We start from the raw sequence: 72,089 nt of genomic DNA on the forward strand, positions 1-72,089 counted from the left end.
ATCCAGACATCCGGACGGTGGACGATGCAACAATTCAATGGTATATTACATAATGAATCTGATGTTTCAAATCACAAATAGGAATCAGGAAGTTACCAAATGCTGCGTAAAATCGCATTATGGCCAAGCAATGAAACGTAGACAAGATAGCCAAATCAGCGTTTTATGGCAGAGAGATCTCTTGAACGTTATTAAATTGTCAATCAGGCACAGGATAGCAAGATACATCCAAATACAAAGGCGAAGATTATGCCAAAGTGAAGCCGATGCTCATCCCTAGCCTTTGACACGAGAAACATCGATGCTCCAGACAAGCAATGCTGCATAAAATCACCGCAGAAGTCAATGAGGGACGTACGAAGAACGTACACTACTGGCCATTAAAATTGCTACACCAAAAAGAATTGCAGATGATAATCGGGTATTCATTGGACAAATACATTGTACCAGAACCGACATGTGATTACATTTTCACGCACTTTGGGTACATTGATCCTGAGAAATCAGTACTCAGAACAAGCACCACTGGCCGTAATAACGACCTTGATACGCCTGGGCATTGAGTCAAACAGAGCTTGGATGGCGTGTACAGGTACAGCTGCTCATGCAGCTTCAACACGATACCACAGTTCATCAAGAGTAGTGACTGGCGTATTGTGACGAGCCAGTTGCTCGGCCACCATTGACCAGGAGTTTTCAATTGGTGAGAGATCGGGAGATGTGCTGGCCAGGGCAGCAGTCGAACAATTTCTGTATCCAGAAAGGCCCGTACAGGAACTGCAACATGCGGTCGTGCATTATCCTGCTGAAATGTAGGGTTTCGCAGGGATCCAATGAAGGGTAGAGCCACGGGTCGTAACAGATCTGAAATGTAACGTCCACTGTTCAAAGTGCCGTCAATGCGAAGAGCAGGTGACCGAGACGTGTAACCAATGGCAACCCATACCATCACGCCAGGTGATACGCCAGTATGGCGATGACAAATACACGCTTCCAAAGCCCGTTGCGTGCGATCTCGCCAAACACGGATGCGACCATCATGATGCTCTAAACAGAACCTGGATTCATCCGAAAAAATGACGTTTTGCCATTCGTGCACCCAGGTTCGTCGTTGAGTACACCATCGCAGGCGCTCCAGTCTGTGATGCAGCGTCAAGGGTAACCGCAGCCATGGTCTCCGAGCTGATAGTCCGTGGCTCTGCAAACGTCGTCGAACTGTTCGTGCAGATGGTTGTTGTCTTGCAAACGTCCCATCTGTTGACCCAGGGATCGAGACGTGACTGCACGATCCGTTACAGCCATGCGGATAAGATGCCTGTCATCTCGACTGCTAGTGATACGAGGCCGTTTGGATCCTTCACGGCGTTCCGTATTACCCTCCTGAACCGACCGATTCCATATTCTGCCAACAGTCATTGGATCTCGACCAGCGCGAGGAGCAATGTCGCGATACGATAAACCGCAATCGCGATAGGCCACAATTCGACCTTTATCAAAGTCGGAAACATGATGGTACGGATTTCTCCTCCTTACACGAGGCATCACAACAATGTTTCACCAGGCAAAGCCGGTCAACTGCTGTTTGTGTATGAGAAATCGGTTGGAAACTTTGCTCTTGCCAGCACGTTGTACGTGTCGCCACCGGCGGCAACCTTGTGTGAATTCTCTGAAAAGTTATCACTTGCATATCATAGCATCTTCTTCCTGTCGGTTAAATTTCGCGTCTGTACCACGCCATCTTCGTGGTGTAGCAATTTTAATGGCTAGTAGTGTATTTGAAAGGACAGCGCGGCGAAGTTTGGTGTTAATGTGCTGTGGCAGCTGAAAAAAGTTTGGAAATTTGTGGTAAGTTCCTTTGGGACCAAACTGCTGAGGTCATCGGTCCCTAGGCTTACAAACTACTTGAAGTAACTTACCCTAAGGACAACACACACCCATGCCCGAGGGAGGACTCGAACCTCCGACGGGGAGAGCCACGCGAACCGTGGCAAGGCGCCCCTGACCGCGCGGCTACTCCACGCGGCAGCGGTATCTGACGGCTGACGCGAATGCTTTTGCTAACAACACGACATCACCTGCAGCCCTTCTCCTGGCCTCCTGACCGTTTCGGTTGCACTCTAGACGACTGGAGAATCGTGGCCTGGTCAGATGATTCCCGACTTCAATTTGTAAGAGCTGATGGTAGGGTTGCAGTGTGGCGCAGATCCCCACGAGGCCATAGAACAAGGCACTGTCCAAGCTGGGGGTGGCGCCGTAACGGCGTAGGCTGTGTTTACATGGAGTGGATTGGGTCCTCTGGTCCAACACAACCGATAATTGACTGGAAATGGTTATATTCGACTACTTGCGGACCATTTCCAGCCATTCATAGACTTCAGGACAATACCGCGTGTCACTGGGCCACAATTGTTCGCGACTGGTTTGAACAACATGCTGGGAAATTGGAGCAAATGATTTGGCTACCCTGATTGCCCGATATAAATCCCATTGAACATTTATGAGACATACCACAGAGGTCAGTTCGTGCACAAAATCCTGCACAGGCAACACTTTCGCAATTATAGACGACTATAGAGGCAGCGTGGCCCAGTGTTTCTGCCTAGGACTTCCAACGGCTTGTTGAGTCTGTGCCACGTCGAGATGATGCACTACAGCAGGCAAAAGCAGGCCCGGCAGGAGGGATCTCATGACTTTTGTCACCTCACGGTAATGTTTAACACATTGAAGAACGACTTGCACATTGGATTTAATACATAGGGAAAAAATTCCGGAGAACCGTATTCGTAGGTGATCTGCTCCTCCAAAAAAACGGCATATAAAATTCTCAAGTCTTTCAAGCGGAGCATCACGGTGACACACATCGGCAAACGGCATCCGGTGGTGACTCGACATTGTAGCGTTGTATGTGTTCGTGCATGTGACTGACACCCTCTTCTTCATCACATACGCAAAATGGGGATGGAACCACACCAGTACGAAATAGATGCTTCCTGTAACAGTCGTGCTTGCATGTGAGGCGCCTTATAGTTTCGCGACATGCATCTTATCCGCATGGCTGTAACGGATCGTGCAGTCACGTCTCGATCCCTGGCTCAACAGATGGGACATTTGCAAGACAACAACCATCTGTACGAACAGTTCGACGACGTTTGCAGAACCACGGACTATCACCTCGGAGACCATGGCTGCGGTTACCCTTGACGCTGGACAGGAGTGCCTGCGATGGTGAATTCAACGACGAACCTGGGTGCACGAATGGCAAAACGTCATTTTTTCGGATGAATCCAGGTTCTGTTTACAGCATCATGATGGTCGCATCCGTGTTTGGCGACATCGCGCGCAACGCACTTTGGAAGCGTGTATTTGTCATCGCCATACTGGCGTATCACCTGGCGTGATGGTATGGATTGCCATTGGTTACACGTCTCGGTCACCTCCTCTTCGCATTAACGGCACTTTGAATAGTGAACGTTACATTTCACATGTGTTACGACCCGTGGCTCTACCCATCATTGGATCCCTGCAAAACCCTACATTTCAGCAGCATAATGCACGACCGCATGTTGCAGTTCCTGTACGGGCCTTTCTGGATACAGAAATTGTTCGACTGCTGCCCTGGCCAGCACATCTCCCGATCTCTCACCAATTGAAAACTCCTGGTCAATGGTGGCCGAGCAACTGGGTCACAATACGCCAGTCACTACTCTTGATGAACCGTGCTATCGTGTTGAAGCTGCATGAGCAGCTGTACCTGTACATGCCAGCCAAGCTCTGTTTGACTCAATGCCCAGGCGTATCAAGGTCGTTATTGCGGCCAGTGGTGCTTGTTCTGAGTACTGATTTCTCAGGATCTATGCACCCAAAGTGCGTGAAAATGTAATCACATGTCGGTTCTGGTACAATATATTTGTCCAATGAATACCCGATTATCATCTGCAATTCTTCTTGGTGTAGCAATTTTAATGGCCAGTAGTGTACGTTCTTCGTACGTCCCTCATTGACTTCTGCGGTGATTTTATGCAGCATTGCTTGTCTGTTACATGTACATCTACATCTACATAGTTAATCCACAAGCCACCGTACGGTGCGTGGCGGCGGGTACGCTAGTCATTTCGTTTCCTGTTCCTCTGGTAAATAGAGTGAGGGAAAAACAACTGTCTATATTCCTCTGTATTAGTCCTAATTTCTCGTATCTTATTATCTTGGTCCTTATGCGCAATGTATGTTGGCGCCAGTAGAATTGTTCGGCAGTCAGCTTCAAATGCCAGTTCTCTAAATTTTCTCAACAGTGTTAGCACCGACAATCCTATGCAGACGGCACTGCTCGGTCGTTAAGTGAAGACCGCCGGCCTCAAATTTGGTATTCTAGGCATACTCTTGACACTGTGGACCTCGGAATACCGCATTTTCTGACAATTTCCGAAATGGAATATCCCATACGCCTAGCTAGAAGTACCACTGCGCGTCCGAAGTCTGTTAATTACCGTGGTGCATCCATAACCACGTCGGGAACCTTGTCACGTGAATCACCTGAGCACAAACGACAGCTCCGTCAAAGGACTGCACTTTTAGATCTTGTGTACGCGATACTGCTTCCATCAGCATATGTGCACATCGCTATTGTCACCGCGAAGTATATTTGTAATGAAGGCTATATGAGTCCTGCTCAGAGGCCAGAATAAGAAGAAGAAGTGAAAGCAGCTGTAACAAAGGTCTCTGTTTTGACAGGCCGTCTGGTGCCCCAAACGTCGTCCTTCAATCCACGTGGATACTTGTCCTGCTGGAAACAAGCTCATTTGCTGACTCACGGCACGTGATGAGGCTGTACGATCCTGCATGGCTGACCAAACTACAAGTCTGTCCCTTCGGGCGCTAGTCATATGGGGCCATTTAGAACCTGCATAGTGTTGAGTACAGCCCTCTGGAACCTGTCAGTTCGTCCACCTCGGTAGCTGCGCAGTTAGCTCGGTGGGCTGTTATCCGAGGGGGCCAGGGTTCGAGTCCCGGCTTTCAGCGCTCAGGGGCTGGGTGTTGCACTGTCCTGCCATTCGTATCGTCATGATCGACATTCTACTCTCCGCCCCCGGTAGCTGAGTGGTCAGCGCCAGAATGTCAATCCTGGGGGCCCGGGTTCGATTCCCGGCTGGGTCGGAGATTTTCTCCGCTCAGGGACTGGGTGTTGTGTTGTCCTAATCATCATCATTTCATCCCCATCGACGCGCAAGTCGCCGAAGTGGCGTCAAATAGAAAGACTTGCACCTGGGGAACGGTCTACCCGACGGGAGGCCCTAGTCACACGACATTTATTTACATACTACTGTTGAGATGGGTGTATAAGCGCGTCCCGAAAGCCAATGAATTTAAAAGCGAATTATAATAAACAAACCCGTCGGTCCCATAGTTGTGGGATGTCGAGAAGTGAGGACAACTCAGTCTGCACGGGCCGCTTTCCTCGAGCTGTCGAATTCCGGCACTTGCTGGTAGACATTCCTACGTCTTACGGGAGACATAACATCATATTCTCACAAATAATGAACCTTTGAATGCGATTACTGAATCACAAACCTGCTGCATAATCTTTCCTTACATACAGAATGTATACGGGGTTAGTCCTAACCACTCTGCGCGGTTACACTGAACAGCTGATCTTTTACCCATCCAAGTGTGTTCTCCATTTCATGACTTAGCGTTTAATGCATGGCGCCTTCTTGACGTTGCAGTTTTAATTAGCAGCAGTGTAGCTGTGCAGAAATTTACCAGTCAACCCCAGATTGAAACTGGTAGTCTGAAGTTTACTAAGGGAATCTGTACACCGTGCGCTTCTTAACCGAGTGTCACAACGTTATTGGAGATGCTAGAGAACAGTGCATTATTAGCAGCCTTCGCAGCAGAGTAATTGGCGATTCGTGCGGCCTTGTGCAGTGGAGGGCGATGCGGTAGATGTCTTCCTCCTCAGCACAAACACAAACAGACAACGGGGACTGATGTCAACCGATGCTATGCAGGAGACTTTCAGAAGCAGTAGGTGCAAAATGGCTCTGAGCACTATGGGACTTAACATCTGAGGTTATCAGTCCCCTAGCACTTAGAACAACTTACACCTAACTAACCTAAGGACATCACACACATCCATGCCCGAGTCAGGATTCGAACCTGCGACCGTACCGGTCGCGCGGTTCCAGACTGAAGCGCCTTGAGCCGCTCGGCCACTCCGGCCGGCAGGAGCAGTAGGGATCGATTCTTTGGCGTGGGTTGTAGGTTCTGAAGCTGAAGGTTGGCATTCGACAACCAACGAACTGATAGCAAATGGTGTGTTTGTGCGAGATCAGCTAACGGAGATCCGTTCATTGCACAACAAACGCAGTGTATGTGAAAACTGTTCATACAAACTTGTAGGACTTGTAGAGATGACCGAACGAGGTGGCGCAGTGGTTAGACACTGGACTCGCATTCGGGAGGACGACGGTTCAATCCCGCGTCCGGCCATCCTGATTTAGGTTTTCCGTGATTTCCCTAAATCGCTCCAGGCAAATGCCGGGATGGTTCCTTTGAAAGGGCACGGCCGACTTCCTTTCCCATCCTTCCCTAATCCGATGAAACTGATGACCACGCTGTCTAGTGTCCTTCCCCAAAACAACCCCAACCCAACTTGTAGAGATGAGTGAGTGCTTAATTTCTTGAACAGGAGCCCATGTCCGGAAACGTACCGTTTCTATTCCAAGACGTTTTAAATTCAGACGTGTAACGCGTCTACATCTGCTGTGGGAAAGAGAAAAGTCTGAGAGTTGCTTGTCCCTGTATGCAATCGGGTAGACAATATGACGTGTGCTACGTCACAGGGTCACGTGATTTTATAGCGCATCACTATGCTGGGTTCCTTTTTCTTTTGCAACAATGTAAACACGTAATGTTTACGAGTTAATACAAACAAGTGTGCTGAAGCAATACATGGATGTTTCCTTACGTTTTCTTTAGAATTTTTACCTGTTAATTGCACTTCGTCACACCTAATTCAGTTCCCCGTGCAGAAGTGCGTGAGTTAAACATCTGAAATGAATTCGTCATAGAACGGAAACGGTACTTTTTCTGACATGGGTCCCTGTTCAGAATATTATGTACCTACTCCCCTCTACAAGTCCTAAAGGTTTTTATCGTGAATTTTCAAACATCCCGCGTTTTCTGCGTAATGAACGGATCCGCGTTATTTGCTCAAACAAAAACACGCCATTCCTGTAAAGCAAATTTCAGAACACCCTGTATATGTATATTTTACGTATGATGTAACCGCAGATTAAAAATGCCAATTGCAAATTATGTGCTACACTATTTGCGACAAAGTATAAAAAAGGAACTGTCAGAATGTTTCATTAATGTTTTGTTAAATAATTTTGTATCAAAGCTTTGCCCAAAGCTAAAGACTCTGGACAAACAAAGTAAAATCTATCCCTAAATGAGGCCTGCGACAGTGAAGTTGCCATACTATGTGTGAATCAGTATATTATGTTCCTAGTGGCTACGGCCAACTGAAGACGATGATTATGCTTCCGGATAGAATATACCGAAAAAACTTTATACACGTTTTATGAATGGAAGGCATTTTCTTGCAAGGGCAGGCACTAGCCACCTATCGTTTTTTTGTAGCATCTGTAAAATACGAGGCGCCTGTGTGGGTTCCAGAACTTGTATCTGAGTGACTAATTAATTAACCTTCCATCTTGTCGTCGGTAGTTTTGCATGCTGCAGTACACGTTTTGCTGTTTCAGAGGAGTATCTCATCTCGTGCTTCAGTGGCTGTATAAGGCAAAATTAATTTACACTAATTAATTAGGAAATACGATATCACGCACCGTCATACTGTCGCTTGCAGCAGAGGTTTGTTCCGACTTGACCAGAGATGCACGTGGCAATCCTCACTGCTGCTCCTCTTTGAAGTTACAAGATGAACACTTCAGTAATTCACACCTGCGCAAGTCGTCTGCTCCTCACAAACGGTAAAAGGGAAGAAATTTTCGATTAGAGGTTTCATCTGGAAGAATCTTTCTCGCAGTTCAAAATGTTTTTCCTTTGTTACAAGTTGTAATAGGGAAATTGTCTCTCATATACGAGGCTGTTCTGAAAAGTAATGCCTCCGATTTTTTTTTGTGAAAGCTGTTGCAGCTTTTTAAATAAAACAAACGTTATTAACGTTCTACATCTCTATTCTTCATGTATACACATTTATTTGTCAACAGAGTCACCCTGGCGACGAACAGATTTCTCCCAGCGAGAGACCAGTAGATCGGTTACTGCTTCTATAGTGGAAGGCAATCAAGATTTAGGTGAGTTACAGTCGGCGCACGAGGACAGGACATAGCATCTCCGAAGCATCGATGAAGTGGGGATTTTCGCTTACAACCATTTCACGAGTGTATCGTGAATATCAGGAATTTGGTAAAACGTCAAATCTCCGACATCACTGCGGCCGGGAAAACGTCCTCCAAGAACGGGACCAACAACGACTGAAGAAAATCGTTCAATGTGAGAGAAAATTAGTACAGATTTCAATGCTGGGCCATTAACAAGTGTCAGCGTGCGAACCATTCAACGAAACATCATCGATATGAGTTTCGGAGCTGAAGGCCACTTGTGTACCCTTGATGGTTGCACGACACAAAGTTTTACGCCTCTCCTGGGCCCGTCAACACCTACAGTGGACTGTTGATGACTGGAATCATGTTGCCTGGTCGGACGAGTCTCGTTTCAAATAGTATCGAGCGAATGGACGTGTACGTGTGTGAAGACAACGTCATGAAACCATGGACGCTGCATGCCAGCAGGGGATTGTTCAAGCTGGTGGAGGCTCTGTAACGGTGTGGGGCGTGGCAGTTGGAGTGATACGGGACCCCTGATAAGTCTAGATACGACTGTGACAGGTGACACGTTCGTAAGCATCCTGTATGATCACCTGCATCCATTCATGTCCATTGTGAATTCCGACGGACTTGGGCAATTCCAGCAGGACAATGCGACACCCCACGCGCCCAGAATTGATACAGAGTGGCCCCAGGAACACTCTTCTGAGTTTAAACACTTTCGCTGGCCACCTAAATCCGCAGACATGAACATTATTTAGGCTACCTGGGATGCCTTGAAACGTGCTGTTCAGAAGAGATCTCCACTACCTCGTACTCTTATGGATTTATGGGCAACTCTGCAGGATTCATGCCGGCTGGTGTGGGCGAGCGTTTCCAGGCGCTTCAGTCTGAAACCGCGCGACTGCTACGGTCGCACGTTCGAATCCTGGCTCGGGCATGGATGTGTGTGATGTCCTTAGGTTAGGTTTAAGTAGTTCTATGTCTCGGGGACTGATGACCTCAGATGTTAAGTCCCATAGTGCTCAGAGCCATTTGAACCATTTTTTGCAGGATTCATGGTATCAGTTCCTTCCAGCACTTCTTCAGACTGTAGTCGAGTCCATGCGACGTCATGTTGCATCAATTCTGCGTGCACGTTGGGGTCATACACAATATTAGGCAGGTGTACCATTTTGTTTGGCTCTTCAGTGTATGACAGTGAACCCAAGGCGCCAGATTATTGCAGATGCCACAGCGTTCTTGTGTGTCTGGTATTGTCATGCTAAAGGAAATGGTGCTCCATGTGTGGACGAACTGTTCGAATTCGTGCTGTCAGTTTTCTGAGGATCTTCACGAACCGACACAGTTACTCCACGACGTTGCGCACTACAGTTCGGATTCGTTTACCGGCACACGGTTGCAACTTGCGGCAGCGAAGCGTGAAAGTCAATCTAGTAATGTGCACTACATGTAATACCGCAACCGAGATTGAGAACAGAATAAAAAATTCGGAGACATTACTTTTCAGCACTCCCTCGTACACTGAGTGATCAAAATTAATTAGAAATTCATGGCCTGTGAACGAGCTTCTCGGCAATGGTGAACTTAGTAGCTTGCTGGTGTGCTACTGTCGTGAGCGTCTATGAAAAGTAGTTGGAGGACGGTAGAACCACGAGAATACGACAAGGTATTGCACGTCCAAGTCTGATCACAGAAATAGGTAGTCGGAAGCTTGCCCGCTCTCGAAAGTATGATAGGCAGCAATATGTAGCGGATCCGACGACAGAGTCCAGTGCATGTGCAGGTGCTTCTGCTTCGTAGCACACTGTTCAGCGCACACTGACAAACAGAGTTGAACCGTGATTTATTTTCAAAGAATATTCTTAAGAATTTATTTTATTTACTAGTGATTCATCAAGAACATTAACACATTTAATCACACTATGTAAGCATGGAAGTAGTTGCCAGGGAGTAACTGATGAAATCGTAACCAAATTCCTTTTAACAAATGGGAATTTTATTCACTTTAATAGTGCCTAAAAGCATTTTTTAAAAGAAACAGATTTAAAATTATAATCAGAAAGCACCCCCTAAATATCAAAGTTACAATTCATGCACAGGCAGAATGAAACAAGTTTTGACTGTATGAGCTTTCGGGCAGAGAACCTTACCGCTCCCTTTAGACACGGCCGTAGTTACGACCGCTCACAACAGCCTCTGAAAGACTACACTGGTGCAAATATGCAACACACCTGATAACTTTAAACTAAGAGTTTTAACAATTTACACAAGCACACAAACAATGTACCCCCCGTAGGAGGGATGGAAATCGTACAAAACACTAACAATTAAAATATTAACCTTGCCACCGAAGGTGCAACTTGATTTTAACTTCTAAGAAAAGTCTTACGGTGAAAGGGTGGCAACTTTATATACTAAAATGATCATTTAAATAAAAGCCCATGAAATATAATCTTATATAAAATTCTACAAGGTTGGCCAAACAATAGTTAAGATGCTCTACAGCACACAGATACCACCTCTCAAGATCATAGGCAATAATAGCAAAGTTTCCAAAGATCAAAACATAGTTCAGGTATTAGGCCGTTACACTCCAAGCAATAAATTCGTTAACACACCAAATCCGACAAACATGACAGAGGCAGCTGCTAACGTACGGTAGATTGATAGGGAGATTACCGAACAACCCGAACCGCAGGTTGCTGTAACCCGCCCCTACTCCACAAGGGAAAAACGGACCACCCAATTTATAAACAACCACGTTCCCGCGGGTGGGCAAACGGAGAAGAATGGTGGGACGACCCCAAAGCAAAACGGCTGGTGACCTCACCAAGAAAACAAGTAGAATTTAACGAAAGTAAATCAAACAACGTATCACCAATCACTTAACTACTAATAACTGCGACTTCTCGAGAAGACCTGGCGCAGCGCCCCCAAATCGCTCTCCCGAACCGTCCGCTGCCAGCCGCTTCAACGGACGCAGGAAGGCGCGCCGATCTCCCGTCTCACGGGACAAGTCGTCTTGTGTCTCGGTGCGCGACCGACCAACCGATCGATCCAACCGCCAATAGCCGTTGCCTGAGCAAACTCGAGCAGACTGGCGGCCTAACGCGCAAACTCAGATGCAGGAACTAAGCCCCGACCGGGCAACCACTCGCTGAGTTCTCTTACTGGCGGAGTGGAAAGACTCTCATTTCGCCGTCTTTAAGGGTTGAACCGAACGACAGACATACTAGCACTCCGAACGACAGACAGACACTAACTGCCTAACAAATGCGGACGAGAGACTGGCTAGCAAGCTGGGGACGAGAGACTGACCCATTGCCGAGGTCATAGCGCCCCTTAAATGCACGTGAACAGGCAACCTTTCCCATTTCCCATCAGGAGGAGACACCAAAGGAACGGAGGGCGACTGTTTCACATAACGCGCTGCGGCACGCTCTTCAAAACAGCAGTTTTTACCACGGCTAAATAGTGTTTCTGCAGCAGGCCAGCTTTATATGTTCTCCATGTTCACGAAATAAAATCGGCAGTTACAATTGCAGTGGGTACTAGATCATCGAGATTCGGCAGTGGACGCGCAGGATTAGCCGAGCGGTCTGGCGCTGCAGTCATGGACTGTGCGGCTGATCCCGGCGGTGGTTCGAGTCCTCCCTCGGGCATGGGTGTGTGTGTTTGTCCTTAGGATAATTTAGGTTAAGTAGTGTGTAAGCTTAGGGACTGATGACCTTAGCAGTTACGTCCCATAAGATTTCACACACATTTGAACATTTGAACATTCGGCAGTGGATCAACGGAAACGTGTCGTCTGGTTGGGTAATCACGTTCCTTCTCACGTCAATTGTCGTGTCTGAATACGCCGTCATCCAGACGAATAGTTGCCAGAAACATGCACTGCGCCACAGACGCGGGGCGTTGGGGACAGTCTTTTGCTATGGTGGGGGTCAGTCACCTGAGATTCCGTGTGAGCTCATTTAGCAGACGAAGGCCCCATGACAACTATGGACCACCTGCACTCCTAGGTGCCTGATGCCTCCTCCGACGCCGCTACCACGTTCCAGCAGAAAAACTGCACCTGTTATTGGGCCAAAATGGAAAGGACATATATCATGGAGGGATGCAGGTTACCTGCAATAATGCTCACATACTCCACATTTGTCATGGAACGTTAAACTACTATCTCAGCTCGCATGGAAGCCCAGATGAAAGCCCCCCATAGCATTATACTGTCACCAAAGGCCTGCATCCGTGGCGCAGTGCATGTTTCGAGCAGCCATTCGTCTGGGCTTTAGGAACGTGGTGGTGAGCTGATGCTGCTATCCGCCAGATCGGAGCCCAGAAACTAATTCACGGAAACTGCGTACACATCCGGTGCCATGCGTCTCCAGACACCTAGCGAGCGCTTGTCGAATCCATTCATATGGAGTCGTTGCTGTAACGCGTATGATTGCTGATAATTTTAAAAATACTGGGAATCCGATACATCGATATTTAAACAGTATATTATTGACCTTCTCTATTGCGAGAAAAGAATCGATTTATCGACGCACCGACAAAAAACTATCGATGTATTGGCTTATAAGAACATCGGCTGCACATGGTACATATACTGCCGGTTTTGGATATGTATATTTAAGTATTGATTTAACAATACCAGAGCGGAGATGCTGAGTCACGATAGGCCCAATAAAAAGATTCACACACTCATAGCTTTCGGCCATTAAGTCTTTGTGAGCAGTAGACACACACACACTCACGCACACACACACTCACGCAAACGCAACTTGCACACACGTCTGCAGTCTCAGAGAGCTGAAACTACACTGTATTGTTACATTCCATCCTGGATTTTCCATTGTTTGTTACATTCCATCCTGGATTTTCCATTGTTTGATTAAGTATTGATTTATTATTAGATATTCTATACTTCAACAAGCTAGTTACCTGCTTATCCCCCTTAGAGCAAGAACTGAAAGGAAAGCCTTGCACGTTCACGCTTGGGATAAGCACTTTGCTAACAATGGTAACTGCATGTAAGTGGCACAATGAAAGGTGTCCGATGGGTATATCCTTCGGTTTCGTCACATACCGGGCTTGTCCGGAACACTTAGTGCCGACTTCCCTGTCTTTCTGCAAACGCTACGGATCTAGCAGTTCTAGTGTCAAAATTGTGTGGTGAAGTTAAACGTTGCAGTTTGTGTTTGTAGCGCCGAGCGCCGATTACGTCAGCATTTCCCCTCACATGTCTCCGCCCAACGCAAAAGCCAGTCTTGTCATTTTGATTGTTGTCACCTTTCTCAGCAGCTGTTTTTGAAGAAGGCCGATGTGAAGAAATAACATGCAAGTTGCGTTAAGAATTGTTTCTTAACGCAACTGTTGTATATTTCTTCACATGGGAAGCCTTCTTATTCCATTGACACCGCCACCATGCGATGCAGTTAGTCTTCTTCTTTGTCCCACCTATATTTGTAGTCAAAGAGAAAGACGACATGTTCGGAACTCAAAAAGTAATAAGACTCCTTCCTTCACATAGGGAAACTAAAATCATGTTCTAATACAATTTCAAAAGAACAGTTTCATATTATTTTCCTAAAATTGCGAAAAAAATATAATATAAAATAATAATATCGTCACTACATACTGCCATTTCGATATCGATGTACTGATACATCGCGAAAAAAATATATCACCGATATATATCGATATTTTGAAAAATGCAGTATCTCGATGTTTTATCAACAGCCCTAGTATCGTGTTCCAAAGGTAAAACAACACGCTGTTAAGTCCCTTTAAAGTCACTACCGCCATTAGAATGTTTTTTATTTGCAGTGTTACATTTACACGATGATGATTTCGGCTTTAAAGTGCCATTATCAAGTGTTTTAATGTTATACAGACACATTGATCCTTAGACAATGTGTCTAATAGTGTATTTTAAATACGACAGTATGCCATCTTAGGCGCTGTTTAACATTAAAACACTTGATAATGGCACTTTAAAGCCGAAATCATGATCGTGTAAATGTAACACTGCAAAAAAAAAAAAAAAAAAAAAAAAAAAAAAAAAAAAAAAAAAAAAAAAAACAGTCTAATGGCGGTGCTGACTGTAAAGAAATTTATTATGACTGTGCCCCCACATTATGAAAAAATTATTAAACGCTATTAAGTAGTTGATCATAATTTTTGGCTCATGAATGCACGTTCTTCAGTACACTCACATAGATTGAGTCAGTGCCTATAGTGTTATTAGAGGTAATTCCTGGCAACCGGATCCTTTCACCGACCTCCTAACTCATATTATACAATTGCTGAAGGATCCAAAGAAAACTTGAGTGTAATTTCAAACGCATATCCGACTCATAAAATTGTAGCTATCCATAATTGTGCTAAACGCTTTCTCTGAAAAGTATTTCAAGCAATTAGTTCATGAGCCCACTCGAACAGAAAACGGTCGTGAGAACATACTTGACCTCTTAGCAACAAATAATCCTGAGCTAATAACGAGCATTAGAACGGATACGGGGGTTTCCAAACATAGGGTTGTTGCAGCGAGACCGAAAAATATATCTGTTAGAAGAAGCTTCCCGCCTTCCTCAGAGACTATCTGCACTCCTTCCAAATTAGAGCAGACCACATATGGCTTGAATAAAAAAAATAGTATCGAGAGCAATTGAGAGATTTATAGCAAATAAATTAAACGACGGAGCTGATCCCCCGTGGTACACAAAACAAAACAGAACACTGTTGCAGAAACAATGAAAAAAGCGTACCAAATTTAAACGAACCCAAAACCAAGATTGGCAATGTTTTATAGAAGTTTCAGGTTTAGAGCGGACTTCAATGCGAGATGCTTATAATAGTTTCCATCACGAAACTTTGTCTCGAAACCTCGCAGTAAATCCAAAGAGATTCTTGTCATCTATAAAGCATGACAGCGGCATCAGTACCTTACCTACGCGGCAGCAATAGAAATACGATAGGTGACAGTGCTGCTAAAGCAGAGTTATTAAACATAGTCTTCCGAAATTCTTTCACCAAAGAAACGAAATAAAGGTTCCAGAATTCGAATCAAGAACAGATGCCAACATGAGTAACTTACAAATGGAATGTCGTGTAGCTAGGGGCCTCCGATCGGGTAGACCGGTCGTCTGGTGCAAGACTTTTGATGTGACCTGCGTGTCGATGGGGATGATGTGGTGCTGAAGACAACACAACGCCCAGCCCCTGAGCGGAGAAAATCTCCGACCCAGCCGGGAATCGAGCCCGGGCCCCTGTGCATGGCATTCTGTCGCGCTGAGCACTCAGCTATCGAGCCGGACGTCCTCGGAGAACTGAAGCAACCTAAATCATCAGATAGTAAACCAAACAGACTCCTTTCAGAGTCCGCGCTGCTGCTACGGTCGCAGGTTCGAATCCTTCCTCGGGCATGGATGTGTGTGATGTCCTTAGGTTAGTTAGGTTTAAGTAGTTCTAAGTCTAGGGTACTGATGACCTCAGTAGTTAAGTCCCATAATGCTTAGAGCCATTTTTGAATCTTTCAGAGTATACTGATGCAATAGCTCCATATTTTAACAAATATATACAACCACTCGCTGCACGAAAGAGCCGTACCCAAAGACTGGAAAGTTGACCGGGTCACACCAATATTCAAGAAAGGCAATAAGAGAAATCCATTAAATTACGCGCCCATACCATTAACGTCTATATGGAGCAGGATTTTCGAGCATATATCGCGTTCGAACATTAAGAACTACCTCTAAGGGAATGGTCTATTGACAAATAGCACAGAATTAGAAAACATCGTTCTTGTGAAACACAACTATGTCTCTACTCACACGAAGTGACCGCTATCGAGAAGGGATTTCAAATTGATTCCCTATTTCTACATTTTCATAAAGTTTTTGCACCATGCCCCGCATGCGACTTGAAATCAAATTACGCACCTATGCAATATCGTCTGAGTTATGCGACTGGATTCGTGATATACTACCTGAGAAGTCACAGTTCGTAGTAACTGACGGAAAGTCATCGAGGAAAATAGAAGTGGTTTCTGGCGTTCCCCAGAGTAGTGCTATAAGCCCTCTGCTGTTCCTTGTCTGTATAAACGATTTAGGAGACAATCTGAGCAGCTGTCTTAGATTTTTTGCAGATGATGCTGCTTTTATCGTCTAGTAAAGTCATCAGAAGCTCAAAACCATTTACATAACGATTTATGAAAGACATCTGTGAGGTGCGAAAATTGGCAATTCCACTCCGTCTTCAGGCCACGAGTGGCCTACCGGGACCATCTGACCGCCGTGTCGTGGTCGTGCGGTAGCGTTCTCGCTTCCCGCGCCCGGGTTCCCTGGTTCGATTCCCGGCGGGGTCAGGGATTTTCTCTGCCTCGTGATGACTGGGTGTTGTGTGATATCCTTAGGTTAGTTAGGTTAATGTAGTTCTAAGTCTAGGGGACTGATGACCATAGATGTTAAGTCCCATAGTGCTCAGAGCCATTTGAACCGACCGCCGTGTCATCCTCAGTGGAGGATGCGGATAGGAGGGGCGTGTGGTCAGCACACCGCTCTCCTGGTCGTTATGATAGTATTCTTGACCGAAGCCACTACTATTCGGTCGAGTAGCTCCTCAATTGGCATCACGAGGCTGAGTGCACCCCGAAAAATAGCAACAGCGCATGGCGGCCTGGATGGTCACCCATCCAAGTGCCGAACACGCCCTACAGCGCTTAACTTCGGTGATCTCATGGGTACCAGTGTATCCACTGCGGCAAGGCGGTTGCCGAAAATTGGCAATTGGCCCCAAATAATAAAAAGTGTATAGTCATCTACAAGATGTGCTAAAGGGAATCCATTGAACTTCGGTTACACGATAAATCAGTCAAATCTAAAGGCCATAAATTCAACTAAATACCTAGGAGTTACAATAACGAACAACTTAAAATGCAAAAAACACACATAAAATGTTGGGAAGGCGACCCAAAGATTGCGTTTTATTGGCAGAGAACTTATAAGATGTAACAGATCTACTACTGCCTACACCACGCTTGTCCGTCTTCTTTTGGAGTACTACTGTGCGGTCTCGGATCCTTACCAAATAGGATTAACGGAGTACATCGAGCAATTTTGGGGCCGCTCGTTTTATATCATCGGGAAAAAGCGGAGAGATTCTGACGGGCATAAAACAGGATTTGGGGCGGATATCTTTAAACAAAGGCGTTTATTTTGCGGAAGGATCTTGTCACGAAATACAATCACTAACTTTCTCCTCCGAAGGAAAAATATTTCTTTGACGCCGACCTACATAGGCAGAAACAATCATCATCATAATAAGGGGAACAGATATGATACGGAAAGATACAGGTGTTTCCGCTAGCCTTTGGAGAGTGAAATAATGGAGAATTAGTGTGAAGGGGGTTCGATGGCCCTCTGACAGTGTGATTTACCTCGGTTCTCAGGGGTTGCTAGGAGAGATGTTGTTAAGGAGTTATATTATACTGTTCAAAGACGAGATCTCAAACGAAAGTTTGTACTTTGCACTTGTACTATGCCTTGAGAAATGCCTCAGTGTAGCCAGTGAGTCCGTAGAGGATGGTGTAAGTATGACTGGCCGAGCTTTCCTATCCGAGTTTTGCGAAGATTAAGACAATCCGTCCTTTTACTATATTAGTGAACAGCGTGTAGAATTCTTTCTACCTCTTTTGCCTAGAAGCTTTCGAAGTTTATGTCACTCGCAGAAGCAGTATCAATACCGTCGGGTTGTCTGTAAAGTGCAGTTCTGCTTCCTGTAAAAATGGAAATGAGCGTTTGGCGTCATTGGCCGGGAGGGCCCTTACGGGGCAGGTCCGGCCGCCTTGGTGCAGGTCTCATGACATTCGACGCTACATTGGACGACCTGCGCGCCGGGTGGGGATGAAATGATGATGAAGACAACACAACACTCACTACCTGTGCGGAGAAAATCCCCGACCCGGCAAGGAATCGAACCCGGGCCCGTAGGACGGCACTCCTTCACGCTGACCACTCAGCTATTGGGGCGGACTCTACTTCCTGTGGTTCGATGTGATGAAGCAGCAAGCTATGTTTTCCTGAATAACGTTGGAAAGGGAAGCTATTATGATGTATTTATTTATTAAACAACATTAACTGATAACATCGACACAATTAATAATGATTAACTGAAAACTAACAATTTCCTGAGAGCACAGTCCTACGACAGAACTAGGTTGGAAGACATCGTATCAGCGATTGACGACTATGGCACGTATACTGTACGTTGTACTTGCAATCGTGGTATTTCGTAGCCGTTCGCACGTCTTCCTTAACTGAAACATTATTCATTTATTTTTTTACGATGATCGATTTATGGCATTGTAATATTGTTGTAAGAAACCCGCCAGGATAGCCGAGAGCGCTAACGCGCTGCTTCCTGGACTCGGGTATGCGCGCCGGCCCCGGATCGAATCCGCCCGGCGGGTCAACGACGAGGGTCGATGTGCCGGTCAGCCTCGATGTGGTTTTTAGGCGGTTTTCCACATCTCGCTAGGTGAATACCGGGCTGGTCGCCACGTTCCGCCTCAGTTACACGACTCGCCGACATCTGACACGTTCGCACTCTTCCATGAATTACACTAGACGCAGATAGCTGCGGTATACTAATTCCGTCCCAGGCGGCAGGAAGGGCATCCGGCCACCCCTTGATCCTAACCTTGCCAAATCCGTTCCTAACAATGCCGACCCTGCGTCGGTGCGGGACACGGCACCAGTGAAAGAAGAAAGAAAGAAGAATATTGTAAGAAAGTACTAATGGCCTTTAGGCTTCTGCTAATATCAGTGTTGGAAAAAGCGACTTTTATTAGCAAGTACGTATTAAGCAAGATGACGTGCTGCGCGCCAGAATAACTGTGCTCTCCCTGCTTTCCTCGCTGCTGACGCAACGGGCATTTTCACGTCCAGCCACAGCGCCTCACACTGTCGTGTACTCACAACGCCATATGGTCCACCGGCTCCTTCAGGCAGCGAGTGAACTGAAATTTTGTTGCCGAAAGTGTGCATACTGCCGTCCCGCTTCACTCACTGAATGCTACCTGCTGTCTGCAGACGCGATACAAAATTGTAAAACTGGAAAACAGGGAACTAAAATGTGACTTGAACAGAAGGGGCATCTTATAACTTCTAGATGGGACCACGAGTAAGCATAGTCGCTGCCAGACACAACGACGAATGAGAAACGCCGGCGTAGACGCGCCCTCAAGACCTTACGCACGCCAGCACTGGAGGATGTTTACTTAACATCAGAGCGGAGTGCCGCTCAACGCAGTCTGCAGTCATAGCCGAAGACGACAGCATCGTCCCACTACAGAACCAGCTGTATTACACAGAACGAAATAGCAAAGTTTACAGTCAATTGTACTCAGAGAGAAGAGACTTATCTTCCTACTGCATCGAGCGATAAGTTAGTGTTCAGAGACAGTAACAAATAGACACGTACTTTTCTGTGTACATGAATTGTTTCAATGTTTAATATAACAGCTATATAAAGAAAAATTTTACAGCCAAGACGGTGTACGAAACTGTTTCTCATTGACCGGTTTCGACAGGCAAGACTGGCATCTTTAGATCTTTAAAAAATTTGTAGGGTTGTCATGCGTTTTCTGCTACTGTAAATAATTCAACTTTATTGTACTTGGACAAAGATGATGTGCGCATTTCATCAACAGTGAATAAGATCCTTGACTCTGTGATTGGTTTTATGTGTGTTTAACTTGCTAATCACTCAGTTAATGAGCGCTGAGACGTTCTTATTTGAGGCACAACAGCGATCTGTTGAGTTTTTCACAGAAAGAGATATGTTATTTGTAAATCTGGGAGAAACTATCTCGAGCACTTTATTACGGAGATGAAAACTCATCTATAATACCCTCTTGTTCTTTGCATTGATGGTGAAGATTTTGGAGGAATTTTAGAGGTGTTTGTAGTTTCTTTGTAATGAGAGAATTCTTATGCTGTGCAGTATTCTTGTCAATAATCACACCTTGATATCTCAAAAACGATTTTCTTTAGAATAAAACCCACCTCCGTGATCCTCAGTAAAGTAGTGGAGAATTCGTCGTCGTGTGTCGCGCGGGGTAGCCGCGCCGTCAAGGGCGCCTTCCACGTTTCGCGTGGCTCCGCCCCCCCTCCCCGCTGCCTCCCCCCCCCCCCCCCCGGTCGGTGGTTCGAGTCCTCCCTCGGGCATGAGTGTGTGTGTTGTCCTCAGTGTAAGTTAGTTTAAGTTAGATTAAGTAGTGTCTCACCCTAGGAACCGATGACCTCAGCAGTTTGGTCCCATAGGAACTTACCACAAATTTCCAATTCGTCGTGTGTGCATAGGTCCTTACCCCACTCGAAGTCACAGATTGCTTCTGACAAATAAATTTAGAGTAGATTATTTATATTTATCTCCTGCATCTGCTGATTTGTATCTGCTTTAGAGAATTCCAGTACTCCAGCTACAAAAACAGCATGCTGACCAAGAGATAAGTCACTTTTATTTCAAGGCAGATTCATCAGTATTCTCGTATTCATTCATCAATAAACAGTGTGTAGTCAAGATTGCAAGATATCGTACTAGCTAGTAGGTTATTTTTTAGTGAACAGCACTGGTAATTTGAAACAGTTGTTCTCTCCCAAGTAGAGCAGTAACTCATTTGTGTTCTCCAAGTCTAACATTGCACTTCACGTCACGTAACGTTCATAATGTACTTCCGTACTGAGGTTTAGTTATGTAATTGCCACTGAGCATGTAAGTGGTTTCCTTTGAAGTTTAATTATATTCATTTTCTTTATTTAAAAAAAAGGTTCAAATGTGTGTGAATTCCTAAGGAACCAAACTGCTGAGGTCATCGGTCCCTAGATTTACACACTACTTAAACTAACTTAACGATAAGGACAACACTCGCACACATACCCGAGGGAGAATCTCCGGCGGGAGGTTCTTTATTTCAAATTTGGATTTCATGAAGTTTAATGCTTTATTTTACGTCACCGTTCACATGCGCAAACAGAGTCAACCAACAGTCAGTTTTGCTCAGCAGTTGAATATAACACATTCCACGAAGAGAAAGGTTTTGAAATCATTATATTCCGTTTTCTCACATGCAGACAATTTTGTAATAGAAAGCTTGTAGCTTTATTGGTTGTTCTTCATGTTCCATTGTGCGTTCATTAATCATGCCATGTTAACATAATGGAGACTATATGGCAGATTAATCAAAAATAACATTTCATACAGGTTTGTCACGAGTAGGAACTTACACAGCCAAACTGCACCTTGTTGAACTTCGCCTGCCTACATAAGTAGCACTCCTTTGATTCTTGTCAGCTGTTGAAATTCAAACTACATAGAAATAGTGCACATTTATACCAATTTCTCAATTTGCATTCGAAATACGAAGTGCAACATTTCCAGTGAGAAGGTTCCAAGGTGTGCTTCACTCGAATGTACATGTAAACATTGATACAAACATGCACTTTTTTCGATATATCGCAGATTTTAACAACCAAGCATCAAAGGAATGCTGCATTAGTGGACATGCCAAGTCTCTCAAGCTGCATTTTACTAGTGTATAGTGTTACTTCTGACAAACCTATATGTAATTTTATTTCTGACTAACCTGTTGTAAGGTGTCAGGCAAATCCAACACCTTCCATGAAAACCCTGACATGATAACCAAATCCAGTAGTATGTCACACAGCTCCGAATAAATCGTGACATTAAATTAACCAAAGTAATACGAGTAACGAGTGAGCAAATGAAATACCACAGACTAACACAAGAATGCCTAAATGCATGTCATTCCTTCCCACCGTGAGACAGATGCAGTTCCGAGGGGAGAAACGAGAACAGAAGCCGAGAGCAGAACCGTGTTAAGCGAGAAGGCCCTACGATAAGGGACGCACTCCCACGTCGCCAGCTAACCGCTACGACTACACCACCCGCAAGTTTTAGCGTGAGACTTTTTCGCTTCTCTGTTACGTTAGGACCACCCCCCAGCCTATGTTAAAAGATAGAGCCCTCCAGAAGAACAGTATAGATCTTACTATAACGCTAAATGGACCACACCACCTGCAAGTTTTAGCGTAAGACTTTTTCGCTTCTCTGTTACGTTGCGAACTTTAAAAACATTGCCCCATTACGAAAAGTATAACGTTTCTCATTGGATGGACAGAATTTTTGTAGGCGGAGCTTAAGGTTAACATTGAGATCCTGATTGGTCAGATGAAAACACAGCCAGACAGTTTTTTTTAAACTAACTTCGGTAAATTGTAGAAAGGAGAAGTTAGGAGAGAGTTGCTTCCGAGACGGCGAGGTGAGCAGAGCTGTGCTGACCGCCGCCCCCTGACGAACACCGACAAGGTAATGAACGCACACGATGCCGCATAACAGCGCATAAGGCTTCACTGCAGAAGTCTCATCTGTTACATCCCCTTTACGTAATACTAGTGTCGATCGTCAATTAAAGCTCATGGTGTTCATATTTGCCACTTGAAGTAAAAACCTGAAACTCGACGATTTTTCTGTTATATAGTTATTGAGAAGCCACATCAGCCACTGTAATTTACGACAAGTTAGATAAGTAATTAAAGATAATTGAGAGTCACTGTAGACCATTTTGATAGTTTTCTCTCTTGTTAAACTTAATTTAAACCTAGATTACACATGTGATATGGCATAGGTCATCCTTCAATCCATTGTAGAACTTGGAAACCCAATCAGGGAATATTCGTTCACATTTTTGTTGAACGCAGAAGGTTTTTACCATCCTGTATTAAAACATTTTTCTTTTATCAATAGTGCAATTTAGAAACGATGTTTTGTGAGTAGAATAAAATTTCCAATGGTAAACGTAACTGCTTTTTCGACGTTATTTTACCAGCTAACTAAAAATAGGAAAGCCTTGAACCCTTTCCACTAAATTTAGTTCGTATTAAGATTCCTTTACAGGGAGTGCAGTGGAGCTGACGCTGAAATCATTAAGTATTTGGTTAGATCATCGCTAGTCTCACTGAACTCTTCTGAATTCTACACGTCATGTGTGGTCTGACGTCTCCTTACCAGCAACAGGTCCCAGGTTCAAACTAGTCAATTCCCTAAAAAACACGCTCAGAGCGTCGTTGCGCGAAAGTGGTAGGGAGACACGATATAGAACAAACAGACACCACGCAGAATGTTTAGAAAATGGCGACCCTGCCAGGATGGTAAAATATCTTGATTGAAGGTCGACCACATGCCTAACTAGGTCAGAAAAATATCCTCTTGAAAAATTTTCGTAATAAAAAAAAATTTTTTTGAACGTTATAAATATTCGAAAACAGTAGCTGCAGCGATAGATAGTAAGAAAGTATTCAATAGATAGACATTCAAGCAGAGAAAATAGCATAATTAAGTTATGAATTTTAAAAATTGTTAGAATTAAGTTTTCTCTCCAACGCAAGCGCACAGGTGGCGGATACATCGTTGACAAGTTGGTTCTGACCCAACAAGTAAGTGAATGGATTGTCAGTCTTGGTAGTGTCAAGTCGTGTGAACAAAAAGTTTATGAAACGCGTGAGATCGTATGAGCGCATGTTGACTCGAAGTAGGGCGCGTGAATTGATTTTAAAACAGAAAATAAGGGATTCGGAAAGATTAGCAATGGCAGATCGAGACCTTGACCGAATTGAGGTAGAGACCCAGCATGAAAATGGACAGAGAATAGAGGACAGTACAACAGACGAAGCAGTATCGCGAGAAATAGGACACATAACGCACCATAACGAGGATAATGTACGCCAAGGCACACAAAACCTAGGTCAGCATACGACAGAGGAGCAGGAAAGTAGAGAGACAGTCGATGAGGATTCTAACTTGCGTCTTGAATACGTAGAACCCATAGTACAAGTAATCAGAGCTCCCTCACCACAGAGTACAAGGAAGCACAAACGTGTCACAGCACAGTTCAATGCAATCGGTTGCGAACCAACACTTGGGCGAAAACACAGAGCGTAGGACGTCGGAAGAAAACGCAATAGGACCCACCAATCTGGCACAATTATTACAATTAATGACGGAAACCATGACAAGACAAAATAAAGAAATTGCGAAACAAATTAAAATTCAGAATGCAGAAATGACGAAACAAAATGCAGAAACGACGAAACAAATTGCAGAAACCACGAGACAAATGCGTGAGATTAAAGAAAAAACAAAAAAATTCAGTTACACCTAAGTCATATTGACGACGAGGCAAAATAATCTCGAGAAGTGATAGGAAACTTAATAACAGGTCACAATCAATTGAGAACAGACATTGACAAGGTACAAGCGGACATACAAATATTGCGTAATGACACTCAGGACGAGATCAAAACATTATGTAACAACACCCAGGGAGAAGTCAAGAAACTAGAGAAACGGATAAACGTAATTACTAGACAAGCAGCCGGTACAGCGCGTAAAGTTGTTGAAAATAGTGTGTTACACAAACGTATCACAAAAGCAGCGCTGAAAAGATATGATAACCGCATAGTCAAAATAGAAGCGCAAACGAAGCGACAATTTCAGAAATTGCGAACAGAGTTGTAGCAAACCATTGAAGAGCGTAGTGAACAGGATCGAACAAGCACAGAGTCTGCAACCACATCCGTATCTGTAACAGCACCGGAAAAACAAGCAATTAACGAAGATACTACGCATTTGCGATTCCTATCACAGGCGGAAAGTAACATACGTGACAATGGAAAGCCAGGTCGCAAAGAGTACAGTGCAATGCATTCAGCTACACGTTCACAACCGATGGAAGAAAATTATTGCGTACCACTCCAACGATACTACGCAAGGGCAGGTGAAAGTTACAGTGAACAATATCCAATGGATCTACCACAACCGGAAAAAACGACGGGAGAAATGATCAGAAACAAAAGTGGCGAAGAATCGCGAATTTCATATGGAACTATGACGAAGTACGACAACGATCATTTCCTCACAGTCAGAAAATTTCAACACTTTCGAGAAGGAAACTCATTACATCCACGAACTTTTACTGATCAATTCCGAGTAGGATTACCAGAACACTGGACGCTAGCACACAAATTAGACTTTATATGTGCACACATGTCAGGAACAGTCGCAGAAACCATGCAGAATGTTGCAGCGACATGCCGATCGTACGTAGATTTCAGAGAGAAGTTTCTCTCACGATATTGGTCCAGCGAAGCACAGAACAGAGTGAAGTACGAATTATTACAGAACCCATATTTTGAAAATTCAGGAGAGAAGAGTCCCGTGAAATTTTTCGAATTAATGGCAAAGAAAAATCAATGCTTAGATGTACCATACAGTGACGGAGAGTTGATTAAATTATGCGCGATGAAGCTTCCATTGAAATACCAGCAATCATTAGTAGGTCGCGGAGGCAATGACGTCGAAGGATTTAAAGGAATTCTAAGGGAACTAGAGTTCATATTTTCGGAAGATGACGCAAGAAAAAGACGAAGCGCACGTGAAAACGAAAGCAAAAGGCAGTGGAATCCACAAGACACAGTACGAAGAAACAATAATTACGAACCATGTGATAACTTCGCACCAAGAAACGACAACAGATTTCAACAAAGAACCGGTTATCGATTTAGAATAGAATATGGCAATAACTATAATTCACCCAGGAACGGCAACAACAATTACAGAGGGAATAACGACAACCCGAACGGGTACTAGAGAACCAATAGACCGAAAAATTGTCAACAAAGAAACCACTATCAACAAGCTGAACAAGAAAAGAGAATAAAGATAAAAGAGGTGGAGGTAAGACCACCAAACTCCGATAAACGTTCGAATTGACACCTAAACGCCCATGCCAAAGAGAATGACGCACCGACCCAGGACAATTGCAGCACCTTGAACAGAGAAGTAAAAATCTTATCACGAGAAGAGAAGAAGGAAGAAACAAATCCGCAGGGACCAGATGAAAACGAAGACAAGAAAATAACAATATCGTGTTTGGACGAAATTAATTGGGAGAATACTGACGAGGAAGATGAATTACCAGAGGCATGCACAACGAATGTAGGAGGGAAGGACGAAGTAATGAGCATTGCAGAGCTATTTGAGATGGAAACCAGGGAAAGCGAATTCAATGAGGATAATGGGCAGTCGACAGAAGTTGAAAATAAGTTACGAGTGGGCACACAATCCAACGTATATAATGAAGGAAGTTATAAGCGATAATTAGAGCATTTAGATGCGATTACGTGGAAGTAGCGATGAAGAAGGAGAAGATAGACGAGGATGAAGAAAAAGTAGAGGATGTTGAAGAAAGCGTAAATGAAGGAAGAAACAGAGAAGAGGAAATAAAAGAGAGAGAAGTAGCAGTCGAAGCTTATCCTACAGAAAGTTCGAATTCACAAGGGAAATTCCTAAAAAGACTCATGTATGATTCAGTGGAGGATTCGTTGATGCAAGAAGAAGAAGAACAGAACCAACCCTTTCAAATTCAACCAATTGTGAAGGCCATGGTAAAGCATATCCCAGTCAATATTGTAATTGATAGCGGAAGTGAACTGACTGCGATCTCAGAAAATTTATTCAGGCAGTGTAATGCCAATGAGGAATTGCCAGTTCTGAAAACACGTAAGATTAATGTAAGAGGTTCTATTAGAAACAATGCTGCGGAAGTTACGAGACAAACAAGGTTAACTCTTTCGTGCCATGGTCAAAAGATCGAAGCCAACTTCGTGATTATACCTAAACTAACTGTAGATTTGATTACAGGTGCAGATTTTTTAAATGAGAGACGAGCGATAATAGATATGGGGAAAGGTAGCGTAACATTCGGGAATGTCACACTTCTCTTTTAGCAAAAGCTAAAATTAGAAGAAATACCAGTTATAAACAAACAATTAAGAATGACCCGAGACAAATAGGATGAAGAATTAGAATGGTATGCACAAAAGGAGGAATCGCCTCAACTCATTTAGAAGTCCATAAAGAAATCGACGAAAAATTGCAAGAAGTTCAAGGTATTTCGGAACACAGTAAAAGAAAATTAGAGGGTATTTTACGAGATAAAGCAGAGGTATTTTTACCTAAGATTGGCAGTATTAAACACTTTCAGTACAAGTTTGAAGTAAAAGAGCACAAACCAATTAGAGTGCCACTCTATACAATTCCATTAAGCTACAGGAATAAAGTATTCCAGGCGATATCTAAAATGTTAGATGACGATATTATTGAACCAGCTACCTCCACACACAACAGCCCGCTCCATATTGTACAAAAACGAGATGGGAGCATCAGGTTAGAGCTTGATTCCAGACAGATCAACACAATCATAATCACTGAGACAGATCGCCCAGAAAAATTACGGGAATTGATACAAAACTTCCACAGTGCTAAGATATTTTCATCAATTGATTTACGGAGTAGTTTCTGGAAAATAGCATTGGCCCCAGAATGTAGAAAATTTACAGCGTTTATCGTATTCGGTAGATGTTACCAGTTTAAACGATTGCCATTTGGTTTAAACATATCATCAGCAGCGTTTATTAGGGGATTTAATACTATACTCAGTCCAGAAATTTTACAAAAAATTACTTGTTATGTTGATGATGTGATTATAGCAGAACCCTCTTGGGAACATCACAACGATACATTAAATCAGTTTTTACAGATCAGGAAAGAGCATGGGGTCACAGTAAATATAACAAAATCCAAATTTGGAAGGCGAGAGGTCAAATTTCTAGGACACATAATTTCAGAGAAAGGGATAATGCCCGACCCAGAAAAACTAACGGCAATCAAAGAATTCTGTACTCCATATAATAAGAAAACTCTCAGAGGATCTAGGTCTCACCGGATTCTATAAAAAATTTATTTGGATCGACTCCCTCGCAACACCACGCCTATGTGCATTGACTGGAAAAAACACGCCATGCGTATGGGATCAACAAGCCAATGAAGAATTTTTAAAAGTGAAAAACGCACTAACAACAGCACCGATTTTGGCACATCCTGATCTAAGACAAAATTTTTGTATGGCCACTGATAGCGCGAAAACAGGTTTAGGAGTTGTTTTATTCCAAGAATACGACAGGCAGGGCTAAGATCATATAGAACAATTGCATTTGCCAGTCGGGTACTCACAAAAAGCGAGAAAAACTATTCAGTCACAGAGCTGGAAGCATTGGCCATTGTATGGGGCTTCCAACGTTTTCGATACTTCCTATTCGGAAGAAAAACAAAAGTATACACTGACCACAAAGCATTAGAATTTCTGTTATCCGCCAAACTAACTCATGGGAGGTTAGCCAGATGGATGTTAATACTACAAGAATTTGACTTCACTATTACACACATACCAGGACCAGCGAATGTATTAGCAGATGCTTTATCACGATGTCCACAGGGTGCATCCAATAACATAGGTTTGGAAGCAGCAGAAGACCAGTTTACAATTTACTATATGAAACAAGTACCTTTCGAAAACTACATTACGACAGCATTGAAAAACATAAGCAAAGAACAGGACAAGGATCCCGAAATACTAGGAATCAAACACAAGTGGAGAAGTAAGGATATTCCAGACATTCGACAGCACTATCTCGTAAAAAACAATGTTTTATTTTTTAGACGAAATGTTGCAACGAATGAATGGTTAATTTATATCCCAGATGAACTAATTAATAAGTACATATGGTATACACATTTAAGTAATGGCCACTTTGGACCAAAGAAATGCTTTTTAAAAATAAAACAAACAAGCCATTTTCCTAATAAGGAAAGACGAATTAGAACAGTATTAGTCAAATGCAAAAAATGTATGAGGGCTAAACACGTCAATTTCCAAACCAAACCACCTATGTTTCCAATAATCCCTAAAAGGTTAAAACAAATAGCTGCAACAGATCTGATGGGCCCCCCCCCCCCCCCACGCACAAAAAATGGATATATTTTCATATTTGTCGTTTTGGAACTTACTTCTAAATATGTTACCTTGACACCATTAAAACGGGCAACAGGTCTTACTATAAGTAAAGCATTTAGACAAGATTTTCTCAGACAAGTAGGTCGAGTGGAACGAATAATTTCGGATAATGGCCCACAATACAAATCAGTGCAATGGCAGAACACGTTAAAACAACACAAAATAAAACCCATCTACATATCTAAGTACAAACCTAGCGTAAATCCAGCAGGACGATCTATGAAGGACATAGGAACTTTATGCCGATTATATGCAAGCAAAAGACACAACACTTGGGATACATACATTAACGATTTTCAAGAAGTAATACCTGAAATGCCGCATAGCACAACACTACTACCTCCAGTTACTGTACTTAAAAATATTGAACCACCAAACATAACCAGACAAAATGTTAGATTTCCTATTGTACCACGTAGACAGCACAAACAAGTCGTAGCAACAGCACTCTCCAACATCAGAAAGGCAGCCATTAAAACAAAAGAAAGAGGAGATAGAACAGCAATTAAAAGAACATTCTCAGTGGGCCAGAAAGTATTTGTAAAAACACACCATCTCTCCAGCAAACAGAAACACAAAATACATAAGTTTTACGCTGCATGCAAAGGACCTGTCATAATTAGCCGAATTGCTCATGATAATGCTGTGGAACTAATGAACCCAAAAACAGGGAAAACCTTAGGACTTCGCCATGTGAGCCATATCAAAAAGTTTGAAGATTACTTTTATTACTGGTAAATAATCAGCACAATATTTCAAGATTATGTTGCAGATAAGATCGTCAGGAGAAAGAAGAATGAAGAGAGAGGAAGGTGGGAAAAAGTAAGTAGTTTCAATAATAACACCAATAGTACCATAGATTAAGGTGAAGGGATAAAGCATAGATAGTCTAACAGCATGAAATACTAAAATGCTAAATAAAAAACGAATTTGATGTTTCTTGTATAAGTTAAGACTCAAAATATCTTAGAATTGTAACATGGAAAGGGCGCCGAAATTTGTAAAGCTTTTTAAAAAGGTGTAAAACAATGTAGGTACTAGACATATGTTAGATGATTATAAGTAAAACTTTTTGTAAGAACCATTGTAAAAACTCCAGCAAAGACCAGATGCAACAACCCACAAGTTGCAACGCGAGAAGTATCAAGAAAGAAAAGGGCGTAATTAGCAAGACACGATTCCTACAAGGCAGAAGCATCGAGAGAAGGGACAGGACAGTGAGACCAACAGAGGGCCCTTGTAGAATGGGCAATAAATTTGCCCGCTAGGCAGAACCCTGCTGGGACGGAACACGGACCCACACAGTAGCGGAGCCCTGCAGAGACGCGACGGGACGCTGAACGCCGAACGCCGGAAGGGTCTCCGGGCGCCCCCACTCAGCGGAGCGAGCAAAAAACGGCCTGACCAGAAGACCGCTTGGGCAAGTCACCACTGGCAAAAAATATGTGTAAAAGTCACACTACCACTATTAAACAGCATGCTGATGCACAAAACTGAAGAAAACGTACACAAAGTAGAAATGACATGTCCAAACCATTTATCAAACTGTTACTAGGAGGAGAACTTCAAAGCGTTTAGTTATCAATAAATATTTCCATATCCTGCCCAGAGAAGAACCAAGAATCAAGTAAGAAGCAGAGAAAAAGCAGGAAGAACAGAAGTTGAAGATTCGCAAGATTGAGACCAAGAAAGAAGATGGGTGAAGAATAGATGACATACCTTCCCAAATCCCTATCCTATTGTAAACTAGTCGTCTGTGAAGTATTACAACGAAAAACGACCGCTTTCAATGACATGTAACGATGACTTTTACGCATACAAATCCAGTAAACCACGAGATTCTGCACTCACAGCTCCATTCCATTATGGGATCTCCACAACAGCAACACACACTTGCAAAGCCAACAAGGAACGACGAATGAAGTTGTACATCAAATACTTGCCCACATCCATCTCGCTCAAGTCCATCACCTTCATCCAAAAACATTTGCCAACCTCATGCTTAAACATTCATCGGATTGTGTGAATGTGTGAAATCAAATTATGTGATGTAGGAATTGTGCAAAAGAAATGTGTGAAAAACTAAATAAGCACACCAGACAGCTAATAAACTACAAAATAACAGTCATTGACTATGGACTTAAATAAAAAATAGACTATCGATAAAAATAAGTCATTAGTTTTGAAATGGACAGTATATAAAGAACAAAAGTAAGGCATAATAAACACTAAAACTATATGCCACTTATTTTCTCCTCATAACAAATCAAAGAATAACTACATTTTACTTATTTTCTCCTTATAAAAACAAAGAATAAAAAATTATCTTGTTGGATGTTTTCCCTTTTTTTAACATTTGTACCATCTATTAGGATAATATCTCAATACTTGTGTATGTATAGTTCTTTGTCAAAGCAATTCTTGGAAATAATTCTTATTTGTTTGTGTAACAATGTTGAAATGAGTGTCTGGAAACAAAAACATTTTACTTGTACATGATATTTAGAAAATGTGTTAGGAATAGATTTTACATAATTACCACATTTATAAAAAAAAATATATTTCTAAGAAAATCGATGTGAGAGACTCCTCACTTTCGATAACAAACTTCTTAAAAAACAAACTTCACACTTAAATAAAGAAAGAAAATAATTAAAAATTAATAATAGCATAAAAATATTCTTCTCTTGTCATTTTTAAGAATAATGTAGAAGAATACAAAAATATAAATTAGTAATACAAACTAGCACAGAACCAGAATAACGTGGCTGAACAGTAGGCAACAAAATTTAGATAAAGCAACAATTTTTGACTGACTTAGACATCGATTCAATCTTTGCCTAACTTCAGTGCAAAAATTAAGTTCGAAGGGTTGTGATGTGTAAGGTGTCAGGCAAATCCAACACCTTCCATGAAAACCCTGACATGATAAGCAAATCCAGTAGTATGTCACATAGCTCCGAATAAATCATGACATTAATTTAACCAAAGAAATACGAGTAACGAGTGAGCAAATGGAATACCACAGACTAACACAAGAATGCCTAAATGCATGCCATACCTTCCCACCGTGAGACAGATGCAGTTCCGAGGGGAGAAACGAGAACAGAAGCCGAGAACAGAACCGTGTTAAGCGTGAAGGCCCTACGATAAGGGACGGACACCTGCATCGCCAGCTAACCGCTACGACCACACCACCTGCAAGTTTTTAGCGTGAGACTTTTTCGCGTCTCTGTTACGTTAAGACCACCCTCCAGCCCATGTTAAAAGCTAGAGCCCTCCAGAAGAACAGTATAGATCTTACGATAACACAAAAAGGGTTACACCACCCGCAAGTTTTAGTGTGAGACTTTTTCGCGTCTCTGTTACGTTAAGACCACCCCCCAGCCCATGTTAAAAGATAGAGCCCCCCAGAAGAACAATATAGATCTTACGATAACGCTAAAAGGACCACACCAGCTGCAAGTTTTAGCGTGAGACTTTTTCGCTTCTCTGTTACGTTGCAAACTTTAAAAACATTGCCCCACCACGAAAAGTATAACGTTTCTCATTGGATAGACAGAATTTTTGTAGGCGGAGCTTAAGGTTAACATTGAGATCCTGATTGGTCAGATGAAAACACAGCCAGATAGTTTTTTTTAAACCAACTTCGATAAATTGTAGTAAGGAGAAGTTAGGGGAGAGCTGCTGGGGAGTTGCTTCCGAGAGGGCGAGCTGGACGGAGCTGCGCCGGCTGTCGCCCCCTGACGAACACCGACAAGGTCATGAACGCACGCGATGCCGCATTTTTGAGCGCATAAGGCTTCACGCAGAACTGCAGAAGTCTCATCTGTTACATCTCCTTTACGTAATACTAGTGTCGATCGTCAATTAAAGCTCATGGTGTCACATTTGCCACTTGAAGTAAAAATCTGAAACTCGACGATTTTTCTGTTATATAGTTATTGAGAAGCCACATCAGCCACTGTAATTTGCGACAAGTTAGATAGGTAATTAAAGATAATTGAGGGTCTCTGTAGACCATTTTGATAGTTTTCTCTCTTGTGAAACTTAATTTAAACCTAGATTATAGATGTGATATGGCATAGGTCATCCTTCGATCCATTGTAGAACTAGGAAACCCATTCAGGGAATATTCATTCACATTTTTGTTGAACGCAGAAGGTTTTTACCATCCTGTATTAAAACATTTCCTTTTATCAATAGTGCAATTTATAAACGATGTTTTGTGAGTAGAATAAAATTTCCAATGGTAAACTTAACTGCTTTTTCGACGTTATTTTACCAGTTAACTAAAAATAGGAAATCCTTGAACCCCTTCCACTAAATTTAGTTAGTATTAAGATTCCTTTACAGGGAGTGCAGTGCAGCTGACGCTGAAATCATTAAGTATTTGGTTATATCATCGCTAATCTCACTGACCTCTTCTGAATTCTACATGTCATGTGTGGTCTGACGTCTCCTTACCAGCGACAGGTCCCAGGTTCAAACTAGTCAATTCCCTAAAAAACACGCTCAGAGCGTCGTTGCGCGAAAGTGGTAGGGAGACACGATATAGAACAAACAGACACCACGAAGAACGTTTAGACTGTACAGAATGTGCCATTTACTCTCCTCTAATATGTTAACATGGCATGAATAATGAAGGCTCAATGTGACTTGACGTACAACCAGAAAAGTTTTTAAAGATCTGAAGATTACAGTCTTAACTGACGAAACAAGTTAGTAAAACACAGTTTTGAACGCTGTCTTGCCTATAAGAAATTTCTTTTATGTAGATACAGATCGCCCCTCCTCATTTCTCATTATGAAAAACTTCAATCATACAGTTACTATTATCAATGGCGGACTCTTACTGGCGTTTCAAAAGGTGTTCTCACATCCTGACGAAGACATGTCACAATATTTCTTTTTCGCTAACCATGTTCTAGCATGTTAACATCACTCTTTGCTTGAAACTCTCGTCCTCTATTTCGTTTTCTTTTGCTCTCTCTGTACCTGCCTAAATATCTCAGCTACAGTTTTCTCTTTTTATCTTTATCTCTATAACCTTCGTTTTCCAAGCCTCCGAACATGGTACGTAATTCATTCTGTCGTACCTCCGTATTCTTGACCCCTACCTTACCAGTGGGACGTATGTGTCCCACATACAAATTTATTTCCCTGAGTTCACAGGGACTTGAAAAGTCTAACATCTGTGTTGTGCTGCGATCTAGCGTTGAATGTTTGAACTGTCTGAAGCTGACAGGCTCATTGTTTCACTTGTGCATTGAGTGCCCTGTGTTTTGTCGGTTTTATGCAATGTTTTCCTCGTTTGCTATAGATAAACTCAGAAAAGATATTTATTGTCTTTTTTACATTTTTCTGCAAATATGAAGAGATGTTCACATATTTAGGGATAAAACACTTTTAAATTCGTTCAGTGGTTTTGCCTTATGGCCAGTGTGTGTAGAGAAGTTCTACTGATGCCTTTTGTACATATTTATGTCTAAATTTTTACATTTATTTTCAGTGTTGTGCTCTTACAAAAAAAATGGTTCAAATGACTCTGAGCACTATGGGACTTAACATCTATGGTCATCAGTCCCCTAGAACTTAGAACTACTTAAACTTAACTAACCTATGGACAGCACACAACACCTTTTTTTTTTTTTTTTGCATTTTGTTCGTTATTGATCGTTGTGTTTGGTCGTTGCGGACTTCACATGACATTCGTTTAAGTTCGTTGTTGATTCTTTCACTCAGTTTTTTTATTACAGAGGCGAACCAGCTCTCTGACCGAACACGCCCAGTCATCACGAGGCAGAGAAAATCCCAGAACCCGCCGGGAATCGAACCCGGAAACCCGGGCGTGGGAAGCGAGAACGCAACCGCACGACCACGAGCCGCGGACGGTGATCTTACATTATGTCTATTGATTTGATATGGAACGGATAGCTTCACGGGCTCCAGGTCTGTGTTTTGTGATGAATGCTTGCCTTCCCTTTCTCCTTATATTTCTCCCAGTTGAAAGCTGCCTTACAAGGGCAAGGTGAAAAGAGAGTTCATCATATTTTCCTCCATTGTTACAGTTCCACGTGATAAAACTGTTTACTATCGTAATGCCCGTAAGAATAAATTCAGGGAACCACTTATTCGTCCTTGAGTCCAGCGGGACATATACGTCCCACTTAAAATAATTATAAAACTATAAGCAGCAATCGACGCTACAGAAACATTGACGGGTTCATTATCTATTCCAAAAGCAGAAAATCAAGTTTTACAGTAATATGCGATATTTTCATTAATTTAATCCCGAAACATTATAACTTTGGCGCAATTAAGGTTTTTAGCTTTGTGTCTGTTTTCAGCCTACATCTTACAGTGTGAAAATGGTTCGGGTAATTTAGGACCTAAACTGGCAGCTAACATCAATATGAAGCGATTCTCATACGAGAAACAGAGACATTAGCGGACGCAAAAGAGTCAAGCTTAACTGAGAGACAGCAACCATTACAGTGTCTCGCCCCTGCCGCCTCAGCTCCTAACTCCCTTTCGACTCAACCAGTCCTCGTTTGGCTGTGACATACTATGGGAACCAACACACTGAGTCCGCTTTGACCTGACGCCCACGTGGCGCCGTTAATGCACGGCACTCCACTTCATTTGTGTGGCACCATGGTACTCTTTAATATAAATTTAAAAAGTTTATATTTTTAATCACTTGTTGTTAACGTGCACTCTGTCCTGTGCTTTCATTATGCTGTGCTGAGCACGTGGAAGTACGCTCTCTGCTAAAAATATAAATTTTTATTGAGTCTATAGAGAGCTGTGAAATTTATTTCATTTTTTGTGGTAATAGGTACCTCTAGTTGCTTGCTCCTTTATTGATTAATCTTCCGTGTTGGGGAAGAACCGAGGTGCAGAGCACTGAATTTCAGTCGTGGTCTAGACTGACTGAACCGTGATTTATTTTCAAAGAATATTCTTAAGAATTTATTTTATTTACTAGCGATTCATCAAGAACATTAACACATTTAATTACACTATGTAAGCATGGAAGTAGTTGCCAGGGAGTAACTGATGAAATCATAACCAAATTCCTTTTAACAAATGGAAATTTTATTCACTTTAATAGTGCCTAAAAGAATTTTTTTAAAGAAAAGGATTTAAAATTATAATCAGAAAGCACCTCTAAATATCAAAGTTACAATCTATTCAGAGGTAGAAAGAAACAAGTTTTGACTGTATGAGCTTTCAGGCAGAGAACCTTGCCGCTCCCTTTTGACACGGCCGTAGTTAACGACCGCTCACAACAGCCTCTGAAAGACTACACTGGTGCAAATTTGCAACACACCAGATTATTTTAAACTAAGAGTTTTAACAATTTACACAAGCACACAAACTATACACTCCCCACAGGAGGGAGGGAAATGGTACAAAACACTAACAATTAAAATATTAACCTTGACACCGAAGGTGCAACTTGATTTTAACTTCTACGAAAAGTCTTACGGTGAAAGGGTGGAAACTTTATATACTAAAATGATCATTTAAATAAAAGCTCATGAAATGCAATTTTATATGAAATTCTACAAGGTTGGCCAAACAATAGTTAAGATGTTCTACAGTACTCAGATACCGCCTCTCAAGATCATAGGAAATAATAGCAAAGTTTCCAAAGATCAAAACATATTTCAGGTATTAGGCCGTTGCACTCCAAGCAATAAATTCGTTAACACACCAAATCCGACAAACATGACAGAGACAGCTACTAATGTACGGTAGATTGATAGGGAGATTACCGAACAACCCGAACCGCAGGCTGCTCTAACCTGCCCCTACTCCACAAGGGAAAAAACGGACCACCCAATTTATAAACAACCACCTTCCCGTGGGTGGGCAAACGGCGAAGAATGGTGGGACGACCCCAAAGCAAAACGGCTAGTGACCTTACCAAGAAAACAAGTAGAATTTAACAAGAGTAAATCAAACAACATATCATCGATAATAAACTGAGATTTCTCGATAAGACTTGGCGCAGCACCCCCAAATCGCTCTCCCGAACCGTCCGCTGCCAGCCGCTTGAACGGACGCAGGAAGGCGCGCCGATCTCCCGTCTCACGGCGTCGCAGCTTGCACCGGACAGACCAATGTCGTGGGTTGACTCCTGTTGCTCTCGTGTAGAGCGCGAAAACACTACCCCTCGCTATACGCTGCGGCCCACTGGACTCACGTGGCGACGTCACATGCGCCGACGATCAAGACGGACAAGTCATCTTGTGTCTCAATGCGCGACCGACCAACCGATCGATCCAACCGCCAGTGACCATTGCCTGAGCAAACTCGAGCTGACTAGCGGCCTATCGCGCAGACTCAGATGCAGGAATGAAGCCCCGACCCGGAGGCCACTCGCTGGCGGAGTGGAAAGACTCTAATTTTTGCAGCTTTGAACGACAGGTATACTAGCACTCCGAACGACAGACAGACACTAACTGCGTAACAAATGCGGACAAGAGACAGACTACCAAGCTGGGGACGAGACACTGACCCAGACTAAACGACTGGCGAGCTCATAGCGCCCCTTAAATGCACGTGAACAGGCAACCTTTCCCTTTCCCACCAGAGGGAGACACCAAAGCTGCGATTGCCACAGCGGCGCCATCGCCAGAAATGGAGGGCGACTGCTTCACAGTACGCGCTGCGGCGCGCTCTTCAAAACAGCAATTTTTACAGCGGCCCACTGACAAATACGGAGGCGCAAAGTGCACTACATAGTATTTGACTAAGTTATCAACTGTCAGTTACTATAAAACCTGTTTTGTAGCCAGTTTCATTCGCAGCTTTAGTGCTATGACTGCTTTCGACGTTTAAGTCGACAGCGTATAGCCAGTTGTACAGTGGATCTTGATCCGTGCACGGACGTCCTCTTCCCTGATCTCCCAGTGCTGGACGTGCATTTGCTGGCAAGCTTCGTAGTGCAAGAACCGCAATAGGAGACTGGCTGCCTGATCTACACTGAAGAGCCAAAGATGCCGGTACACCTGCCTAACGCTTCAGTCTGGAGCCGAGCGACCGCTACGGTCGCAGGTTCGAATCCTGCCTCGGGCGTGGATGTGTGTGATGTCCTTAGGTTAGTTAGGTTTAAGTAGTTCTAAGTTCTAGGCGACTGATGACCTCAGAAGTTAACTCGCATAGTGCTCAGAGCCGTTTGAACCACATCTGCCTGATATCGTGTAGGGCCCTCGCGGGCATGCAGAAGTGCCGCAACACGATCTGGCGTGGACTCGACTGTTGCCCGAAGTAGTGCTGGAGGAAACTGACACTATGAATCCTGCAGGGCTCTCCATAAATCCATAAGGGTACGAGGGAGTGGAGGTCTCTTCCGAACAGTACGTTACAAGGCATCCCATATAAGCTCAATAGTGGTCATGTCTCGGGAGTTTGGTGGCCAGCGGAAGTGTTCAAACTCTGAATAGCGTCCCTGGAGCCACTCTGTAGCAATTGCGGACATGTGGGGTGTCGCACTGTCCTGCTGGAATTGCCCAAGTCCGTCGGAATGCACAATGGACATGAATGGATACAGGTGACCGCAAAGGATCCTTACGTACGTGGAACCAGTCTGAGTCGTATCTAGACGTATCAGGGGTCCCATACACTCCAACTGCACAAGCCCACACCATTACAGAGCCTCCACCAGCTTGGACAGTCCCCTGCTGACATGCAGGGTACATGGATTCATGATTCTCCATACCCGTACATGTCCATCCGCTCGATACAATTTGAAACGAGACTCGTCCGACAAGGCAACATGTTTCCAGTCATCAATAGTCCAATGTCGGTGTTGACGGGCTCTGGCGAGGAGTAATGCTTCGTGTAGTGCAGTCATCAAGGGTACACGAGTGGGCCTTCGGCTCCCATATCGATGATGTTTCGTTGAATGGTTCGCACGCTGACACTTGTTGACGGCGCAATATTGAAATCTGATGCAATTTGCGAAAGTGTTGCACTTCTGTCACGTCGTCATCGTTGGTCCCGTTCTTGAAAGATGTTTTACCGGCCGCAGCGATGACGGAGACTTCATGTTTTGCGAGATTCCTGATATTCATGGTACACTCGTAAAAAGGTCGTACAGGAAAATCCCCACTTCATCGCTACCTCGGAGATAATGTATCCTATCGCTCTTGCGCCGACTATAACACCACGTTCAAGCTTATATAAATCTAGATAACTTGCTTTGTAGCAGCAGTATCCTATTTAACAACTGCTCCAGACACTTGTCTTATATAGCCGTTGCCGACCGCAGCGCTGTATTCCGTCTATTTACGTATATCTGTATTTGAATACGCAGGCCTATACCAGTTTCTTTGGCGCTTCAGTGTGTAATAGTAATCGCCTAGAACGGTCACACAGTCACCTGCTTCTTGGAGATTGCCTATCGAATGGCTTCCAAGACCAACAGAAATTTGATTTTCAGCGTTTCACTTAATTTTTTATCGAACTGAAAACGATGACTTAAATGGGGAGGCCACGACGTTTGGAACGCGGATTTACTGTAAACTTCGTACACTCGTAGTACTCCATGAGGACAACAAAATGTGTAAGCAGTGGCGCGTACTTCTCAAGCGTTACTGAGAAAATCGCAAGATAATTTCGGTCGTCGAGTAAATATATATCCCGGCACGGTAGCTCACCGTGTTCGGTCAGAGGATTATCTGCCCTCTGTAATAAAAAACTGAGTTCATCTATCAGCAACGAACTTAAACGGATGTCTTACGACGTCCGCCCCGAGCAGATACAACGAACAAAAGCGAACAAAATCAGATTAAAAAAAAAAAAAAGCGTGTTCGGTCAGAGCGTTAGCTGTCATTTATAATAAAAAAACTGAGCAAACGGATCATCGACAAACTGAACGGGTGTCATTGGACGTCCGCCCTGAACAAATTCAACGAACAATATAGAGCAAAAATTTTTTTTTTAATTTTTGGCGTTCAAGCCGCTGAATCGCTGGATCAAGTTGCGTTCGTCAGTTTTTTTTTTTTTTTCAACACAGTCATTTTCTTTATTATTTATATTACAACTGATATAATGGGGAAAGTACGTGTAATCAGTTGAAATTTTATTAAATTTACGATGTTATTTGGCACTCTACTAATTTTTATTATCACAAATAATGTAATATTCATAACTATCGACTAGTAAAGGACCAAATGCATAAAGTCATACTGAAAATGTATGCTTGTCCGTGATTTGAGAAATCCCTTATACCTGGAAGGAGCCCGAAACGACTTGTTACCTCCAAGTTTTGACCGGTACAGACGGCTTTCGAAAGATGCACAATTCAAAAATGGTTCCAATGGCTCTGAGCACTATGGGACTTAACAGCTGTGGTCATCAGTCCCCTAGAACTTAGAACTACTTAAACCTAACTAACCTAAGGACATCACACACATCCATGTCCGAGGCAGGATTCGAACCTGCGACCGTAGCAGTCGCGCGGCTCCGGACTGCGCGCCTAGAACCGCGAGACCACCGCGGCCGGCGATGCATAATTAATCGTCGCTTTCGACATTATGAGTACAAGTTGCAGGATGGTATTTTTCGTAAAAACATGGAAAACAAAGTTAAACGGCACCAGCTGCATTGAATAAATGCTATGTTTCCGCATACTCAAGCTCTTTTGACGTTTTCCGTGGAAAAACAAACCTTGTTAACATTTTCTAAAACCTCTCTTTCAGACGATAGTTCGGAAGCAAACCATGCATAGCGCAGTATTTCCTTAAAAATCGGCGCTGATAATTGGTTATGCAGTATCGAGAGTATTTTAATAGCGTCTTAAAAAAACATTTTGTTCTATATTGTTCGTCGAATTTGTTCAGGGCGGACGTCCAATGACACCCGTTCAGTTAGTTCGTTCATCTGTTCGCTCAGTTCTTTTATTATAACGGGTAGCTAACGCTCTGACTGAACACGCTTTTTTTTGTTTTGTTGATCTCATTTCGTTCTATATTGCTCGTTGAATTTGTTCGGGGCGGACGTCCGATGACATCCGTTCAGGTTGTTTGTTGATCCGTTCTCTCAGTTTTTTATTACAGAGAGGAGCTAAACCCTCTGACCGAACACGCTGAGCTACTGTGACGGCGCCACTGGACTGCAGCCGCTTCATGGTTAAAATCGCCACGCACGGATATATATATATTAGACGGCCGAAATTATCTTGCGATTTTCTCAGTAACGTTTAAGAAGTACGCGCTACTGCTTACACATTTTGTTGTCCTCATGGAGTACTACGAGTGTAGTAAGTTTGCAGTAAATCCGCATTCCAAACGTCGTGACGTCCCCTTGTTAATCTACTCATTAATAGGTATAATCTTATGTTGAAGGCTTAAAACAATAAGTCAAGTATTGTAAACTGTGTCTATTTCTTGAGCGAGCGTAGCTGATTCCGTGCAAATTACGGAGACTATATTTACCAAGTATTTGTGAATGAGGGCCCTTAGCGTCTGCGAACATTCTTTACAAGTAAATTTTAAGCTTTTTGTAAACTGTTTCTCGCCGACTGCGTCCACAAATTAGTGAAAGGGAAAAAATTTACCGGTAACTACAGTTTCGCTTTTCTTGCGATAAAACTACACCATCAGATATGATCTTTCAATTTATTGCTTCCTTACTACTAATTCTATCCGCAACAGATTTTGCAGACAGTGTCCACGGCTACCGCTGGATGTACCCGCAAAATTATGTCATTGTACGACACATGGTTCATGAGATGTGACTTTATAAACATACAAATGAATGAAAAACTAGCTGCTTTACACATGGGAATTCGATTCTTCATGCAATAGATGGTGGAGGGGTGTGGACCCAAAGGTACATCACGGACATCCTGCATCCTCATATGTTCACTCTCATGTGACACTATCTTAGTGTCACTTTCCAACAGGACAATGTTCGTCCATACTTGGTTCGTGTGTCTACGAAGTGTCCATGTGATGTTGGCGTACTCCCGTGGCCAGCAAGCTCGCTAGGTCTGTCCCCAATAGAACGCATGTGGAACCAGCTAGGTTCAAACTGGTTCAAATGGCTCTGAGCACTATGGGACTTAACTTCTGAGGTCATCAGTCCCCTTGAACTTAGAACTACTTAAACCTAACTAACCTAAGGACATCACACACATCCATGCCCGAGGCAGGATTCGAACCTGCGACCGTAGCGGTCACGCGGTTCTAGACTGAAGCGCCTAGAACCCCTCGGCCACACCGGCCGGCGGAACCAACTAGGAGTTGAGGTCTGTCCCAGAGGTATTATACAGCTTTTCAGTGACCTGTTACAACAGTTGTGGGGTGGCTTGCCATAGGAGAATATGCAACGGATTTGTGACACCTGTCCCAGATGAATCAGTGCATGCATCCTGCCCAGAGGCTGTGCAAAACCATACTGGGGGATACTGCCAAGTTATTTGTAAATTTGAATCGGCGTCGAAATTTAATTTCATTGCCTCCTCCGCATCTGGGTGCTTCATTTTTTTGTCGGTCAGTGCGTACTGACTGAACCGAGTTGACATGTGCATATACCACACTAATTAAATTAGATGAAACGAATTACATGCACCGAGGTAATTTGATCTCTTTCATCGACTGCGATACTTCAACTGGTCATTAATGCGTTTCGAAGAAAGCTCTCGTATCGTGCTTTGCGGGATTAATTAACTGGAGCTGCTACCGACAAAGCCTGTTGCGTCACTGCGAAAACTGTAGTTCTGATCTCCAACAAATGTTAGTAATTATGGGGATAATGTCTAACAGAGAAACCAACTACGTCGACGTGAATCGCACGAAGAAAGACGAGATAGTAAATATAAGTGAAAAGCCCGACATGGAAAGAGACGAATAACTGCAAGAAATTTTACGTAGTAGCCGAAAGTGATTGTTTATACCACGAAAATTTAGGTTTTGACGATACAGTCTATCGAGCAGAGAACAAATGCTCGCAGTTGACTTGATTTACAAAAAGAGCGGAGAATACAAAAAATTATATCTCAGTACCGATTTCAGGAAAAGGAAGATCATTAGGATCTCACAACACTAATACTATAAGTAGCAGAAGAACAAACAGTACGAGCCCATCAATCTCAAACCTCTGGCGTCGGACACAGGAGCACTGAACGTTGAACCAGCCAGCGACCATAGCCGACACATCCCACTGTGGACGACGAACAGTAGGCGGGAATACCACAAGTTCCAAATGTTTAGCACACAGCGTACTCTACAGATTCGGCTTTGTGTGCCCATTTTCAGTTTCATAACGTCAACAGAGGGTCTGAAGGGAAGAAATTCTAGTCTAATGAAGAGGTCATCTGAGCTGCGAGTGCGTAGTTGGAAACAAACTTCTTTCCTGACGTACAAGGACGGATTGAAAAGAAATGATACGGAGTTTTTTATTCTGTTCTCAATTTCTTTTGAGGTATTACATGACATGCGTATTACTCGATCGACTTTTCCGCTTTGCTGACGCCAGATACAAGCCACTGCCGGTAGAGGATTCCGGATTGTAGAGTGTAACATGGCGGTGTGTAACGTAACTATGCCGGTGTGCGAGAAACAGTGTACTATAATTGAGATTCTAACCGCAGAAAACGTATCTCCAACTGAAATGCATAGAACAATGAAAGATGCGAACGGTGATGATTGTGACAACATCAATAATGTGCGATAATGTGCAAAGCTAGATTTATTGCTTGTAAGGAAGGGAACGGTACTGCTAACCTCAACCTGTGTATCAGGTGTCGGAGCTGAGACCCGGGTACAGCAACCAACTAGACCAGGGGTGGGCAACATTTCGGCTCTAGTGCCAAAGCGCTCAACATCGCTACGCATTTCCACCACCGCCACGCTGCGCTGTCCGAGTGCGAAGAGGGGAAGGGGAGAAAACAAGGAACTAGCCGCATTTAAATGGCAGTACAGTCGTACTGCATATCACTTGGTTTCATATTCCATATTTCTCAACAATTTAGAACACAAACGAAACAAGTTTTCAGTATTAATTAATTATTTTTGACGTCTGAATGAATAATATATAGTACTGGCCATTAAAATTGCTTCAACAAGAAGAAGTGCAGATGATGAACGGGTATCCATTGGACAAATATATTATACTAGAACTGACATGTGATTACATTTTCACGCAATTTCGGTGCATAGATCCTGAGAAATCAGTACCCAGAACAACCACCTCTGGCCGTAATAACAGCCTTGATACGCCTGGGCATTGAGTCAAACAGTGCTTGCATGGCGTGTACAGGTACAGCTGTCCATGCAGCTTCAACACGATGCCACAGTTCATCAAGAGTAGTGACTGGCGTATTGTGACGAGCCAATTGCTCGGCCACCATTGACCAGACGTTTTCAATCGGTGACAGATCTGGAGAATGTGCTGGCCAGGGCAGCAGTCGAACATTTTCCGTATCAAGAAAGGCCCGCACAGGACCTGCAACATGTGGTCGTGCATTATCCTGCTGAAATGTAGGGTTTCGCAGGGATCGAAAGAAGGGTAGAGCCACGGATCGTAACACATCTGAAATGCAACGTCCACTGTTCAAACTGCCGTCAATGCGAACAATAGGTGACCGAGACGTGTAACCAATGGCACCCTATACCATCACGCCGAGTGATACGCCAGTATGGCGATGACGAATAGACGCTTCCAATGTCCGTTCACCGCGTGTGGCCAAACACGGATGCGACCATCATGATGCTGTAAACAGAACCTGGATTCATCCGAAAAAATGGCATTTTGTCATTCGTGGACCCAGGTTCGTCGTTGAGTACACCATCGCAGGCGCTCCTGTCTGTGATGCAGCGTCAAGGGTAACCGCAGCCGTGCTCTTCGAGCTGATAGTCCATGCTGCTGCAAACGCCGTCGAACTGTTCGTGCAGATGGTTGTTGCCTTGCAAACATCCCCATCTGTTGACCCCGGGCTCGAGGCGTGTCTGCACGATCCGTTACAGCCATGCGGATAAGATGCCTGTCATCTCGACTGCTAGTGATACGATGCCGTTGGGATCCAGCACGGCGTTCCGTATTACCTTCCTGAACCCACCGATTCCATATTCTGCTAACAGTCATTGGATCTCGACCAACTCGATCAGCAATGTCGCGATACGATAAACCGCAATCGTGATAGGCTACAATCCGTCCTTTATCAAAGTCGGAAACGTGACGGTACGCATTTCTCCTCCTTACACGAGGCATCATAACAACGTTTCACCAGGCAACGCCGGTCAACTGCTGTTTGTGTATGAGAAATCGGTTGGAAACTTTTCTCACGTCAGCACGTTGTAGGTGTCGCCACCGGCGCCAACCTTGTGTGAATGCTTTGAAAAGCTGATCATTTGCATATCACAGCATCTTCTTCTTGTCGGTTAAATTTCGCATATGTAGCACGTCATCTTCGTGGTGCAGCAATTTTAATGGCTAGTAGTGTAATATTTATCTGGTACAGACTGTCGACCTACATACAGACGCAGACAGTTTCACAGTGTTTCCGCTAAAGTTGCCACATAAGTATGACTTATTTAGTTTCAAAATCGAAAAATGGTGTTCCACGCAAATGGAGACTTGGAAAAGCTACCTGAGAAAAGCAATGTAGAAGTCCTGGACAGTTTTAACGTAAAAAGATTTGTAATAAGAACTAGAATTACCTTGCAGATCAATCAATTTGCGTCAGATCACGCAAAGGTGCACTTTCAACTGAAATGGCAAACGGTCTCAAAAAAAGCTCGAAAACTGATGTAACACACAGTGTCCTCAAAAACTTTATAAAAATATTGTTGTAATTCTTGCAAAGACGCAACGAATTCTTCAAACCTCGCGCTATTATTAACGCCTGTGAGCCTAGGGTACTGGATAGTCTTTGTCAAACTGTGTACCTCCTACGACGTGATTTTCTTTTTAAATCCTTCCCCATCACATCAGAAAGAACTTACCTTGCAATGTCTTATACTGTGAGCAGTGTGCAGTCAAGTCCACTTTAAATGCGAAGTCTGCAATCGACTCCCGATGTTCTAATTTTCGTTCCAGCACTCCTTTTTCCTTCGTTGATTCAACATGAATCGTCCCCTTAGAAAGATTATGAATGTACTGATTTCCAAACAGCTGAGCAAACCTCAATGTACTCAAACAGTTTTCTCTTTACTTATTCTGATCATCACTAAACTGACACACAATTTTTTTTTAATTTTTTTTTTTTTTTTTTTTTTTTTTTTTTTTTTTTATGCGCTACGCAATCTGACTTTAAATAATCCCTGCAAAAGAATGGCCCTGGCTAACAATAACCTATACCAGTCATGAATCACTTACCTCACATAAATCTTCGTTGCTCGAACTACTGAAATACAGCGAGCGCCAATACTGCCAGTTAAATAAAAGATTCTAACTACTGAAGGCACTAACTACTAATAGGCATCTAGTTAGCGAATGAAAGATTTTGATAGAGAACAAACAATGTATTTACCATAATAGTGTTCAAACTTCGTCATATATATCCATCTTTACAAATTTCCTTTATTTTTATTTTTATTTTTTTTTTTAGATCGTCCGCTTATAGATATCTCTCAAAACTCTGGCATCTCACCTATAACTGCCCGAGGCTACGCGCTGTTCACATCCAACTGCCCAACACTACACAAGCGAATATTCCAACAATGAGTGCAACCAGCCACAGACTGCACACAGGGCAGTCAGTGATTTTCATACAGAGCGCTACGTGGCGTTACCAACATAAAAACCTAAACAGCCTACTTACAAACAACAGCGAGAATTAAATCGCAAAATCGTTCCAGGCGTGCCCTTTGGCAAAAAACGCACTTCGCAGTAAATATGAAGTCTCCATCTTTTGGTCATTGTCGTTGAAAACTGTTGCAGCTGAAAACGAAATAATGGGCGCGACTTCAGATATTTTACTATTCCTACCACCAGTTCCTTCAAGTGCTCAATGCCTGTAAATTTAGCACAGAGTGGTTCGTGATGTAGAGAACAATGAATTTCGTCTGTCGATAGTTGTCATTTTTTTGCTCTTTCGTTGTCATCTAAAAGTTTAAGTTTTTTTGCACGGTACTATAATGTTTCATAGCAAACAAGCAGTACCCGTCATCTATGCGAATTGAGAATTCTCGTCCTTCTCTTCTGTCATACCCATTCATTTTAAAGGATTGTGACGAAAGATCCTAGATTCCCTCTTTTTGCGCAGACACCCACTGGACTTGTAAACGTCCTTCACACCACGAACACATAGCGGGGGATAAACACAGCTGACGTCACGGTTCTGCCGAGAGTTGTGCCGACCGCAGAATGCTGCACCACAGTGCTCAATGAAATTCGGCGTTGTTCCGGGTACTTCCGAGAATGAGCGAGCAAAGCCGTCTGGCAGGCTAGGGTTTTCCCCGTACCCGACACGCACGCACAGCACGTATGAAGTTTCGCACATCATGGCCGGCCCTGTACTACACTGTGTGAACCGGGTTGATAAACTTATCAGAGAAAATCGTCAGATAACACAGACACAGCTCACAGGTTAAGTGTGATATGAAACTTCCTGGCAGATTAAATCTGTGTGCCGGACCGAGACTCGAACTCGGGACCTTGCCTTTCGCGGGCAAGTGCTCTACCACCTGAGCTACCCAAGCACGACTCAAGCTCCGTCCTCACAGCTTCACTTCTGCCAGTGTCTCGTCTCCTACCTTCCAAACTTTACAGAAGTTCTCCTGCGAACCTTGCAGAACAAAGGCAAAGGTCCCGAGTTCGAGTCTCGGTCCGGCAGACAGTTTTAATCTGCCAGGAAGTTTCATATCAGCGCACACTCCGCTGCAGAGTGAAAATCTCATTCTGGAAGTGTGACCTATCAGATATCACGAGAGCGTGTAGAGCCCACGATTCCAGACCCACGGTACAGAAAACTGTGTGCACGGTGGGTGCCTCGAATGCTGACTCCTGGCATGAAACAGACGAGACTGGACGTCTGTCGACATTTTCTTTTGCGTTTTGAGCTCGAGGGTGATGAGTTACTTAACAACATTGTGACAGGTGATGAAAGCTGGGTTCACCATTTTGACTCCAATAACAAGCGAACATGGGTACCGCTACAAAGGATCAACTACGCGAAGAAAGTTAAAGACCAAGCCTTTCAACAGCAGGAAAAGTCATGTTCTTAATGTTCTGGGCTGCTAAAGGTGAGGTACATATTGATTTCATGCCTAAAGCCACCACCATAAACACTGTATGGCACTGCGAGGCCCTCGGAAAACTGATAGCACGGATTCTAACGGTACGTCCACACATCCAGCATCCTCTCCTTCACCATGACAGATCCAAGCCATACACGGACGCTGCGACATCTGCAACAAGCCGACGCCTTGAGTTCACCGTCATCGATCATCCCCTATACGGTCCCAACTTGGCCCCATCTGCATTTTACACTACTGGCCATTAAAATTCCTACACCAGGAAGATGGCGTGCTACAGACGCAAAATTTAACCTACAGGAAGAAGATGCTGTGATATGCAAATGATTAGCTTTTCAGAGCATTCACACAAGGTTGACGCCGGTGGCGACACCTACAACGTGCTGACATAAGGAAAGTTTCCAACCGATTTCTCATACACAAACAGCAGTTGACGGACAGTGCCTGGTGAAACGTTGTGCCTCGTGTAAGGAGGAGAAATGCGTACCATCACGTTTCCGACTTTGATAAAGGTCGGATTGTAGCCTATCGCGATTGCGGTATATGGTATCGCGATATTGCTGCTCGCGTCGGTCGAGATCCAATGACTGTTGGCAGAATATGAAATCGGTGGGTTCAGAAGGGTAATACGGAACGCCGTGCTGGATCTCAACGGATTCGTATCATTAGCAGTCGAGATGACAGGCATCTTATCCGCAAGGCTGTAACGGATCGTTCAGACACATCTCGATCCCTGAGTCAACAGATGGGGACGTTTGCAAGACAACAACCATCTGCACGAACAGTTCGACGACGTTTGCAGCAGCATGGACTATCAGCTCGGAGACCAGGGCTGCGGTTACCCTTGACGCTGCATCACAGACAGGAGCGCCTGCGATGGTGTACCCAACGACGAACCTGGGTGCACGAATGGCAATATGTCATTTTTTGGGATGAATCCAAGTCCTGTTTACAGTATCATGATGGTCGCATCCGTGTTTGGCGACATCACAGTGAATGCACATTGGAAGCGTCTATTCGTCATCGCCATACTGGCGTATCACCCGGCGTGATGGTATGGGGTGCCATTGGTTACACGTCTCGGTCACCTCTTATTCGCACTGACGGCACTTTGACCAGTGGACGTTACATTTCAGATGTGTTACGACCCGTGGCTCTACCGTTCATTGTATCCCTGAGAAACCCTACATTTCAGCAGGATAATGCACGACCGCATGTTGCAGGTCCTGTACGGGCCTTTCTAGATACAGAAAATGTTCGACTGCTGCACTGGCCAGCACATTATCCAGATCTCTCACCAATTGAAAACGTCTATTCAATGGTGGCCGAGCAACTGGCTCGTTACAATACGCCATCACTACTCTTGATGAACTGTGGTATCGTGTTGAAGTTGCATGAGCAGCTGTACCTGTACACGCCATCCAAGCTCTGTTTGACTCAATGCCCAGGCGTATCTAGGGCGTTATTACGGCTAGAGGTGGTTGTTCTGGGCACTGATTTCTCAGGATCTATGCACCCAAATTGTGTGAAAATGTAATCACATGTCAGTTCTAGTATAGTATATTTGTCGAATGAATACCCGTTTATCATCTGCTTTCTTTTTGGTGTAGCAATTTTAATGGCCAGTAGTGTATCTGTACCAAAACTTAGAAAACACCTCCGAGGACTTTACTATAGTAGTGACGAAGTGGTGTAAGCAGAGGCGAGGTTGTGGCTCCGTGAACAAAGTCACACGTTCTACAGTGGCGGTACCAAGAAACTGTTCTCTCATTGGGCAACATGTGTTCGTCGCCAACATGACTATGTAGAGAAATAAATATGTACACACGGAAAATAATACTGTAGAACGTTAATAACGTTTGCTTTATTTAATAATGATTAAGAGTGTCACAAAATAATTCGATGGCATTACTTTTCAGCACGCCCTTGTGTTTACATGTCTTCACAGCGTAATGACAATCGCATTAAATTTCGGGCGTGCACTGGAGCGAGTTGCAGTTTAGAATTTGCACTGAAGCACACCCAACAGATAAAAACATTAAAATCTAACTGGACCATCAACATTCAGCTTGCCGGCCGCTGTGGCCGAGCGGTTCTAGGCGCTTCAGTACGGAACCGCGCTGCTGCAACGGTCGCAGGTTCGAATCTTGCCTCGGGCATGGATGTGTGTGGTGTCCTTCGGTTAGTTAGGTTTAAGTAGTTCTAAGTCTAAGGGACTGATGGCCTCAGATGTTAAGTCCCATAGTGCTTAGAACCATTTTGAACATTAAGCTTAATATAGGTTTAATTGAGCAATTCGTTTTTATTTTTGCACAACTATAGTTTAACTTCCAGAATGAGATTTTCACTCTGCAGTGGGGCGTGCGCTGGTATGAAACTTCCTGGCAGATTAAAACTGTATGCCGGACCGAGCCTCGAACTCGGGACCTTTGCCTTTCGCTGGCAAGTGCTCTACCAACTAAGCTACCCAAGCACGACTCACACGCCGTCCTCTCAGCTTTACTTCTGCCAGTATCTCGTCTCTTACCTTCCAAATTTAACAGAAGCTCTCCTGCGAAACTTGCAGAACTAGCACTCCTGAAAGAAAGGATATTGCGCAGACATGACTTAGCCACAGCCTGAGGGATGTTTCCAGAATGAGATTTTCACTCTGCAAAGGTCCCGAGATCGAGTCTCGGTCCGGCACACAGTTTTAAACTGCCAGGAAGTTCCAAGAGTTTGTTTTACCGCAATGGTCTCCGGAGTTTCTTTGGCTGCTGGTCTATTGTCAGGTTGCCGCCACTGTAGACGCTGCTTATGACCACGTGTTACGTTCGCCGGCGAATCGAATTATCGCGCGACGGTCCGTAATTTACTAGAACATTTCTTTCGAACATATTAATACAAGAATGATCTGCCAATAGTGCCTCTAATCCCACCAGTCAGCAAATATTTTTCCATTACCGCCCTGGCTTTGCTACTTTGCAGGAGGGAATGAAGAAGGTTCTTGTACAGACGATGTAGTACTGACTGGATAAGTGAGCCGGCGAAGCAATTGCCCTCGAAATGCACTTGTCCCACGTTCCAGCCCTAGTCCGCCACACAGTTTTAATCTGCCAGGAATTTCGAATCAGTGCACACTCTGCTGTAGCTAGAAAATTCATTCTCAAAATAGTTGTTCGCGAACGATTCTGTTTTATACAGTAAACAGGGAAGTCGAAACCCTGGAATATTGTAGTGGCATGGAGGAAGATCTGAAGTGGATCATAACTGGTGAATTTCAACTAGTTTTCTTTCCTCTCTTACTATTAAAATTATTTCTTGACTCATCACTCTGTCATTCCATTACACTTTTAGCGTTTTTCTTAACAACCGCATTTTAGAAGTATGTAAGTATATTTCCTTCTTCTTTCTCAGTGCCCTTTATTCGCTATTACGTGATACTATACTTCAGATAAAAGACTTGGCAAATCGTTTGTGGCTTGTCGCAGTTCATTTTGCTATCAACAAACATCTCATGTTTTTTAAAAGTTCTTTTATTCGTAGATGAAATCTGGTTTCGCAGGACAGAGCGGATCAGGTTGTGGAAAGGGGCAAGGTCAATTACTGTTAGTTACACAAAAACACACTCAAATGTATTTCTTAAACCAATGCACAGTTTTCTCTTTAAAAAAAAAACAAAGACCAATTCATGGCTGAGGGCTCAAGTAACTTCTCCATAATAAGTTTAAATGATTGCTTTTAAAACACCAAGATTTAGAGTAACGGATGAAGGCATTACATAAGTAAAATTACAATATCTTCTCGGCTAAAGGCCGAAATAATATTTCGGATAAGCTAAAAGCCAAGCATTTTCAAATTCCGGCTAAAGGCCATATTGAGGAAAATTCAAGTTAATTCTTCGGCTGAAAGCCCAATTAAAAAAAAAATTTCTTTACATAATAAAACAGAGACTTTAAATATAAGCCTTTATACAGCACAACAGAAAAACATCTTGAGAGAATTTGAAGTATCTTGTCGGCTGAAGGCCCAAGCAACTACTCAAGAACAATCAAAGACAACCTTAAGATAAACATTTACAGAACACGGGTGAAGGCCGTTTCAAGGATTCAAAATAATTAAAGAGAAACCTTACAGACAAGGATTTACATATTAAAGCTCAGATTCTGAAACAAACGCGGCTGAATGCCTAAACAGAGCAACAAGAACTGTAAATGCAACACAGCCGAAGGCCTAATCTTAAAGTTGTTATGAAGTTCGACTGAAGGCCATATACTAAACATAAAACAGACAATATTAATACACAGCTGAAGGCCTGGCAGAGTACCTATGACCAAATAAAAAGACAATCACAAACAACCAACAGTGGTGCTCAGAAGTGTTCCAAGAGCCGGCCTGGGAAGGAAACTAACCACAGTTTAGATGTGGCAGGCAGCCAAGCGTAACACTAAACAATCGGGTTGCAGCACGACCTATGGACTGCTGCCGAACCAACCAACCGCCTAATCAATTGCGTTCCACCTGACCGAAACCACGACAACCAAACGTACCAGCGAAGACGAGGATCGCAGCAGGATTATGTCTTAATAATTGGCATATAAACACAGCCAGGGCACAATAAAAACACAAAGAGAAAAGGAGAACAACAGCAAGCTGTGCCGGAGAGCATCAACACGGCGAGGAAAACACACTGCCACAAAACTACGCTAACAGCCAGACCAGGTAACCGGAACGTTAACGGCCACAAGGCAGAAGATACCGCTGTTACACTTCACTAATAAATTGTAATCATTTCAAAGGTTAAACACCATACAGACAGCTGCAAAATTTTGCCGTCTCCAACACACCATCACATTGCTCCTTGCGGGGACAGCCCAGGATGCAACAACCAGCAATCAACGAAGAGATGTCTCAACGGTTGAGCTTTCATGACAGATTCAGCGATTACTCAACTCCAGTGCGCAGGTGCGGTGGGTGACGAACTTCGCAGTTCTCGCAGCTAGTGCCACACAACTCCGACCGCACGAGCAAGCCGCCAGAGGTCCCGGCCTGATCGCACGCCGCAGAGACTTCCACGCTGATCCGCCGCAACCGACAAACTGACTGCCTGCAGGACGCAGACACCATTAAAATAGCTGCTCAGCCAAACCACACAAGCTACACACGGTTCCACCAAACACTTCCACAAACAACTCAAACAATACTAAAACGGTCACTGTGGAACAACAAGCACAAAACACAAGTCGACACACACGTAGAACCCAGAAGCAGTCGGCGACCAAATACACGTCGTCGGATGAGACGACAGACCGAACGACCAATCAAAGTAGTGCCCACACATGTCATGTACAGGGTGTTTTAAAAATGACCGGTATATTTGAAACGGCAATAAAAACTAAACGAGCAGCGATAGAAATACACCGTTTGTTGCAATATGCTTGGGACAACAGCACATTTTCAGGCGGACAAACTTTCGAAATTACAGTAGTTACAACAGATGGCGCTGCAAGTGATGTGAAAGATATAGAAGACAACGCAGTCTGTGGGTGCGCCATTCTGTACGTCGTCTTTCTGCTGTAAGCGTGTGCTGTTCACAACGTGCAAGTGTGCTGTAGACAACATGGTTTATTCCTTAGAACAGAGAATTTTTCTGGTGTTGGAATTCCACCGCCTAGAACACAGTGTTGTTGCAACAAGACGAAGTTTTCAACGGAGGTTTAATGTAACCCAAGGACCGAAAAGCGATACAATAAAGGATCTGTTTGAACAATTTCAACGGACTGGGAACGTGACGGATGAATGTGCTGGAAAGGTAGGGCGACCGCGTACGGCAACCACAGAGGGCAACGCGCAGCTAGTGCAGCAGGTGATCCAACAGCGGCCTCGGGTTTCCGTTCGCCGTGTTGCAGCTGCGGTCCAAATGACGCCAACGTCCACATATCGTCTCATGAGCCAGAGTTTACACCTCTATCCATACAAAATTCAAACGCGGCAACCCCTCAGCGCCGCTACCATTGCTGCACGAGAGACATTCGCTAACGATATAGTGCACAGGATTGATGACGGCGATATGCATGTGGGCAGCATTTGGTTTACTGACGAAGCTTATTTTTACCTGGACGGCTTCGTCAATAAACAGAACTGGCGCATATGGGGAACCGAAAAGCCCCATGTTGCAGTCCCATCGTCCCTGCATCCTCAAAAAGTACTGGTCTGGGCCGCCATTTCTTCCAAAGGAATCATTGGCCCATTTTTCAGATCCGAAACGATTACTGCATCACGCTATCTGGACATTCGTCGTGAATTTTTGGCGGTACAAACTGCCTTAGACGACACTGCGAACACCTCGTGGTTTATGCAAGATGGTGCCCGGCCACATCGCACGGCCGACGTCTTTAATTTCCTGAATGAATATTTCGATGATCGTGTGATTGCTTTGGGCTATCCGAAACATACAGGAGGCGGCGTGGATTGGCCTCCCTATTCGCCAGACATGAACCCCTGTGACTTCTTTCTGTGGGGACACTTGAAAGACCAGGTGTACCGCCAGAATCCAGGAACAATTGAACAGCTGAAGCAGTACATCTCATCTGCATGTGAAGCCATTCCGCCAGACACGTTGTCAAAGGTTTCGGGTAATTTCATTCAGAGACTACGCCATATTATTGCTACGCATGGTGGATATGTGGAAAATATCGTACTATAGAGTTTCACAGACCGCAGCGCCATCTGTTGTTGAAAATTGTAACTACTGTAATTTCGAAAGTTTGTCTGTCTGAAAATGTACTGTTGTCCCAAGCATATTGCATTAAACGGTGTATTTCTATCGCTGCTCGTTTAGTTTTTATTGCCGTTTCAAATATACCGGTCATTTTTGAAACACCCTGTATGTGGGCAACTGTTGGGCAAGTCATGGCTGTCTGGACCTCACTGCTGCACCGTTCCGATTCCCTTGATGTCCTTTCGCAAGTCGGACACACGACGACTCGGAGACACTGGCTCGGACCTAACCATACAGGGGAAACATCGGCCCATTGGCCACTCAACGTCTCTGCATAGGGAAGGAACCGACCCAAGTCCCTCAAGATCGCCAATTGAAGGGACCCAGAAGCAGCCAGAAGACCAAATACACGTCACCCGATGAGGCGACCGACCGAACGACTAACCAACGGTCATCCCTGCTCAAGTCTCCTTCCGTCAGACAGTGTATGTGTGTCGCCAGCGGTTGGCGAGCACTGACTGTGCAGGCCTTATCGGAGCTCCATCCCGACTGAATTCTCGACACACGACGACCCGGAAATACTAGCGGTCGCTCCAAAGATAGTACGGCAGTGCTCTTACCGATAAGTGCTACTGCTGCCACTCACGGGCAGGCAAGCCAGAAACTTAGTGGCGCCAGTAAATCGAATAAGAAACAGGACGGCAGTACTGCAAAGACAATATGTCATGCAATAAATGGCACGAACACGAGCCGCGCACGGCTCAATAGATACTTTATTTCATATTTCCTTACTGTCACCACAAATAATTTCACCTATTCAAAGTTGTTTCCTTTCAGTGACATTTTGAGACGGCCATCATGTCTGATGATTCTTTCCCACATTTATACTAATTCCATACTCTTTCGCTGCTTCTACGACTCTCTGCAACATAAATTGTAATTCTTCCTCTAACTGAGGCAACATTGCTGTATCACCATCACTGCCATGATTCTCTCTAAGCTTTCTCCTCCAAACATTATATTTCTTCCTTCTTCAAATACTTTCTCTGTTGCTTTCGCAGCATAAATATCGAAAATCATGGGTTGGAAACAACATCGTTGTCTAACACCTCTTTCAGTATGTGTCCTCGGGAGTCTTTTGCAGTTGCGTGTTTCAATAAAATATTCTCGGTTTACAAGCACATCACTTGGAATAAAAGACTCGAGGTATCAATAGCTGTCGCCGCCGTCGTCACCAGGAGCTAAATTCATTGACTCCCAAGACTGGCACGGTGTTATAAGATGCAGCAGTAGCATCGAGAACTTTCCGGAGAGAGTCGAAAGGACACATGAGCGGAAGGCAAACTGGGGCGGCTCACAGCTGCCCCGCCTCGCCGTGGGACGGAGACCAGCGAGATACACGGGTCCGTCACATTTCCCGAACGCTCGATTCAGTACATGCTCACGGGAAATCAGTACTCAATTGAAAAGGTACCCACTAAAGGTCTTACTTGTGTCGTATGCTGTCAAGAACTCGTATGTGTTTAAACAAGCAGTCAAGGATTATTTAATTCGTCTGAAACACTTGCTGGCTCCGCGCGGATGACGGCTGCTGAAAGTAGCAACATCAGAAGACTCGTACGTACTCCAGGAGGACCTGCAGAGGATTAATGCATGGTGCGACAGCTGGCAGCTTTCCCTAAACGTAGATAAATGTAATATAATGCGCATACATAGGGGCAGAAATCCATTCCAGTACGATTATGCCATAGGTGGTAAATCATTGGAAGCGGTAACGACCGTAAAATACTTAGGAGTTACTATCCGGAGCGATCTGAAGTGGAATGATCACATAAAACAAATAGTGGGAAAAGCAGGCGCCAGGTTGAGATTCATAGGAAGAATTCTAAGAAAATGTGACTCATCGACGAAAGAAGTAGCTTACAAAACGCTTGTTCGTCCGATTCTTGAGTATTGCTCATCAGTATGGGACCCTTACCAGGTTGGATTAATAGAAGAGATAGACAAGATCCAGCGAAAAGCAGCGCGATTCGTCATGGGGACATTTAGTCAGCGCGAGAGCGTTACGGAGATGCTGAACAAGCTCCAGTGGCGGACACTTCAAGAAAGGCGTTACGCAATACGGAGAGGTTTATTATCGAAATTACGAGAGAGCACATTCCGGGAAGAGATGGGCAACATATTACTACCGCCCACATATATCTCGCGTAATGATCACAACGAAAAGATCCGAGAAATTAGAGCAAATACGGAGACTTACAAGCAGTCGTTCTTCCCACGCACAATTCGTGAATGGAACAGGAAAGGGGGGATCAGATAGTGGTACAATAAGTACCCTCCGCCACACACCGTAAGGTGGCTCGCGGAGTGTAGATGTAGATGTAGATGTAGATGCTGTCGCTCGTTAAGATCTGCAGTGCCGCGTGCTGTGAGGTATGCGCCGCGCCCTGGTTTTCTCGTGGGCCTCACATGCGACCGAGTGAGATAAGGAGGCGCGAGGGGTCGGCGTCACGTACTTAACTTCCGCTCCCGCCTCCCTACAAGCGTGGAGCCGCCATCTTTGCTTTCGCTCGGTGTCCGAAGCCCGCCTCCGTGCCCTACTATGTGTGTAACCAGAGGCCATGGTGCCTATTCTGTACCTTTCCACCATTGTTCCGATCGTTTCGGTACTCAGTAGCACCGAACGCTCTAGTACTCGAATTAGATTCCCTGCGTTATTCAGTATGCATTTCGGTAGCGATACCGTTCGGGTCTCGAGAACCGAAGCGCTGTTGTTGGTTCGTGTCGCGCAAGCCAATCAAAAGCAAGCGGCCACAGATCCGCGCATGCGCACTGCAGCGCGCACAGCGCCACGAACACAAAGCGGCTAGCAGACTACACAGGCACGATATTCTTCCAAGTACCGAAAATTGCGTTTACGTTGCCATAACGCATGACGCCGCATTCCATCGAGCTGACGTGGCCGCTTTCATCGCCCTTGTCTTCCTTAACTGTATCAGGTGCAGTATATCCATTTCCATGATTCTCAGCTGAAATGCATAAAAATTTTTACAGCAGTTTATCTGACAGCATGCTTCCTTGCATGCACAATAACGATAGCGTATTTGATGGTATTCTGCGGATTGTCGTAAATGCTGCATTATGTCATCTTATTCTCATTCACATTGACATCATATTTTGGATTTCACGTTTCGGAAAATGAGTTAGGAATAGTGTGTAGTACCACATTGTACTAATACATCTACAAAAACACCCGAAAAATTGATTCTGAGAGTTTCAGAGAATAAGAAGATAAACAGAATGTGGTTATAAGACGCTCCTAGATATTCAAATGATTAAGTAGCCCACTTCCCTATATGATGCGTCAACGATTTGGGTCTTAAAATCAAAACTGAAAAAAAACGCATTTTCGAGAGCTCCTGCAGTTCTTTGAAGTTTATAACGCGCATCTCATGAATGAAAATGTTTCGTATATGGTGCTACAGTCTAAAAGTATTACGTCAGAGATCTTTCATCTCTGTCTACTCTGGTTGAGGATTCGATCGCAGATAAATACTTGTGACAAGCAAGATTACTTCTGAGAAGAAAAAATATAAAGGTCATTGTCGGTTGTTTCACTCACAGCAATTTCATATCCAACAATTTCATATTTCGTATTTTAAATACACAGAAATCACGAAATCTTTACTGACGAAGTGCGCTCTTACATGGAAGTAAAAAGTATACTGCAGAAAAATCTTAACTTACACGAATAACAATGTCTCAGAACGTGTTGCATATATGAAAAGGAAAAAAAAAATTTTGCACCCATCCGTGCATGGATCCATGTTCCTTCATACCGCATTCCTGCACGCTAACCACTTGACCACAGCAAACAAAGATAATGTTGTGCTCAGTTTTTGTACGTAGGCTGACTTCGTTGCCAAACAGTGCCACTTAAGGCATAATGTGTGATAGTTTGGAATGTTTCCAATATCAGGCTTCACATAATTGCTTTCCATTGTTACTTGAAAGTTGTAAACACGTTTCGATAGTTACTAACTAAACCATTTGTGGGAAAAAGTGCACAAAGTCACTAGTAACGTCAGTTCACACTCATGCAATATACGTAAGCAGAGCCGATGTCTTGATATTTAATGATCTTTAAATTCTTATATGCATAAAAATAACACGTATCTTGAGAGAATGTTGACCAAAAACTTTTTTTGTTTGATGTAATCATTCACAGTAACAACCTAACCTAACCATATTTCTAACAAAGGAAAATAGTCTATTACGAACTCACTTTCCAACCGGATGCATCCTCTGGTGATTCTTTAGTAACACAATCACTAAATCAATAGCTAAAATCGCTAAATATGTTTAAAATAACAAATTATAGGTGTACATAAACCACAGCTCACCGATCGACAGGGCCAGACCAAAATCCAAAACCTCTCGGTACAATTGTCGTAAAATAGGTGGGAGGACCGTTCGGTAACAAGTCTCAGGAGCTTACTGAATGGGATATTTCGATAAAGAACCGAAAATGACGTCACTACCGACACTAACTAACTACACCGGTCAGTATGAACGATACAGAATAGGGCCCCAGCAGTACTGCCGAATTTGCCTTCCGCACATGCGCCACTTCGGCTCTCTAAAAAAAATGGTTCAAATGGCTCTGAGCACTATGGGACTTAACATCTGTGGTCATCAGTCCCCTAGAACTTAGAACTACTTAAACCTGACTAACCTAAGGACATCACACAACACCCAGATTCTTCATGCAATAGATGGTGGAGGGGTGTGGACCCAAAGGTACATCACGGACATCCTGCATCCTCATATGTTCACTCTCATGTGACACTATCTTAGTGTCACTTTCCAACAGGACAATGTTCGTCCATACTTGGTTCGTGTGTCTACGAAGTGTCCATGTGATGTTGACGTACTCGCTAGGTCTGTCCCCAATAGAACGCATGTGGAACCAGCTAGGTTCAAACTGGTTCAAATGGCTCTGAGCACTATGGGATTTAACTTCTGAGGTCATCAGTCCCCTTGAACTTAGAGCTACTTAAACCTAACTAACCTAAGGACATCACAAACATCCATGCCCGAGGCAGGATTCGAACCTGCGACCGTAGCGGTCACGCGGTTCCAGACTGAAGCGCCTAGAACCGCACAGCCACACCGGCCGGCTTTCGGCTCTCTCTGAAAAGTTCCAGATGCTTCTGTTACATCTATATAAGCAGAAGACAGTGATTTAAACTCTCGATGACGATGGCAGAGACAGCTACAGAAAGCTCGAGTGTTTTATTCCGAGTGACACGGCTTGTAAACCGAGAAGATTGCACTTAACATCTTCCAATTCGAGTCTGATCGCCAAACCCATGCTAGCCGCTCTGTGAACGACTGGTTATCTATTCCAGAGAAGTGTCGCTGCAAGTTCTGTGACGGCTGAGGATTCTCATTGACAAGGAGGAACTGAACGTGCATCAGCTCGAGCTTAGCTGGTGCTTGGAGTCAGCAGTCAGTTGGATGGTCGACGAGGACGACGGAGGTGCAACATCGGAGCACAGCGAGCAAACAGCACGGGCAGTCGGCAAGTGACAGACGTCCAGTGCCCTCTCTCTCTCTCTCTCTCTCTCTCTCTCTCTCTCTCTCTCTCTGTGTGTGTGTGTGTGTGTGTGTGTGTGTGTGTGTGTGTCTCGCGTTGCTTTGTACGGAGGACGGTGTGCTTGTGCGGGCTGCGCGTGTCACCTTCCGGTAAGGCTATGTGTGGAAGTGACGGTTACATGCTAGCGCGATTGACATCTATGGTTGCCACTGAAATTAGACTGCGAGAAGTGACAGAGTGGATTTTTGTTTGCTACTTGGTGGAATCATACTGCAAGAAGTGACGGAATGGACTTTTGTTTGCTAGTTGTGGGTACTCAACAGCATTTCTAGTACTGGTAAAGTCTATTTGAAGTTTTCCCAGCGTTGTATATAACACAGTTGCAAACAGCTCCTAATCCAACGTGTAGCGCAGTCATTAGCGTAAAGATCCGTGAATCAAACGTGCGTTCAAATTTCTCACTTTTTCTTCCTCGTTCAATTTGAAATACCTATATTCGCAATTATAAAACTCATCATTTATTATGAATAACGCACGTCTTCCTGTTTTTCATTACATATTGGACGGGAAATTCTTGTTTCCATTTCAAATACAAATTCTTAGTTATCGATGTTCTATGAAAGACTCTTCATAAAAGAATTTGAAGCCGTTTTGAATACTTTTCGATCGTGTCTGTCTCAAGAAATATGTAAAGGTCTTTTAAATTACCGCTATCAGTCACAAACTTTGTTGACTATTGTATTACTTATTTATTTAGCGACATGTTTCGAGGGAATACCTCATCTTCAGGCTAAATAGCATTACAAAAACAATTTTACAGTAAGGTCACACTGATGTCACATAGTCTTTTCGTAAATGCTGTGGTTATCCTGTGGAAGAAGAGAAAACTTAGTAAGAGGCGATGTCACTTTGGAAGCTGGACTGATCTTTGCATGAAAATATATATTTTGTAAAGGTCGCTCACTTTGTTCTTCTGGCGTGGCAGTCTCGTTGTGACGCGCTGAGGTGTTTCCATTTCCGTGGCTCTCTTGGCTTTTTGGTCACTTTTCACAAATTTTCACTAACAAGTTTGTGACTGGTAGCGGTAATTTAAAAAACCTTTACTGTTCATAACAGTGGTTTAAATTAAGAAAACATAAAAATTTAATTTGTAAGGCAAAAATGAAAAACCAAATTCTCTTTATTTGGACTGTGTCCATAGTTTTATACCACAGAGGTGGATAAGTATTGTAGAAACATGAGAAACAATCATTCCCACAGCATCGAGCACATCATACAAATGCTGCATTTGTACATTTGCTACTGTACCATTACAATATTAACCCAACAGAACTGATCTGGATTTGTCTCGAGATATAACAAGTTACTACATATCGATAACCGCCGTTGCTGCCACTAGCGGACAGGCAACGCTGGCGGAGCCGAGTGGCGCCAGTCAACACGAGAAGAAGACAAACATCCGCAACCATGCCAACTAAACGATACCGTCTGGCCTCCAACAGAGGGAAGAAACCAACAAACAGCACCAACGCGAGCCGCTGCACGGCTCAATTCATGATACAGATAGGAAACGCAAGCTACAGGAAAAAATCAGCCTCAGCCTTTGTTGAACATCCCTCGTTATGTGAGCATGTTTTAAAGCAGCGCTTTCCACATTCCATAGCCAGACTCTGCACCGTTCCACCAACATTCACTTTTTGTCTTGTGTAAAGAGTCTCGTCTTCCAGTTTACGCCACAAACTGTCAAGGTCTTGAGAAACGTGATCAGTCAAGGAGACCTTCTATCATGATTCGGGTATTGTTTCCAGTGATAGCGAAACACGCCCCATAGAGCGGCTGAGCGCAACGGTTTACCAGAGACTTTGGCTGAAAGACGTTTCCTCGTCCCTGCTTCATTTTCATACACATTTGTAACAGGAAGCTGTCGTTCATAAAATACTGATAATATTAGAATTGTGAATAGTTGCCGCTTATGCCTATCATTGCCTTACTAACTCTCTTATCTTCTTTTACCATTTCTGATTATCTCCTTCCATGTTGTTGTTGTTGTTGTTGTGGTCTTCAGTCCTGAGACTGGTTTGACGCAGCTCTCCACGCTACTCTATCCTGTGCAAGCTTCTTCATCTCCCAGTACCTACTGCAGCCTACTTCCTTCTGAATCTGCTTAGTCTATTCATCTCTTACTCTCCCTCTACGATTTTTACCCTCCACGCTGCTCTCCAATACAAAATTGGTGAGCCCTCGATGGCTCAGAACATGTCCTACCAACCGATCCCTTCTTCTAGTCAAGTTGTGCCACAAGCTCCTCTTCTCTATAGTTCTATTCAATACCTCCTCATTAGTTATGTGATCTACCATCTAATCTTCAGCATTCTTCTGTAGCACCATGTTTTGAAAGCTTCTATTCTCTTCTTGTCTAAACTATTTATCGTCCACGTTTCACTTCCAACCATGGCTACACCCCATACAAATACTTTCAGAAATGACTTCATGACACTTAAACCTATACTCGATGTTAACAAATTTTTCTTCTTCAGAAACGCTTTGCTTGGCATTTCCTTTCTACATTTTGTATCCTCTCTACTTCGACCATCATCAGTTAGTTTGCTCCCCAAATACCAAAACTTCCTTACTACTTTAAGTGTCTCATTTGCTAATCTAATTCCCTCAGCATCACCCGATTTAATTCGACTACATTCCATTATCCTCGTTTTGCTTTTGTTGATGTTCATCTTATACCCTCCTTTCAAGACACTGTCCATTCCGTTCAACTGCTCTTCCAAGTTCTTTGCTGTCTCTGACAGAATTACAATGTCATCGGCAAACCTTAAAGCTTTTATTTCTTCTCCATGGATTTTAATATCTACTCCGAACTTTTCTTTTGTTTCCTTTATTGCTTGCTCAATATACAGATTGAATAACATCGTAGATAGGCTACAACCCTGTCTCACTCCCTTCCCAACCACTACTTCCCTTTCATACCCCTCGACTCTTATAACTGCCCTCTGCTTTCTGTACAAATTGTAAACAGCCTTTCGCTCCCTGTACTTTACCCGTGCTACCTTCAGAATTTGATAGAGAGTATTCCAATCAACATTGTCAAAAGCTTTCTCTAAGTCTACAAATGCTAGAAACGTAGGTTTCCCTTTCCATAATCTTTCTTCTAAGATAAGTCGTAGGGTCAGTGTTGCCTCACGTGTTCCAACATTTCTACGGAATCCAAACCGATCTTCCCCGAGGTCGGCTTCTACCAGTTTTTCCATTCGTCTGTAAGGAATTCGCGTTAGTATTTTGCAGCCGTAACTTATAAAACTGACAGTTCGGTAATTTTGACATCTGTCAACACCTGCTTTCTTTGGGATTGGAATTATTCTATTCTTCTTGAAGTCTGAGGGTATTTCTCCTGTCTCATACATCTTCCTTACCAGATGGTAGAGTTTTGTCAGGACTGGCTCTCCCAAGGCTGTCAGTAGTTCTGATGGAATGTTGTCTACTCCCGGGGCCTTGTTTCGACTCAGGTCTTTCAGTGCTCTGTCAAACTCTTCACGCAGTATCATATCTCCCATTTCATCTTCATCTACATCCTCTTCCATGTCCATAATGTTGTCCTCAAGTACACCGCCCTTGTATAGACCCTCTATATACTACTTCCACCTTTCTGCTTCCCTTCTTTGCTTAGAACTGGGTTTCCATCCAAACTCTTGATGTTCATGCAAGTGGTTCTCCTTTCTCTATAGGTCTCTTTAATTTTCCTGTAGGCAGTATCTATCTTACCCCTCGTGAGATCAGCCTCTACATCCTTACATTTGTCCTCTAGCCATCCCTGCTTAGCCATTTTGCACTTCCTGTCGATATCATTTTTGAGAGGTTTGTATTCCTTTTTGCCTGCTTCATTTACTGCATTTTTATATTTTCTCCTTTCATCAATTAAATTCAATATTTCTTCTGTTACCCAAGGGTTTCTACTAGGCCTCGTATTTTTACCTATTTGATCCTCTGCTGCCTTCACTATTTCATCCCTGAAAGCTACCCACTCTTCTACTACTGCATTCCTTTCCCCCCATTCCTGTCAATTGTTCCCTTATGCTCTCCCTGAAACTCTGTACTACCTCTGGTTCTTTCAGTTTCTCCAGGTCCGATCTCCTTAAATTCCCACCTTTTTGCAGTTTCTTCAGTTTTAATCTACAGTTCATAACCAATAGATTGTGGTCAGAGTCCGCATCTGCCCCTGCAAATGTCTTATACACTCCTGGAAATTGAAATAAGAACACCGTGAATTCATTGTCCCAGGAAGGGGAAACTTTATTGACACATTCCTGGGGTCAGATACATCACATGATCACACTGACAGAACCACAGGCACATAGACACAGGCAACAGAGCATGCACAATGTCGGCACTAGTACAGTGTATATCCACCTTTCGCAGCAATGCAGGCTGCTATTCTCTCATGGAGACGATCGTAGAGATGCTGGATGTAGTCCTGTGGAACGGCTTGCCATGCCATTTCCACCTGGCGCCTCAGTTGGACCAGCGTTCGTGCTGGACGTGCAGACCGCGTGAGACGACGCTTCATCCAGTCCCAAACATGCTCAATGGGGGACAGATCCGGAGATCTTGCTGGCCAGGGTAGTTGACTTACACCTTCTAGGGCACGTTGGGTGGCACGGGATACATGCGGACGTGCATTGTCCTGTTGGAACAGCAAGTTCCCTTGCCGGTCTAGGAATGGTAGAACGATGGGTTCGATGACAGTTTGGATGTACCGTGCACTATTCAGTGTCCCCTCGACGATCGCCAGTGGTGTACGGCCAGTGTAGGAGATCGCTCCCTACACCATGATGCCGGGTGTTGGCCCTGTGTGCCTCGGTCGTATGCAGTCCTGATTGTGGCGCTCACCTGCACGGCGCCAAACACGCATACGACCATCATTGGCACCAAGGCAGAAGCGACTCTCATCGCTGAAGACGATACGTCTCCATTCGTCCCTCCATTCACGCCTATCGCGACACCACTGGAGGCGGGCTGCACGATGTTGGAGCGTGAGCGGAAGACGGCCTAACGGTGTGCGGGACCGTAGCCCAGCTTCATGGAGACGGTTGCGAATGGTCCTCGCCGATACCCCAGGAGCAACAGTGTCCCTAATTTGCTGGGAAGTGGCGGTGCGGTCCCCTACGGCACTGCGTAGGATCCTACGGTCTTGGCGTGCATCCGTGCGCCGCTGCGGTCCGGTCCCAGGTCGACGGGCACGTGCACCTTCCGCCGACCACTGGCAACAACATCGATGTACTGTGGAGACCTCACGCCCCACGTGTTGAGCAATTCGGCGGTACGTCCACCCGGCCTCCCGCATGCCCACTATACGCCCTCGCTCAAAATCCGTCAACTGCACATACGGTTCACGTCCACGCTGTCGCGGCACGCTACCAGTGTTAAAGACTGCGATGGAGCCCCGTATGCCACGGCAAAGTGGCTGACACTGACGGCGGCGGTGCACAAATGCTGCGCAGCTAGCGCCATTCGACGGCCAACACCGCGGTTCCTGGTGTGTCCGCTGTGCCGTGCGTGTGATCATTGCTCGTACAGCCCTCTCGCAGTGTCCGGAGCAAGTATGGTGGGTCTGACACACCGGTGTCAATGTGTTCTTTTTTCCATTTCCAGGAGTGTAATTTAAAACCTGGTTCCTAAATCTCTGTCTTACTTTTATATAATCTATCTGATACCTTTTAGTATCACCAGGGCTCTTCCATGTATACAACCTTCTTTCATGATTCTTGAACCAAGTGTTAGCTATGATTAAGTTATGCTCTGCGCAATATTCTACCAGGTGGCTTCCTCTTTCATTTCTTAGCCCCAGTCCATATTCACCTACTATGTTTCCTTCTGTCCCTTTTCCTACACTTGAATTCCAGTCACCCATGACTATTAAATTTTCGTCTCCCTTCACTACCTGAATAATTTCTTTTATCTCATCATACATTTCATCAAATTCTTCGCCATCTGCAGAGCTAGTTGGCATATAAACTTGTACTACTGTAGTAGGCGTGGGCTTCGTATCTATCTTGGCCACAATAATGCGTTCACTATGCTGTTTGTAGTAGCTTACCCGTACTCCTATTTTCTTATTCATTATTAAACCTACTCCAGCATTACCCCTATTTGATTTTGTATTTATAACCCTGTATTCACCTGACCAAAAGTCTTGTCCCTCCTGCCACCGAATTCATTAATTCCCACTGTATTTATCTTTAGCCTATCCACTTCCCTTTTTAAATTTTCTAACCTACCTGCCCGATTAAGGGATCTGACATTCCACGCTCCGATCCGTAGAACGCCAGTTTTCTTTCTCCTGATAATGACGCCCTCTTGAGTAGTCCCCGCCCGGAGATCCGAATGGGGGACTATTTTACCTCCGGAATATTGTACCCAAGAGGACGCCATCATCATTTAATCATATAGTAAAGCTGCATGTCCTCGGGAAAAATTACGGCTGTAGTTTCCCCTTGCTTTCAGCCGTTCGCAGTACCAGCACAGCAAGGCCATTTTGACTAGTGTTACAAGGCCAGATCAGTCAATCATCCAGACTGTTGCCCCTGCAACTGCTGAAAAAGCTGCTGCCCCTCTTCAGGAACCACACGTTTGTCTGGCTTCTCAACAGATACCCCTCCGTTGTGATTGCACCTACGGTACGGCTATCTGTATCGTTGAGGCAGGCTAGCCTCCCCACCAACGGCAAGGTCCATGGTTCATGGTGGGGAGGGGGGGGAGGATCTCTTTTCATATATATCTCTTTTCACATATATATCTTTTCATATTTTAACGTTTTTTTGTAACTGGATGGTAACCGGTTCATTATTTCTTTTTCTTCGCTTTAAGTAGTATAATATTGTGATAAGTTTTGGAGATGTATAGACAACCATTTATAAAAGTGGGGAAGAGTCTCGCAATGACAACACTGATAATAGTGAAGTGCTGCCTGTAGTTGGCTTTTGTGGTGCAGTACGTATGAAAAATCAACAACAAATAAATAAATTTAAAAAAATGATCCTTTTTGTAAAAAGGTTGCTACCATGTGGTTTATTTAAAAATGGCACCGTTCTTCAATATGATAATTCAAAGTATCGTTGTGACAAGTGCTTCAACACGAATCCCAAGTATCATAAAACTTACTCCATGGCCTGCAGTTCGCTTTCGCAATAAAATTTTATGGTGTATTAGACTGTAATTTGCCAGCAGAACTAACTTTGTCAATACCCTTTTAAATACCTAACAGTTCGCGACTGCTTATAAGCGTTAACGGTAGTGTTGAACAGAAATTCCTGGCCACGACAACGGCTCTGGGGGACTTTGCAGGATGCTACCCGCCGCGTATACTAGCAAAAGGAGAACAAGAGGGTGTTCCGCGGCTGCGCTGTACGCACAAGAGGGCCTCCCGGAACGGAATAAAAGCGGCCCCCTGCAGCCGGCAACAAGTTATGCCCGCGGCTTCCTCCACACGGGCGGATGTTTGGGCAATTTGCTGTTAAAATGTGCGCCCGCCATAATTCTGTATCCCAGTAAATTCGCACGAGGTAAGCGGGAAACGGTGCGGTAGAAAATAGTGAGGCCGAGTTTTGTTTTCCGCCTCGCTCTCGTCTTGTAAACTTTATTTTCTAAGCCTTCGTTAACAACTTTTCACTTTATTCCATTTAATCGTCGTGTTGTATTACCAGAGTAACTCTTTCTGTTTATTACCTTTATCTCATCTTCAAGAGTATGAAATATTCTAGTATAACGCTAAATCTACGAAAAAACGCGTACATAATCTATGTTTTTTCTCCTTTGTTGTTTGTTTTTCATTCCCTCGCCCCTCATCGCGAGGGGGGCTGGCAGCGTTACATCATGTCAGTCTTCAAGAACAAGCATTTATATAGATTGTTCCAAAGAGAATGAACAAGCTCTATATAAAAACTGTTTAAGATAGTGAAACAATCTGAATGGCGAACTGGCGAGGGAAAAAAAAATATATTTTTCCTACCTCAATAAGTTTCGATGTGAGTCACATTTGTTGCTCTGCAGGCCTCATAAACGACGCTCGATTTCACGCCATGTGTTTTGTATCACCTCCTGTGTTACAGTCGTGATCGCTGTGGAAATTCGTTCTTGCAGATGCTACATATATCGCGTTTCACTTTCGGCGAATCACGGACATGTTCGTGCACAACGCTGGGTTATTCTGAATCCCATATGCGGCAAATGAGACGGTGAACACAGTCATCTGTATGGAATGTTACTTCTTCTGAAAATGGCGTTTGTTTAACAATATTTGGATGCCATCAGTTTCATTTAGCATTAAACTGACGATCGGTCGGTTTTATCTATTGCTGAATCTGCATTTTGCGGGCATGGGGGCGTAAACTTTTATGCATGACATTGGAGAGTGTTGTCTTAAGGTATCTTTGACTGAAGTCTTCGTCGGGCAACAGCTGTTTTCGGGTTTCTGATACAAGACTGCCAGATTTCTTCAACTGCGTCCTCACTAGCACTCAGCTCGCCTCGTCAGTATAACTTCAACACACTTCCTGTATCTCGAAGCCGTTCGAACCATCAATGGATAGATTTGTCATCGGGTGAATTTTGTCCTGGATAAGTTTCCCGAAAGCGATGCTGCACAGTGACAATTTATTTAAACTCAGCGTAGCAAAGAACGCACTGTGCCCTCTGTTGCACAATCAACGTCGTTCTGATACGTGAATTAAAGCGGCCCACGCCAGTGGGCAGTTTTTTGGCGTATGTCAAAGTCGACGTTTGGCCCCATGCACACAGTAAACAAAGCTTAGTTATTTCATCTTCGTTGAACAATTTTTCATTGGCGCTTGTTCGAAACCCTGGAATTCTTTTTGGAACATCATATATTAACACAAACACTTTTAAAACCAGAACCAGACACTCCAGATTCTTTAAAGAACCGAACTCCAATGTTTAAAATAGCTTCTGATGACTGATTACTTTACACACGCGTTAAGATGTTAGATCCAAGCAAGAAAAATCTTTATTGTTGAAGACGCAAAATCCTGTTGACGTTGGTATTATTAGATTCGGATTAGTCACTCGTGGATTAACGAGAAAGTCACAACCAACCTGTCTTGGAACATAGTTGGCACAACGGAGGATTAAAAAATATATGAATTAATCCCAACGCCTCTCGGAGTGGCCGAGCGGTTTAGGGCGACATGTCACGGACTGCGGGGCCCCTCCCGCGGGAGGTTCGAGTCCTCCCTAGGGCATGGGTGTGTGTTGTTCTTAGCATAAGTTACTTTAAGTAGTGTGTAAGACTAGGAACCGATGACTTCAGCAGTTTGGTCTCTTAGAAATACACGAGCATTTGAATTAATCCCACCTGACTCTCTCTCTCTCTCTGTAACTGGTAGAACGCTACTTTTAATTTTAAAACCTAACCGTAGATGTGTTTGAGTCGTATCGGTTGGATGCCATTCACTAGGTATTTGAGTGCCGAAGTGCCACTCTCTCTGTTTACCTGGGCGAGCAGCATGCAAACGCCCATCTCACGTCTGTAATATGCCGCGAGAGACACAAACCCCGATATTTCAAGCGAACACAACTGAAAGGCACTCAAGTACAGTCCTGCTAATCCATTCTTGTAGGTACACACTGTAATTATCCAAATTATCATTATATTGACGTGGCCTGGAGAGTAGGGTTGGTTGGCCACGAATAAAAATAACAGAACTGTAACAATTTTCGAATGTACTTCACAGGCGCTTTCTCCTCTAACAAACAGCAATTATAATACCCAAGGATTGATAGTTACATATGTGCTTGGCACCTATTGTTTAAGACGGGAGCAGACGAAGGACAGCGGCATCCGCTGTACGTCTTCCCTCACATGCACTATACGACACTTCCATCAGTCATGTCAACTATAATTCTCCTCGCAAATCACATCCACTGGGGGGCGAACCGAACAGTAATGCTGGGTTCGGTGTGGGGCGGGGGTGGGGTGGGTGGACTGCTGTGGCCTGTTGTGGGGTTGTGAACCACTGAGGGCTACGGCATGGACGAAGCCTCTCTGTCGTTTCTAGGTCCCCGATTTAATACAGTACAATACCTGTAACTACTCAGATGCTGTTTCGGACACAGGACCAGTTTCCAAAAAGCGGTAGCACTCCGAAAATACTGTATTACATCAGCAATAAACATTTTTGCCGAGCGTTAATCTACGTGATCTGCTTGTTAGGCAGTCCGGTAGCGACTTAATCTTTCCAGCGCTTCAACATCTTAGTTGGTGTCACCTCCACCGAACATATGCTTCTCCATTCGTGAGTCAAAATACACTCCTGGAAATGGAAAAAAGAACACATTGACACCGGTGTGTCAGACCCACCATACTTGCTCCGGACACTGCGAGAGGGCTGTACGAGCAATGATCACACGCACGGCACAGCGGACACACCAGGAACCGCGGTGTTGGCCGTCGAATGGCGCTAGCTGCGCAGCATTTGTGCACCGCCGCCGTCAGTGTCAGCCAGTTTGCCGTGGCATACGGAGCTCCATCGCAGTCTTTAACACTGGTAGCATGCCGCGACAGCGTGGACGTGAACCGTATGTGCAGTTGACGGACTTTGAGCGAGGGCGTATAGTGGGCATGCGGGAGGCCGGGTGGACGTACCGCCAAATTGCTCAACACGTGGGGCGTGAGGTCTCCACAGTACATCGATGTTGTCGCCAGTGGTCGGCGGAAGGTGCACGTGCCCGTCGACCTGGGACCGGACCACAGCGACGCACGGATGCACGCCAAGACCGTAGGATCCTACGCAGTGCCGTAGGGGACCGCACCGCCACTTCCCAGCAAATTAGGGACACTGTTGCTCCTGGGGTATCGGCGAGGACCATTCGCAACCGTCTCCATGAAGCTGGGCTACGGCCCGCACACCGTTAGGCCGTCTTCCGCCCACGCCCCAACATCGTGCAGCCCGCCTCCAGTGGTGTCGCGACAGGCGTGAATGGAGGGACGAATGGAGACCGTGTCATCTTCAGCGATGAGAGTCGCTTCTGCCTTGGTGCCAATGATGGTCGTGTGCGTGTTTGGCGCCGTGCAGGTGAGCGCCACAATCAGGACTGCATACGACCGAGGCACACAGGGCCAACACCCGGCATCATGGTGTAGGGAGCGATCTCCTACACTGGCCGTACACCACTGTTGATCGTCGAGGGGACACTGAAT

This window comes from Schistocerca americana, chromosome 4 (genome assembly GCF_021461395.2).
Source record: "Schistocerca americana isolate TAMUIC-IGC-003095 chromosome 4, iqSchAmer2.1, whole genome shotgun sequence".
NCBI classification, from domain to species: Eukaryota; Metazoa; Arthropoda; class Insecta; order Orthoptera; family Acrididae; genus Schistocerca; species Schistocerca americana.